General features: G+C 55.9%; 2 protein-coding genes across 4 annotated transcripts; one reads left to right on the forward strand and one right to left on the reverse strand.

Moving 5' to 3' along the window:
- The first annotated feature begins 10,847 nt into the window (after positions 1–10,847).
- AXIN2 (axin 2) lies at positions 10,848–40,394 on the forward strand. 3 transcript variants are annotated; one of them, XM_059996424.2, is made up of 11 exons: positions 10,848–10,956; positions 13,493–14,428; positions 22,917–23,048; positions 30,278–30,380; positions 32,534–32,674; positions 32,761–33,287; positions 33,466–33,663; positions 33,928–34,152; positions 34,558–34,653; positions 35,833–36,000; positions 39,335–40,394. In XM_059996424.2, exons 2-11 carry the CDS (start codon positions 13,614–13,616, stop codon positions 39,459–39,461), a joined length of 2,532 nt encoding a protein of 843 aa, XP_059852407.1. In that variant the 5' UTR covers positions 10,848–10,956; positions 13,493–13,613; the 3' UTR covers positions 39,462–40,394. The 3 variants fall into 3 exon arrangements, with proteins under 3 accessions (XP_059852407.1, XP_059852406.1, XP_059852408.1); XM_059996423.2 differs by lacking the exon at positions 10,848–10,956 and adding an exon at positions 11,362–11,590; XM_059996425.2 differs by lacking the exon at positions 10,848–10,956 and adding an exon at positions 12,669–12,743.
- On the reverse strand, positions 10,889–13,615 carry LOC138413899 (basic proline-rich protein-like). Its single transcript, XM_069540115.1, has 2 exons — positions 13,609–13,615; positions 10,889–12,600 (listed from the first exon to the last, which is right to left on the reverse strand). Exons 1-2 carry the CDS (start codon positions 13,613–13,615, stop codon positions 10,889–10,891), a joined length of 1,719 nt encoding a protein of 572 aa, XP_069396216.1.
- Positions 40,395–69,334: the final 28,940 nt, after the last annotated feature.

The raw sequence follows: 69,334 nt of genomic DNA on the forward strand, positions 1-69,334 counted from the left end.
GCAAGCATGGCCCCCTGCAGGGCGTATGGCCAAGACGCAGCCCCCCAGCTGACCAGCAGAGGACGGAGCTCGCCTGTGTCCACAAGGGCGGCTGGAAGACGTGGTCAGCGAGAAGACCTCCCTGTGCCTCCGTCCCTAAGTCTTTGAGCTCTGTTCACAGAAGTGGGCAAGGCCATGCATGGAAAACCCAAAGCTGTCCCCCTTGACCCCCCTCCCCGCACGTCCCTCCAGAGTCAGAAAAACAGTGAATCCCCGCGCTGGGCCCACTGCACCCGGTAAGGTCACCCAGCCCCTCTCCCTAGAGAGGGAACTGAAATCTGACAACTGCTGGCCGGTGGTCACCGCAGGGCAGCCAGACATCCCTTCAGGGCCTCCCTCCCACCTCCCTTCCCTCCAAGGGGCAGCAGTAAACGCCCCCCATGCAGGGCACTGGGCTGGCTTCAAAGACGGCGGGAGATGCAGGTGGGCTTGCGTACCCACTTTGGTGTCTGTGGACAAGGCTCTGCCCAGAGGCCTCTGGGAAACCAAGGGCCAGGACGCGTAGACCAGGCACCTGTAGCAGAAGGAGAGCACAGAGGGCCGGAGAGGAGCCCCAGAGGCACTCGAGGCCTTGGGTGGGTGAGACCCGCCTGCATCCCACCGGCTGCACCAGCGGCAGGGCGTGCGCCCCGGCAGGAAGACGGGACACGTCGATGGCCACCGAGACACTCACCCGAGGATTCTAGTGAGACAGGCCTTTTTTCCAATGCAGAAAATGAAGGAGGCTGGAATCTCCACCAAAAAGGTTCCATGACACACAGCATCCCGCAGGATTTTAACCTCGATCATTAAAAAACTGTTAAAATGAAGAGATCCAGCAGGCTGAGGTGGGTATCTGCTGCCGGTCATGCGAAGCTCTGTGGAAGGCGTGGCTTGAAGCTGGTCCCCGGGCTCCCCGACCTCACCCCGTGGGGCCCATCTCCCCGCTCTTGGGACGAGCAGCAAGAATCATATAACACGTCAACACACGGCAGAGCCGCGGGCGCTGACGCCGTGAAGGCTGTACAGAGAAGGAGGCGCCATTTTCAAGCGGCAGGAAAGCACGGGGTCGCCGCAGGAGGAAGCCAGCTGGCTGCAGCCCTGAGCCGCATCCTCGGGGAGATGAGATGTGTCCACCTTGGGAAACCTCTGCGCCGGGAAGCGGAGCACGTACATCTTTCAGAAGCTACACTGACCAGCTAGCATGTGTCCGCGCAAACGCCACCTTAGCTGTGCCAGGATTTTATTCCCATTTTAGAGTTAAGGGAAGAGTCTCAGCCCCAAAGACGTGTAGGCCGTCCTCGTCGGGGAGCCGGGCCCAGCCCAGGCTGCCCTCCCCAGCCGCCCACAGGACTCATTCTCGGCCAGGGCTCCGTGTCCCCGACCGGGGTTCTCACCACTTCACTGTGTCACCTCACTTCATCCTCATGACAGGGACTTGTCTCCTCTCATTCCATGCTTGGGGAAACTGAGGCCTGGGGAAGCGACAGCTCTCCGGTGGCGGGGAGCTGAGGACTTTCAGAGCCTCCGTGTTGACCTGTGACCCACACTCTCCTGGTTCGTAGTGACACTTCAGGATTAAGGAAAACCCCCTCCCCGGGGCCCACGAGGCCAGTCTGCCCACCTTGCTCTTGCTTTCTACGGGTTTCCGGAAAAGGGCTGCCTGGGGCCTGTGCGGGTCCCGCTCCAGCCACCCCTGGGCTGCAGTTCACCGACTCCGGGGAAGAGTCTGGGGTGCCGGCTCTTCCAACCCCCACCCCCACCCCGGCTTTGCCTCCCAGGGCGATCAGAGCCCCATCTTGTGCTCCTGGTTTCTCCTGGCCGGCGCCTGCACAAAAAATACCGACCCAGCTGTCGGGTTATGAAGTCTCCCTCTTCCCTGACGCCCCCAGACAGGCCGCTCAGGGCCAGCACCACGGCCTCCCTTCCACTCCAGGGCCTCGTTGCCCAGGGGTGGACGCCTGCCTTCCTCTTCCCGTCCTGGATCCTGAGAGCAGGCCCGGCTTCTGGGGCAGGCCAAGGGCACGCAGGACCTCCATTGTCTTGTAGAGTTTAAGGTTGACACCTTTTCACAGGGAAATCCAGAGTCCGGACGCCCTGGGGCAGGCTGGAGCGGTTGGGGGGGGGGGAGGCGTGGCCCAGGTCGGGCCGCAAAGGTCGGAGCTCAGGGTGGGGGGCTGGGGAAGGCCGGGTCGGTCGCAGAAAAGCCAAGCTTGGGTGAAGCAGCTGCCCGACCTACACGAAGCCGCTGGCTGCCTAGGAAAAGCCCAAGTGGACACAGCCCTCGCAGCCACCCCCCACCCTGCCCGCCCTGGTGGCAGAGCTCGCCCTCGCCAGTTTCACGGTCTTGGCCTCTGGAAGCCTTCCTGAAGCTGGGGGCGCCCCCGGGGGCCGAGCATCCACCAGGAAGACCCTGACACCCCCTCCCGTCCCCCCCCCCCCCCCCCCCCCCCCCCGCTTCTCCACTCAGCAGGCAGCCGTCTCACACCTGCCCGAACACCTGGCCCACTGTTCTCAGGTCTTCTCTGAGCTTGGACTAAAGATGGGGGGAGGGGACGGAGCCCCTCACTCACTCCCGATTGGTGACCATATTTTCTGGCCCCCAGATCAAGCCACCAGGTCTTGACCGTTTTCTTTTTTGTTGTTTTAGATTCTTAATTTATATTTTGGTCTCACAAGTGATCATTTTAAAACTGACTCTTCTGTAAGGTCTTGACCATTTTCTGATTTGTGAAGTAATGGATTCACGTGAAAAGTTCTGATCTTCTTGCAAAAACAAACTCAGTTCTGGCCCAACTCTTCAGACAGGAAGATAGGGAGTGAGATTCCACCAACTTCAGCAGAAGCCTGAGGCCCGGACACCAGGCTTGTAGCTGATAATATCTAGTCCCCTCCCCCTGGACTGAGTATTTCTTCTCTGCAGAATTTGAATTTTTTTTTTCAAGAAGATCGAATATTCCACTTAATTTTTCCCTAACATTTTCGCAGTGCTGGGCTGGTTCCTCGAGATTATGAAGACGGAATGCCAGTTTCAGTCCTGACGGTATCTTGTTCTGTGCTCGAGTTATTGGGGAAAGTGGTTATATCAAGAGAACGTTAGTAAGAGGAGTGAAGTTCAGTTCACACATTTTAATTTATGTTTGGGATACTAACGTTTTTGCTAAGAAGCCATAACTAACGAGCAGATGATTTCTCCTGGTCCGTTCAGGGGACCTACTCTTCACGGTACATCATTAAGGAGATAATCAAAGAACAAAAAAAGACTTCTGCAAGGTAGTTCTGGGCCACGCCATTCAGGAGTGGCCCCTCACCCCCGTCTAAGTTCATCGACAGGAATTCTGAGAATTACTCTGTAAAGAACGTCATCGTTCAGAGAATCAGCCCCAAGTCCCTGCTACTTTGCGCAGCGTTTTTAATCCCAAAGATATTCTCATTAGCATCTCTCTTCGAGGTTCCCATCACTCCAGAGGGAAGATTCATTTCCCTCTTCTAAATTCGAATGTGGTAACTAACCAGTAACGTTCATATTTACCTTCTAGACCAATAAGTTCTGTGTCTCCATTTAGGGGAGAACATTCTTGGGAAAATGTGACAACAAAGTAAATGTTTCTGAGTGTGATCAAATGTCACTATCCCATAACCCACTAAAATCTCAAAACGATTTTGGTGTTCATTTCATAAACTTCTTGGAGAAATTTGATATATTTCTTATAGAAACTTCCAGTGACCTTTGAAGAACTTCTAACATGTTATAATTATGGCCAATTCATGCTGGTCACCGCCCCCCATCCATGTGCTGTTATGTAATGAGGTGCAAAAAAGATTCCTGTCACCTGTGTATATTGCAACTTGGTTCTTAGCATCAGCAGTGTTGACTGACAGGGCAACAGTCTTAGCAGCGGGTCTGTTTTTGCCATTCCCCTTCGCGAAGGATGCAGCTCAGTCTGGGGGTCCAGAATCCGGGCATGGCTTGGCTGGCTGCCTCTGGCTCGAGGTGTCCCATGGAGTTCCGGGCCAGCTACCAATTGGGCCTCCAGGCATCTCCAGGCTTGGCTGGGTAGGAATCCTCTTAAGATCACTAGGTTGGTGGGTAGCAGGCCTCGTCTCTCTCCACATGTGCCTCTTCACTCCGCAGGGCTGCCTTATAATCCTAAAAATGTACCCGAGACAGAAGTCCTCGTCTTTTCATGACCTGATCTCAGAAGGGACATCCTGTCACGTCTGCCATATTCTACTTGTTGGAAGTGAGTCAGTAAGTCCCACTTGAAGGACTCGGCGGGAAGGAATTACACAGGGCATGAAGGCCAAGACGCGGGGTCAGCGGGGGCCACCTTAGAGCCTGCCGACCACCGCTGTCCTTGACGCAGCGACTAAAGGCTTGACTCTGACAGGGGCGCTTCCGAGACCCGGCTCCAGCGCCCAGGCCGGCATCCGCGCTGCTCGGCCTGTGCACGTGTTTCACCCATTGTTCACTATTTCACAGGTCACCTCTGCCCACAGCGCAGTTCAACCGTTTATTAAGTCCCGACCTTGTGCCAGGGGCTGGGGTGCAAGTATAAAACATGGCCCCTTCGTCCTGGGGCTCACGGTGGAGCGGTGGAGCCAGAGCAGAGCAACCTGAATGTTCTGCTGAGAGGCGCAGCCCGAGTGCCGTGGAGGCAGGAAGAGATGCTCCCCGTCTGGGCGGGAGGGGTCGGGCGAGGAGTGAGGAAGCCAGAGAGGGTGGCCGGGTGGCCGGGGGACCCTTGAGCGTAAAGGCGCCGAGGAAGGAAAGCAGTGGCTCTGTGTGGGCGGCTCTTGGTGGGCGCGGGGGCGGCAGGAGACTGAGCGGAGGTCAGCCCGGCCGACCCCCCAGGCGCCATGCTCAGAGCTCTGGGCCTCATCCTGAAGGTCGTGTGCAGCCAGGAGAGGATCTGAAGCCAGGAAGGCCACAGTTGACTTGGGAGTACAGAGCGCTCTCCGTGGTAGCATCACGGAAGGCGGCCCTGGGACCGGGGGCTGTAAACTGCAGGTGGGGAGGACGGTTAGAACATTCTGCTCTTCCTGACAACAAGAGATGAGAAGGGTCAGAGCCCAGTGGTGGTTGCAGGTATGGGGAGAGGGTGGTGCTTTCAGGCGATTTTTAGGAGGCAGAATGATCAGGGCTGGGCGCTGGACGGGGGTGCTTGAGGGACAAGGAGTCTGGACGCAGCCCGGGCTGCTCGCCGAGGCGGCGGGGATGCTGGGCACTGCCTGACGGAGGACGCCTGGCTTCCACGAGGCACAAAGGAAGTTCCTTTTGTTTCAAGAGCCTTAGATTGGAGAACCTGTGGCCGGCAGTCCACAGTGGGCAGGATGAAGGAGGCTCATGAAAGAGGTGGGGCTAGAGGGCTGGGAGGTCCGGGTCTCGGGAGAGCGGGCCTCGGAGCCGTGGATGGGGACAGAAGACTGGCCCAGAAAACGCCGTAGGTGGCAGGACCCAGAGAGGCAGGAGAGGGAGTCGGTCCTTGGTAGAAAGTCCTGCCGAGAAGCGCGAGGGACTTGAGAAGTAGGGGAGCTGCGGGCAGGCCAAGCACATACGCAGATCCAGGTGGGCCACGTGACTCACGTGGGACGCCGTCTACCTGGCTGCCGAGGGTTTTTGTGGGTGGAGGAGACCGTGAGGGGGAGGAAGTGTAGACGCGAGTGTAGACGCCTCTTGAAAGATGTCCGTCAGCCACCTTTCACTCCCAGTGCTTTCATGCCGGGGGGCAGGGGATGAGGACCTCGCTAGAGCATCAGCGCAGACCTGACGGAGGGAAGATTCCACAGGGAGCAAAGTCCAGACCCTCCCAGGTGTTCTGGGGCAGCCTGGGGCCCTGGCAAGCATGCCGGGCCACCGTGGCCCATCCTTTGAGCCGGGGAGGCACCCGTAGCTGGCAGAGATGCTGAGAAGCAGTCAGGAAGCACTGATGTGAAAGAATAAACGAGCCGACGTCAAGCCTGTGGCACAGCTTCACCTTCCAGACGTGGCTGAAAAGGAGCAGGACGAAACCTCAGGAGCAGAAAACAAAAACGTCTGCGGAGAGAGCTTGGGAGCACAGACCTATTTATCTGCAGAGTTTCCCATGTTGCCAGCTGGAGTGCTGACTTCAGGGATTTTTTTTTCCTATCTGTCTTTTACTTCCTTTTCTGAAAATAACCTGTGTGTGTGTGTGCACGTGCTTGACACTTTGGAGAAGATAAGTTCGGAAATCGGAACCTCTTTCTGGATTTGTTTGAATATTGATGGTCTCTTCTTGTTCCGCGCGCAGACCAACCCCTGAAAGTCAAACTCCACAATGATTCCTGGTGGGACACCAACGATGCCAGCAGTTTGTAGCTCCATTTATAATAAGTATTAAAAGCACTTGAAGGTAAATCAGATTAGGAAGTTTGAAATGATCGCTTTGGTTAACTGTGTTTTAAATTGAACAGACCCAAGACGATCATTTTTATTAAAAATATGCTTCCCTTGGGCTTCCCTGGTGGCGCAGTAGCTGAGAGCCCGCCTGCCGATGCAGGGGACGCAGGTTCGTGCCCCGGTCCGGGAAGATCCCACACGCCGCGGAGCGGCTGGGCCCGTGAGCCATGGCCGCTGAGCCTGCGCGTCCGGAGCCTGTGCTCCGCAACGGGAGAGGCCACAACAGTGAGAGGCCCGCGTACCACACACACACAAAAAAGCTTACCCCCAATGCTGCTAGGGATGGGATTTCCTAAGGAAACCTCACTTTTTTGATTGTGGCTTCAAAGTCCCCACCTTGACATCCCCACTCCTCCCCCACCCCTCTCCAAATGGGAGGAAGTAGGGAGAGGGTGGCAGGAAGCTGAACCCGTCTTTTCCTCCTCCCAGACTCTGTAAAAGCCAATTCTCCCTTAGGTGCACCAACCCCACTGAGATGCACGTGGAAACGTCTGTCACCATTAAAGACTTGGTGGAACCCCCCTCCCCCCGGAGCCGGCTGAAGGGAGCCCACTTCCGGGGGTCGAGGCTGTTCATTGGTAGGTGCTGAATGACATGTGCTTCTGCGGAATTTCCAGCTCAAGCCCTGTGATGATGTTTTTAGGAAAGCATCCCAAATTATTATTATTCTTTAAAGTAGCAACCTTCCTTTATTTAACTCACTTGAGAATATTTGATTACGTTCATAATTGTAGTAATTAAGATGGCTGATGATTTTTTCACCTTTTTTGTGATCATTTAACTTGGCGATTATTTTTTAAAATTTTATTGGCGTATAGTTGATTTACAATGTTGTGTTAGCTAAATTCTGTTTATCAGCCCTGCCATGGCAGCCAAAGACTCAAGGTGCTCAGGACCCCCTTAGACAGCCCTGCCTTGGGTCTCCTCACCATAGGATGGGGGAAAAGAGGGTGCAGCAGGAGTGCGGGCCCTCGGAGGTTCTAGCTCAGCTGCGAAACGGGCCAAGAAATCTTGGGGAAATCTCACCTCCTCTTCGCTTAATTTTCCTCATCTCTTAAATGATGGGTTGGGTTCGATGACATTTGAAGGGCTCCCCTGGCTAGAAGATGCTGATATATTGGGGGAGTACTGGATAGGATGCCTTTGAGAGCCGGCAGACAGCACAGCCCCCTGTGCCACCCAGCTCTGCCCCTCTCCCCTGGGAAGTCAGCAGGGGGTGGGGGGTGTCACCTCAGCAGGACCCCCCTGCTCAGCTTCCAGGCCTCCAGCCCAGAGTGTGGCTCCTAACTGGAGGGCATCTTTGCTGCGGAGATGGGAGTTTCTTCCCAGAACAGCTAACAGGCTACTGAGGAAATGGGGTGACTGCACAGAAATCACTGGCGGCTCTGAGCTCCTGCGATGTGTTAAGCATGGCGCTGGGTGTTTACCTCACAGCAGCCTTTTGAGGGGTGTTCCCTGCACTTCACAGGTAAACACACGGGGCAGGGCCTCAGAGCGTTTAGGTGACTTGCAGTCTCTAGAAAGGCTACCTGAGTGTGTCTCCACCCCCCCCACCTCCCCAAACAAAGCTACATTGTCTAAGGTGCCACTTTTCCAAAGAAATAAAAGACAAAGTCATGGAGTCTTAAAGAGTGATGTCCTGGGTCCGAGCTCCTCTGAAGTCGCAGCTGGTGTGACTTCCCCTCCAGAGGGGTTTTTGTCGGGCTGACTGAAGATGGGAGATCTGGCCGGATGCCTGTCAGGGAGCGCTGAGTTTTCTAGGATTTCAGCCGGTACATAACTGCAGAAGAGAATCACTCTCTGCTTTATTAACCTTGTCTGCACCTGGGCCAAGTGGGTTGCTGGTCCTGGGCAGGGTTTGTCTTTAAAGGAGGGGGGAGCGAGCATGTGCAGAAATCCATCACCTTGCTTTGCAGTTTCCAGGCAACCGCGCAGGATTACAACAAGTCACGTGACCTTGCGGCTGCCAGGAAGAAGGGGAGAATGGAAAACTGTGCTATCTTGAGAAAGGGGCCGGGTGTGAGCAATGGCCTTTGGATTCTCCTCCAGAAACGTTATCAACAAGTAGTCGGAGACCTGGAGGCCTGAGAGGACTGCCGGCTTCTGGGTCCCCAGTCCAGCCCCACTGCTGGGTGGCAAATGTACCACCAGGGGACAGGCGAGGGGTAAACTGGGGGGAGGGGAGTCACTGGCCCAAGGTGACCGAGCACCTGTTCTGGAAACCAGGCTCTCCGAAGGGTTATTACTGAGAGGACCAAACTGAACTCAGCCTTGTTCCTGTGGCGCTATCTCCATCCGCCCTTCTTGTCACTACAGCCCTGGGCTAATGAGGGAGCAGAAGGCGAGCCCTTGGGTTAAAGCGGAGCCTGTGATGGTTAGGGCTGGGGGGGAGGGCAGTGGAGGGGAGGAAAACCACCCATGAAGAGCAGCTTTCCACTTCCTTCTCGAAAGCCTCCTCTTTCTGATCATTGTTTATTTTGATTTTGGATGTTTGGAATTTGCAACCTCCCCTCCCTCACATTGCGTGCGCACGTGTGTGCGTGTATGTGTGTGCGTGTGTGCGTGTGCACTCACTCACATGCTGTTGTTGTTTATACTGCAGACGCTTTTATGGCAATTCATCCCCTTCTGTATACACTTTTGGCCCTAGGATCACACCCTCTGTGGCTGAAAGACTCCTGGGAACCACAGGGACAGCTTTGCTCCCGGCTCTCCTGGGTCACCCAAGGGGGTGGGTGTGCAGCACTCTGAAAGGCTGGGCTGTTGGAGGGAGCTGACCTCAAGTGGACCGGCTTCCAGTTTCCTTGCACCCAGCAGCTGTCCCAAGGCAGGGCTGAGTCATCTGGCCACACCCGCTCACTGGCCTGCCTGGTTTGCCCCAAGGTGGCCATGTGTTTCATAGCCTGGACCACTGGCTTTATGCCAGCCTGGCCACCTGGGGAGGTGAGCCAAGGAGCAGAGCATGGACACAGAGAGGCAGGTCTTGGGGAGGGAGATGCCACCCCCCCACGGTGCCCAGGAGCTGACAAGTCCGGCAGCGTGGCTTTCCAGAGCTCTGGTCCCTTGTCACAGCCAGGAGAGCATCTTCCCTGCTGCTTGTCGTGTTCCAGCAGGTCACGGGGTGGTGCATCCTCTTCCCCTTTTCCTAGGGAAACCTAAACAGACAGAGAAACACGCTTCTTGCATGTTTTAAAGTCCTAAAGGCCTAATGAAGGTTCGAGGCACCTCTGCATTGAAAAGGGTTTGTCGCCCATTCAGTTCACTAAGGAAGTAAATAAAGAAAAAGTGAGTAGAGTTGAAAGCCGCAGCTCTGAGGATGCCAAGCTCTTCCTCTTGCCTCCGGGACAAATTTGGGCTGCACCTTTATGGTTTTTAAGAGGAGGAAAAATCAATTATTAGCTCATCATATGAGAGATCATTCTATAGCAACGGACAAGTAAATAATGTTCTGGGTTTGTGGTATGTTTTCTTAGTACTTTAAGTGAGAAGGTTGTACCTCCTAAACGTTATTGGATGGATGTTGGGAAGGATTCAAAGTGGCAGTGGGGTGAAGAGTTTTCAATACATTAAAACTGAGAGTCGATGGGGAAAAAAGACATCCCATGTCTGTTTAATATGTAACGTATGGGAGGATGGGGGGGATGCTTCCAAGAGAGCGTTGCCTATGCAGTTGATACAGAAAGACGGTCGATGTGTGTGCTGGGAGAGTCCTGATGGCCAGCTTGGGGATTTGGGGTTAAATCTTCAGGACACTGAGGCTTGCTTCCCAGCGAGGTGTCAGGGCCCCTCTCCAGCACTCAGGCCTCTGCTGGCAGAGTCACACTCCCATCTTCACACATCCACAAACTACGCACCTTGACCCTAACTCACACTAACTCACACTCGGAGGCAGGAGCGCACAAGCACGTCCCTGCCTTCTGCGTCCAGGTCCGCGTCCCTCCTGTGACACTTGGCCATCCCATCCGGGGACTAGCCACTCCAAGCCCAAAGTCCCAGGGAAACTTGAACAGAGGTAGAAAAGTGTTCGATGATAGAAAACAAAACAAAACAAAAAAACAAACAAAAAAACCTGCCTGCTTGCAGTTCTTGCGATGGCCGGGATGCCACAATAAACTTGCTTTCCCGAGCTGGGGAGGACGGAGCAGGCCGGGGGAGGAAGCCAGAGCACTTGAAAGGCGGAATCAGAACTCGGGCCGGGAGCGCCCGGGTGGCCTCGGGGGCCTGGCGGGGGGGCGGGGGCGGGCTGGGCCGGGCCGGGGCGGGCGCGGCGCGCTGTCCCTTTAAGGCGGGAGGCGCGGGCCGGCCGAGCGCGGCAGTGATTGGCGCGGCGGGATCACTGGCGGCCCGGGCCCGGCCCGGGGGAGTCGGCTGGAGCCGGCTGCGCTTTGATAAGGTCCTGGCAACTCGGTAACCACCCGAGCGCCGGGAAATAAAAATAACCCCTCGCAGTCATGGATCGCCGGGCCGCCGGGCGTCCAAGGCGCCCGTCTCCCCCGGCGAAAGCTGTGCTGTAAAAGGTGGGGGCGGAGGCGCGGCCCCGGCCGAGCCGCTTCCGAGCCGGGTCCCCCCCGGGCCGGGGGCGAGGTCGCGCCCAGCCGCGTCGCGGGCGCAGGGCGCGGGAGAGGGTCCGGCCCGGCCGAGAGGCGGCCGGGAGGGCGGCCGCGAGCCGGACGGCCCCGGAGAGGGGCGGCCGGGGCGCCGGGGACGGCCCGGAGCGCGGCGGGCGCGTACCTCCCTTTCAGGACCGTGCGCCGGCTCGCGCCTTTGAAGTGCACAGTGAAATCCACGGCGCAGTTTTTGTTGGAAGCGCCCGGAGGACGTTGGGTGCCCGGAGTGGTTGCTGGAAGCGGGGCCCGTGTCGAAAGCCGGGCCGGGCGGGGGCCGGAGGGGCCGAGGGCGGCCGCGGCGGGGGCGAGGCCCACTCGGATCTTCCGCAGAAAGAGGGGCGGCGGGGCGCGCCTCTGCCCCCTCCCTCGCCGCCGGGTTCCCCGCACTCCCTCCCCGGCCGCGCGACTCCCCCATGTTCCCCGACGCCGGGACCGGCCCGGGGGGGCCCGGGGCCGCGGCGGCGAGCCGATCCGGGGGCCGGGGCCGAGGCCCTGCCCAGGGCGCCCGCGAGGTCTGGGCGCTGAGCGCGCGCGCGGACCCCTGGTGAGTGCGAGGCCGAGGCGGCGGGCGGCCCGCGCGCTTTGATGTGCCGGGCGGCTCTTTGAAGTGGGCAGGCCGGCTATTTCGGGGCGCGCTCCGGGCGGTCGCGGAGAGGGGCGGCGGGCGCGGCGCCCGGCGCTCCGGGGGGCTCGGCCGGGGTGGCGGGGGCCCGGCGGAGAGACTTGTGCGAGTGGCGGCCGCGGCGGGGGCGGAGCGGGGGCAGATCCCCCTCCCCCGGGGGCGCCGCGCCGGGGCGGTGCTGGATGGGAGTCTGGGTGCGAGTGTGCGCCGGAGTGCCTTTGGGAGGTGGGATGAAAGGGTGGCGGCGCCCCCCGCCCCCTCCCCTCCCCCCGCCCCCTCCCGCCTCTCTCTCCTCCCCTCCTCTCCTCCCCTCCCGTCCTCCCCTCCCAGCCCCGGTCCGCGCAGAGGGGCCCCGAGCGCCGGCCGAGGCTCAGTCTGCGCGCCCGAGCGGCCCGAGCCCGAGGCGCCCGCGTCCCCCGCGTCTCTCCTGCCGCCCGGCCCCGCGCCCCCGGCCGCCCCGGCCCCTCGTGCAGAGAGGCCGAGCCTCCGCGCGTCGCCATTGCTGGACCGGCTGCCGCTTTCCGCGCTTCTCCTGCGGGCGCCTCCGACCCGGGCTCGGGGGCTGCGAGCGCCCACCGGGGCTCTGGACGTGTCGGGGTGGATTGGGGCCGGGCGTCGGGCCGGGGGGGCTCGGCGGAGATGAGAGCCGGGCCTCGGGCCGCCTTGGTCTTCCAGGTAACGGGGCCGCCCCACCTCCTCTCTGCCCGGGGAACGCGGCGCTACCGGCGGCCTGAGGCCCCGCACGGGGGCCACGCGCGCCCACCCGGAGCCCAGGGTTCCCGCCCCCGGTTCGGGGTCGCGCCCCCCGCCCCGCCCCTGCCCTCTCCCGAGTTTGATCCTCCCCTTGCTGGGGAAAGCGGCTGGTTTACTGGTTAGATAAGACTTTTTGCTTTTGGGAAAAAGAGGCTTGAGGTCAGCCGAGTCTGGGATTCCTGGCACAGGCAGTGTTAGCGTGAGATGGTCTCTGATCCGGTTTTGTAGGGTTTGCGGCTCCAGGAGGCGGGGGGCGCGGGGGCGACGGGTCGTGAGGCTTCTCTGCTCCCTGGCAAAGTTGGAAGATCAAAGCCTTGTCTGAGTGAGTGGATTTCTGGTTTGGGGGAGCCCGGAAGACCGAGGTGTAGACTGAGCCGGATTCTTGGCGGGAGGTGGGGGCGCAGCGAACGCTTCCATCTGGGTTGCGGGGCGGGGGCTGCAGCCGGGAGTCCGGGCGCCCGTTCCGCCCTGTGCTGGGCGGGCTTTCCTCCTCGGTCGAGGCTCTTCTGAATTTTTAAGGAGTGGGAGGGGGGGGCGCAGGGGGAAGGGGTGGGTGGGGGGAATGGGAACCAGATGCCGGGGACGGGCGCGTTTGGAGCTCGAGTTATCTGTGCGGAGAGCCGAGTGGGGAAATTTACCGAAATTGGTTTCACCTGCACACAGCCCAGCGGCGCGGGGTTGCGCGTCTTTGGAGTGGATGCTGTCGGGGCGAGGGGAGGGCAGGGGAGGGGAGGGCCGCCCTGCGTGCGCCCGGGCCGGTGGGTTTTTGGAAGCTGGTGTCTTCCACCTCCCGAGCCCTCCGCCCCCGCTCCCCCCTCCCCGCGCCCCTTCCCCGCCCCTTCCTCCTCCCTCCTCCCCCCCAAGCGTGCAGGGAGCTCAGATTTCGCCTTTGAAAAAGCAGCGTCTGATACTTTAGATGAGCACCTCGCAGATAGCTGGGTTGCTTGATTTGAATTTGAGGAGTTGAAAAGCCTGTTTACTTTCTTGCTTTGATGTTGGGTAGATCTGGTTTTGATTATATCAATACCCTTTTCTCTCCCTCTACCTCCCCCCCCTTCCTTTTCTTCCCAGAAAGGAGGCTCAGATGAGTCCCTGCTGACTTGAGAGAGAAAGAGAGACCACGCTGATTGCTGAGAGGAACTGGAAGGAGAAAAAAAAAATTCCTCAACTCAGCGAGAAGAACTCACTCGCCATGAGCAGCGCTGTGTTGGTGCCTCGCCTCCCAGACCCCAGCAGCAGCTTCCGCGAGGATGCCCCGCGGCCCCCAGTGCCGGGCGAAGAAGGGGAGACCCCACCGTGCCAGCCCGGGGTGGGAAAGGGCCCGGTCGCCAAACCCCTGCCTGTCTCCTCCAATGCCAGGCGGAATGAGGACGGGTTGGGGGAGCCGGAGGGGCGGGCGTCTCCGGATTCCCCTCTGACCAGGTGGACCAAGTCCCTGCACTCCTTGCTGGGTGACCAAGACGGTGCTTATCTCTTCCGGACTTTCCTGGAGAGGGAGAAATGCGTGGATACCTTAGACTTCTGGTTTGCCTGCAACGGATTCAGGCAGATGAACCTGAAGGATGCCAAAACTTTACGAGTAGCCAAAGCGATCTACAAGAGGTACATCGAGAACAACAGCATCGTCTCCAAGCAGCTGAAACCTGCCACCAAGACCTACATCAGAGACGGCATCAAGAAGCAGCAGATCGACTCTGTCATGTTTGACCAGGCGCAGACGGAGATCCAGGCGGTGATGGAGGACAATGCCTACCAGATGTTTCTGACTTCTGACATATACCTCGAGTACGTGAGGAGTGGGGGTGAAAACCCGGCCTGCGTGGGCGGCGGGGGGCTGGGAAGCCTGAAGCTCGTGTGCGGCTACCTCCCCACGCTGAACGAGGAGGAAGAGTGGACTTGCGCCGACTTCAAGTGCAAACTGTCCCCCGGCGTGGTCGGCTTGTCCAGCAAGACCCTGAGGGCTACAGTCGGTGTGAGGTCCACAGAAACTGTCGAGAATGGATACAGGTGAGCCTTTGGTGGAGGGTGAGGGGCTGGGGGGAGCTTGGAGGATGAGCTGGCCTTTGCAGATGTTTTGAGTTAAGTAGGGTGGATGGACGGATGCATGTGCTGCTGAGGCTGACAAAGGCCTGTCCTGAGCTCGGACCGCTGGCCGCGAACCCTTCGACCTTGCGTTTTGCTGTTGAAAGGGGCGGGAAAGCGGCGCACACACAACTGAATACCTGTAGTCTTCCGGTGCCGGCTTCACACAGGGGCAGGCAGTGTGCGTTCATGCGGGTCACTTCCTATCCTGGGCCAGTCTTGGGGTGGGGTGGTGGAGAGAGGACGGCAGCTTTTGATGCCGATGACTCACCAGCTACCAGGCACCGGTTTGGGAAGGGGCTGTTGACAGCTAAGACATAGGGAGTAGGATGGACGTGGCCAAGGAGGCACCTGGCTTGTGGCGGAGCCCCAGGAAATAACGTGCGTGCCCACGACCGTGGGGATAAGTGGGATCCGTTGAGCTTTCCGTTCAGATGAGAGCCAGCAATTGGCGTAACAGCTGGGCTTGCGGTTCTCTTTGTGGAATGAGGTATTAACCCTGCAAGAAACCCTCCTAAGGAGGGGAGGCCCTGTGACTTTCCCGAATGCAGGACCCTTAGCTTTGGAGCCGCTGATACATTATTCTGGGTTTTCAGTGCCTGCGGCCCGAGGAGCAGACCCCAGTTGATTATTGCGTTGCTTGGTGCTGATGGAGGAGAGGTCTTGGCCGGAGAAGACTGGAGAAGGGAAGAGCACCTTCTCCTTCGAGGCTTCAAAGACCAATGGTTCTTTATAGAATGGCCAAGTCTCAAGATCCTTGACCTTTGGAGGCAACTTCAGACCTCCTGTTAGAATGAGTTTTTCTGTCTCTTTCTCGCTCTCCCCTTCCAAATGTCCGAAAAGAGAGTGAGCCTCTCAGTCCCAGGTTGCTGCGGACAGCATGAGGGGAGGGGCTGGCCGGGAGCCGCTTATCTCGCTGTCCATTGTGTCCGGCTCCGTGGGTTCAGAAAGGCAGACGCGATCTGGCGGCTGTCTCTCTGGAGGTTACCCTCCCTCTGTAGGGTCCGAGGTAGGAGGAGGGGCAGAGGAGCGGGGTCTGAGCCTGGAAGCCTGTGATCTCGGGGTGGCCCTGCAGGGAGGGAAGGATTGTGTTGGGTCCACCAGGGGGCGCGCCTGCAGCCTCGGGAGCCGGCCGTCTGCGCGCAGACATCTGGTCTACACCTTAAGTGGGAACGGATTGGCTTTTGCGAGGGAGCCAAGGATCACGTGAACGGAGTTGTTTCAGCATCTCTAAGCTCATGGCTTCAGGCTGTTTTGGAGGAAGATACTGGCTCTGGCTTCTGTGGCTGGCAGTCACGGGCCACCTGCCACCCCTGCCCTGTTCTGTTAGGTGGACGTTTGGGTAAACCCGCTGGCCTCCATGCCCTCCAGGTTGGCAGCGGTCGCCAAGGCTACTTAAGGCCTGTGGTCAGGCAGCTTCTCCGAGAGCCTTCAGACAGTGCGGCTTCTGTGTCCTCCAGTGTCAGGGCCCAGAGCACCACCTTTGTAAACAGCGAGACAGGCTCCCCAGGTGGGACCCTGCTGTGACCCCTCCCCTTCGCGGGTGGGCAGGAGGACCCAGCCTTGGCGAGCCCCTCCCCCTTCCACAGCCCCGCGGCTGGGCTGTCACTAGGGTTCAGCTTTAGGGGGCGGGCCCTTGGGAGCGTCGGAGACCCCGGATGCAGGGCCTGGGGTGCTTTGCGTGTCAGCGCTTGCCTTTTGGATGGGAACCGTGGGTGTTCACATACAGATGACACCTTTCGTTGGCCTCTGGGGTTTCCATGAGAGATTCGTGTGTGTGTTTTCTCCCACTGTTGGGAAGAGATGACATATCTTACCTGGACTGCACATGTCTTACCTGGGCATCATCAGAGAGAAATTAAGACGCACCCCGGTATTTTGTTTAACATGCGAGGTGTTCAAGGGTGCCTGAGGTGTGCTATTAGGAGCTGCCCCGAGTTATTCAGAGGCCCGAGTTGCAGCCCGGACCGCCTCTTACCGCCTGGGCTGAAGTCTTTCTGAAGCCCGTGTGTCCTCTGTAAAGGGAGCGGACAACCCTCCCTTCAGTTTATGTCACAGGTCGCTGTAACATTAGGACCAAGATAACAGACAGGAAAGCCCGTTGCGAAGGGAAGTGTCTGAACAGTACTCATCACCGGCTGTGTGAGAAGCGCCAGCAGGTTCGGGTCCCGCTTTCAGAGAGTGAGCCTTGGGTTCTAGCGTGTGTTCACTGTGAAGTTTCAGCATGTCCCCTCCCCGCGCCGCGGCTGTCTCTGCTGGCGGAACTTGAGCCGCGTTCGCAGCTCTTCTGGGATGTGGGATCGGCCCCAAGTCAAGTCCGCCTCCCCGCCACTTGTCAGGCCAGGTGCAGTGAATGAACCAGGAGCCCCGAGTCCTGCCCTGCCGAGGGTCGGTCCCTTTCACCAGCTGTTGAGCAGCAGTCTGGGCAGCTGGATGCCAAGGGCATGGCTGATCTTTAAGCCCTTTGATTTCCTTGAGCGCTCAGAGCAGCCTGGTTCTAATGACTTGTTTGTGTCCTTACTGACGTGGTGTCAGGTTTCATGTAGAGTTGGAGCCTAGGAGCAGGCATGGTCCTCAGAGGGAGGGGCTCGGGTTGGAGAGGGGTCCAGCAGGAGGCCTGGGCTTCTGATGGTCCCTGTAAGTAACCCAGAGCCAGGGCGAGACACACAGACACACACACACAGACACACACACACACACACACGGGGACACACACAGACTACACACACACACACAGACACACACCCACACACACACGGGGACACACACAGACTACACACAGACACAGACACACACACACACGGCCGCACACACACACACACAGACTACACACAGACACACACAGGCTACACACACAGGCTACACACAGGCTACACACGGCCGCACACACAGACACACACACACAGACTACACCCAGACACACACAGGCTACACACGGACGCACACACAGACACACAGACACACACAGACTATACCCAGATACAGACACACACAGACTATACCCAGACACACACACAGACAACACACACACGGGGACACACACACACAGACTACACCCAGACACACACAGGCTACACACGGACAGACACACAGACACAAGACACACAGACACACAGACACACAGACTATACCCAGACACACACCCAGACACACGCAGACTACACACAGACACACAGACACACAGACAACACACACACTGGGGCACACACAGACTACACACAGACACACACACACACACACAGAGACTACACCCAGACACACACCCAGACACACACAGGCTACACCCAGACAACACACACACAGGCTACACACACACACAGACTACATGCAGACTATACACACAGACTATACCCAGACACACACACAGACAGCACACACACGGGGACACACACAGACTACACACAGACACACACAGACAGGCTACACACAGACACACAGAGACTGTACACACAGACTACACACAGACACACACAGACAACACACACACAGGCTACACACAGACACACAGAGAGGCTATACACACAGACTACACACAGACACACACAGACAACACACACACACAGAGACTACAGACACAGACACACAGACACATTACACACAGACTACACAGACACACACAGACTACACACACATACACACAGACACAGACTAGACACACACACAGTCATAGACACACACAGACTACACACACACGTACATACAAACTACACACACACAGAGACTACAGACACAGACTACACACAGACACACACAACACCTGGAGCATGGAGGCGTGTGCGGAGGGGCTGTGGAGTTCGGAGCCGGGGTCAGGATGCTCTCCTTGTCCTGCCCTGGGCGGTCTCACCTGTCTCTCACTGGACCCTCTGCTCTGGCCTCACGTAAAGTCAGGGGGCCCCAGCAGGTGGCTCCCCGCACTTCCTGTCCCCCCAGAGCGTTCGCTGATGGGGCCGGTTTATGCAAAGCCACTGGAATCGAGCTTGGCCTCCATCCTCAAAGCAAATGAGGCGAGAGGAGAGCTGTGCTGGAAGCAGAGGGCCACAGCGAGCGGTGCAGGCTCTGAGGAGGGCGCTTTGCTGGGACACGCTTGTCGCTTGTCGAAGTTGGCCTGCTCTCAGAAGGGCGTTGCCTGATGCCGTCTGCGTGCCTGGCCTCTCTCGCTCCAGGCAGAGGGCTTTTTTTTTTAAATTTTTTTTTGCTGTACACGGGCCTCTCACTGTTGTGGCCTCTCCCGTTGCGGAGCACAGGCTCCAGACGCGCAGGCTCAGCGGCCATGGCTCACGGGCCCAGCCGCTCTGTGGCATGTGGGATCTTCCCGGACCGGGGCACGAACCCGCGTCCCCTGCATCGGCAGGCGGACCCCCAACCACTGCGCCACCAGGGAAGCCCCTGTCAGAGGGCTTTTGAAAAGAAGAGCACACAGCCTTAGAAGCCAATACTTTTTAAGTTGCATTGTTGTGAGAGGGGACCCAGAAAGGGGTCCCAAAGGTCACGTCTATTGTGCTCTCTGTATGGGCTTTGCCCTGGTGTCTGGGGAGCAGGCGGGGGCCTGCAGCATCTCACTGAGATAAGAGATAAGAATGGTGGTGGGGGGCAGAGGAGGAGCCCACATTTCCCTTCCCTTAAGGTCCCAGGAGCCTCTGCTACCTGACAGCTGAAATCCCTTTGCATATTGAAATTGCAAACCAGGTCTGTGGATGGATGCCCAGTGCAAAATCTGTACTAGGCCTTTACTCTCCAGAGCAATTTAAAACCCTTGCAGCAACTGGGAGCACAACAGTCCTGAAGAAACACTCAAAGCATCTGGGGACAATTACTGCAGTGTGGTTGAGTTTCTTCCCTTCTTCTTCTTCTTTTTTTTTTAAAGCGATCACAAGAAAGCAGCTCTAATTCAGTTTCTTGAAATTACGTGATGATTTTGACAAAGTTCTGAGCTCTTAAAAAATTGAGTCTCTGTCTCTCCCCACAGGCCTGCCACCTTCCTCTGCCTTGTCCTGTTATGATGGTAGGAAAATCCCAATACTTATTGCAGGCAGCTGAGCTAAGAGCAGTATATTCCATTTTTAATTACCGGTCACACAGTAGCCCTCTATTTTGGAAGGGAGGGAGACGAGTTTATTTTGGGACCCGTGTGTCTGACCGGGAGCACAGAATTCTGTCCACGCTCGGGATCTGAGCGAGGTGCCCTTTTCTGTGGGGGAGGGAGGGGTTTCTGTTGAGTCATTTTCTCCCTGCAGAGGCTGAGTTACAACCCTCATGCTTGGGGCACCGTTAATGTGTTAATACCACGAAGGTAGCACCCTGAAGGGATGGAAAGAGTGTGTGAAGGCGGTTTAAGGCCATTTTGGCTCTTTTGATCTCCCTGCTACGCCTCTTAGGCGAAAACACCCCTCAGCAGCCCGCTTGGTCCTGGGTCCTTAAAGAAGGAGAGTGGAAAAAGCTTTGAGCTTCTGCCACGAGCCCCACGCTGCCTGCGGCTGGGGAGGCCCAGATGGGGAAGACAGACCTGTCCCTGCCCTCGTGGAGCTTGCAGTCGCGTACACGGGACAGGCCTTCACCATGGAAACGCACTGACGCTGTGTAATTGTCATGATCAATGTCACCCAAGAAGTCTTGTTTTTGTTGGCGGTGGTGTTTTGGAGCGTTCCTATGCCAACCCCGTAAACAGTGCCCTCGTTGGGCCTTTCGGAGAACACGCGGACCCCGTGCAGGTGGCCGTGTTTGAACTGCACGCTGCTTTCTTTAGTGGAGCCCTGTGTCCACGGAGGTTGTGACACCTGGGGCCACCCAGCTGGCCGGGAGCCAGGCCAGCACCAGCCCGCGGCCTCTTGATTTCTGTGTTACTTGATTCCTGAAGTCCATCAGCTTCTCCATCCTGCTTTGAGGCAGCGGCCCATCGAGGCAGCTGGGGGCTTTGGGCCATTTTAAAGCCTTGGGCGACCCCGTGACCTGCACTCACCCGCCCCTTGGGGCTGCCCTGGCCGTGGAGAAGGGATTTTTTCTTTCTGGCTTGTACGCCATTTCCTCTTGTCCCACCTTCAGTGGCAATACCACCAGAGCCACCCTCCTCCTTATCGGCTAGGAGACTGTTCTCACTAAATCATCCCTCAGCTCATCTCTTCTCCAGAAAGACCAACTGCCTCTCCTTGGTTCTCACCACCCTCCTCTCTCTCTTGCCCTGGTGTCTGGAGATCCCACACTGAGGACGTGGGGACCAGTTCTACGTCATGGAAGATCTCACCAGCCTCATTGCATCATCGTAGAGAATCCTGGGGGCAGAGTGGGGGGGGGGAGCAGAGTATCCAGGTGACAAGGTCAAGGTCGCTGGCCCGTGGTATTCAATGACCAGAGTGTCCAGGTGACAGGTCAGGGTTGCTGGGCCGTGGCGGTCAATGGGTTCAAGCGCCACGTTCCTCGTTTGCACTTTCTGGTCACTTCTCCACCACGTCACATTCCTGGAATCTGGCTTGACGTTCCGGCCTAGCTCAGACCAACAGACTCGGGGTCCCTGCTGCCGTCGCCTCCTCCAGGTGACCGGAGGTGGGTTCCACGCGGCCGGGCCTCCAGCGGGTGGTCTCCGACAAGACTTTCGGCCCCTGCTTGGGGCCCGTTACCTCCCTGAGGGGTCGTGAAGACGATCGGGCAGCAGACAGTCCTTGAGCCCCTGCCGTGGGCCGGGGGAGGGTGCAGCAGGGAGTAAACCAGGCCCTGCCCACAGCGAGCCCTACGTCCTGGTGGCCCTCGGGCTTCGTTAGCATCTCGGGGCGGTGGGGTTGGGCTGGACAATTATTGTCACTCTTGTTTGTTTTGTCACCGCAGCTAGAGGATAGGCCCCCTGAGGACAGCAGCTGAGCTGTTCTCCCACCTTTTCCAGCCCCGCTGCCCTCCCTCCCGCCAAACTGCGCAGCGGCTGCCTGCCTGCCCCACGGCCCCTTCAGTGCAGCCTGGCGGCCCCCCCAGACCCCTCGTGCCGCTGGGGAAGCCTCCGGCTCCCCCTCACCCAGCCAGCTTGACGCCCTTCTGCCCCAGGCTGGGGAGGACTGTCCACCGCTTCTCCCATCCCTGGTCCTCACATCTGCTCCCCCCCGTCCCAGGGAGCCACCCGGCCTCCCGGCCCGCCCCCTCCGACACTGCAGGGCCAGGACTTCCTCTTCCAGGTCACTCATCCTGCCTCTTATGCGAGAGCTCTTTGAAACGTCGAGGCTGGTCTCTGAACAGGGGCAGAGAGAGAGGCTGAATGGGAGCCGCACGAATCCATCCCACGCCCGCTGCTTCCAGCTCTGACATCCAGGGCTGCTGTGCTTGTGGGGCACATCTGTCAAACGGGCACACGTGCTCCTCGCCCAGGGGCAGTGAGGGCCGGAGGAGGTGGCGTGTGTCGGGCACCTTCGTGCCTGCCTTCTGGTACCCCTGCCCAGCCCCCGTCACGGGGACCCGCCTGCCAAGCCATGGGTGCCAGGGGACCAGAGACCGGGGCTGTGCACCTCCCGAAAGGGCTGGGGCTCGGTGAGCACGGGCAGGAGGTGCTGTCACCTTTCAGGGGCCCCTTTCACCCGCCAACCCCAAGGCCATCTTTACAGACTGGCGGCTGCGGCCTGATGGAGTAAGTTCCCTTACTTGGACTCGGTGGCCCCGGCAGAGCGGGCCTGGGTCTCTGCAGACGAGGGCCCTTCCTGCAGCCCACCGACCACGGCGGGTTCTGCCTCTCCCTTCCCTCCCGCACTGAGGCCCTCGCGGTGACACAGCAGGTGACACAAGAGGAATGCAGCCCAGCTGGGCCGGCACACTGGCGTTTCTGGGAGGAGGTCGGGGCTGGGGGGGGCAGAACAGGGGCAGAGGCACCGGAGCAGGGCCTGGACCTTCCTTGGAAACCGCTGTGCTGCTCCTCTGCGTCCGGAGGCCCTCAGCGGCCCTGGGGGGGCAGCCTGGCTGTGGGCCGAGGCCCAGCTCGGGGCAGGACGGAAGCCCCAGACCGCGTCCTGAACTTGCCTATCTGTCCGTCTGTCCACTCGCCAGGCCCAGCCGCTAGTTGTTTGCCTCTCATCTCCGCTAACAGAGCCCGAGAGGGGAGTGTGGAAGTTTCGCTGTCCTCTTGTCTCCTTCCCCGTACAGGCCTGGGGGTGGGCGCAGGGAGAGAGGACACTCCATCCCGTCGGTCATTCCCTAGCCTCCCCTCTAAGAGCAGGGTCCTCCCTCCAGGTGTCTCTCGAGAACTCTTTGTAAGAGCCCCTGGGGTCCCCTGTCCCCTGGCAGAGCTGTGGCTCAGCAGGCTCCTTTGTGGCCCCTGCTTTCCGCCCAGAGGAGCACACAGCCCTGGCAGCAGGCTGGCCTGGAGCACGTTGTGGGATTGTCCTGGGGTCCCCCGGTTCCCTGGGTTTTGGGTGAGAGTCGGTGATGCAGTGCTGTGGTCCTTCAGGAGGAGCGATCCGGTGAATCCGTACCACGTGGGTTCCGGCTGCGTCTTCGCGCCAGCCACCAGCGCCAACGACAGCGAGATATCCAGTGACGCGCTGACCGACGATTCCATGTCCATGACGGACAGTAGCGTGTAAGTACATTCTGGTTTCCCCACCACGTACGCGGCTGGCGGCGTGACCCACCAGGCCACGGGGCAGGGTCCTCACCTGGCTTTGCCAATCCCACCTGTGTCCACGTGGACGTTTGTTGGATGGGAGGGGAGTAGGCCCCGGGGTGGGCCTGGTCTGGCTCAGGAGGCTCCCGTGGTCGCCTGGGTGGAGTGAAGCTTAGAGCCTTGGAAGGGGCTTGAATGGTACCTTCACAGAAGAAAGCCAAACTAAGGTAGGAGGTTAAGGTGAATATGCAGAGATTCCCTGAGTTTAAAAGACCCTCTTCTGCTTATCATTTCACCTGCCTTCCCGGTGGGCAGAAGAGGGTCTTGAATCCAGGTGTCCCTCTGCAGAGCCAGCAGGTGGGGAGGTGGGGTGGCCTGGGAAGGTTATGTGTCTGGGGGCTCAGTGAAGGTGGGGTCAGAAAGCCAGGGCTCCCTCCAGGACACTGCGTGCCAGGCTCGCTCGCGGATGTGCTCAAGCGGCCGTCGCTCAGCTCATCAGGCGTCGGCGGGCGTCTTCCCTCTGCAGCCGGGGCTCTGCCCCTAGCTGGGGGTTTTCTCCAAAGCAGTTTCTGACCTCAGCTCTTTTGCAGATGGACGGCTGGCATTTCTGGATGCAGTCCAAGCCATCGGGGTGGTCTGATGTGGTCAGCAGGCCATGGGGCAGGGTCATGCTTTGAGCTGGAGGTCATTTGAGGTCACGCAGTGGTGACCTCTGGATGGAGAACAGGGATCCTCTGTGAGCCTCAGGTGGGTGGGAGTGGAGGAGGGAGGTGGAGCAGGCGTCCCCGTCTCCTGCTTCAGGAGGCTCGGAGGAGGTGGGGCCTGGGCTTGGGCGAGACTCCCCAGGGCACGTCTCCCAGCACCCAGTTGAGAACCACCGTTCTAAAAGTGGTCTTTGGAGGCTTTTCTACAAACATTTTGGAGGAGGATCCTCTGCTAGGGGAACCGTGTTGCAAGGCAGGCCCGTGGAGCCATTGTAAGCTCTGGCGCGCTTGTGTCGAGGTTGTTCCTTCTGGCTTGCTTCCCAAAACAGGACCGGCTCTTCTTCCCGTTTGTTTGAAATGATCTGGTTTCCACTGGCCAGTGATCTGTTGCTTGGCCTGCGGTGTGGAACCAGTTGAAAGGAAAGTGGACGGGTTGGTTTGGGACTCAACTGTTGATTTTCCTCGTGGCTCTTATTGTGTTACCTCAGATTCCCCTGTTAGTAAAAGGAGGGAGATGTTTAAGGTGAAAAGTTCCAGTTTAATAGGAGAATAGCCCTCTGGCAGGAGTGGAAATGGAGGGAGGGAACAACACACCTTTCATCCAAAGTGAAGGAATGAGGGCTTCCACAGAGGTCAGTTTTCCATATTGACTGAACTCTAAGTTATTGTACTTGAAAAATATTATCCTTTGGCGGACGTATTCCTTAAAGCAACGTGCTTTCGCTCTGGGTTTATTCAGTAGTATCAGGCAAGGCATAATTTGTTTCTTGATTCAAATAATTAATCCCAAGGTCTGTTTTCATTCTCCGTTGTAATGTCATCTCACAGAATTCAAGATTGTGGAAGGCTTTCTGCCCCTGGAGATATTGGTGCCTCAGCCCCTTTTTACGACGGTTTTCCTTTCTTCTCTCTGCCCTTCTGCCTGCTGTCGTTTTTTCGCTCGTGCGCTCGTCTCCAGCAGCACCATTCCTCTAGCTTTGAACTAGCGTCTGGATGACGAGGTAGTCGGCGTCATGTGTAAAATAAGAGTGAGCTGGACTTGAACGAGGGCATCGAGCGACCCTCCTTCGCCAGACGTAGTTTCCTTTCGACTAGGAGGCTTCCGTTGAGTTTTCTGCAAGGTTATTTTTGGCCGGCCTCCGACTCCCCGTCACGGACGTGTGATTCTGGGTTCAGGAGGAGATAACTCGGGTGTAGTCCCCATACCCGGGTGAGCCCCGCAGGACCCACTTGGAAAGGTTGGCCGACGCTTGTGACTTTTACAGAGGAGGGAGGAACGCCCAGCACTCCCGTAACTACTCCCGTCACAGACAGAACTCAGATCCGGGCCAGACAGGCCCCTGCCCTTGGCCTGCTCCCTCCGGCCCCACGTGAACGTGAGGCCCCGTAGTTGATAATGAGACCTTTGAGCTACCTTGAGTCTCTTTTGTTTTTATTTATTAGTGACCACACAGCTTTCTTTTTTAAGGGGGAGGGGGAGGGAGGAGTAAGTAATGCTTTCTCCCCTCTTTTTTTAACCCCCTTGTATGCCCAGAAGAAAAACCCCCAGTTCTATCGAGCGATGACTTTAGAGCCCTTGCCCGCCCTTCCCGCCTTTAGCTAGAGCGATCGTGGGCTTAAGGCCCTCACGACCCGGGGAAGCCACGTTCCGGGATCAGAGAAGCCAGCTGTCCTGGGCGGCACGGGTCAGTGTGTGGGCCAGGAGGGTCCGTGTTGGTCATCGAGACAGAGGGCAAATCCCTCGTTCGGCAACTTTCTCTCCGGAGCACAGCAGGTGCCCCCGGGTCCCAGGTGGCAGAACCTCAGGGCGTGGCCAGCCCTTCCCTCGGCGCAGCTGCCTCGGGCTGGGGATGAGAAAACCAGGACCCCAAGGGGCGGGGGAGGGTCCCTGGGGACCTGGGGCTCGTGTGCTGGAGCCCGTCTTCTGACGTCAGCGCTGGGGGCCTCTGGTCCTCCTCCCAGCCTCTAGGGCAGCTTACTGGATGCGGCCGGCGCAGCCACACCCCACGTGGGCATGGTGGTGCCACCGGGCCCACGATTCCCGTCAGCGTGGGAAAGGGGTCTCGGCACGAGAGCCATTCCGACGGTGCGCAGGCGGGCCCTCAGGCTTGACAGGCACCGAAAGCCGGGCCGGGCGAGGTGCTTTCGGGCCGGTTGGCCCGTCGGGCAGGTCCCCCGGGGTCCTGGGCCGGGATTAGAGCCCTCTTCGGCTGGGCCAGTTTGGGGCCCGGCACAGAGCAGAGCCCGAGCGAGCGATGGAGTGCGAGGGGGACGCGGAGCTGAACCGAGCCGGGGGAGCTTAGCGGGACGAGAGGGCAGCAGGCCCCTTTGAAACCTCCTGGCGCTAGTGAATGGGAGCGCCCCGTAAGGCATGAAAGGAGCCCTGGCCGTTTCTCGTGGGCACAGAGGCCGGGGGGCGGGGCTGGCTGCCCTGCTGGGGGCTGGGGAAGGGGCACAGCTGGGCGGGGGGCGGGAGGCGCGGGGGTCACGGGACGCCTTCAGTAGACTCCAGAAGGTGGAGTTCATCGGACACAAGCAGTCGTCTCACTTGCCAGGGAAGCAGTTAAGTCCCAGGGCCTTTGCACGAGGCCCGGGAGAAGCTGGGCCGGGGGGGGCCTTGTCCTTGGCGAGTCCAGGGCCCGCTGCCGACTTCTGGTTCCCCGCCATGCAGAAAGCCCTGTCTCAGATGTCTGGGGAGTTGAGTCTTCGTACAGGGCCTCTGCGCAGGCCCTCTCGCGAGCCCGTTGCTCTGAAACCTACATTGTCAGAAGAAATGGCTTTTTTAGTTTTAGTTTTGTTTTGTTTTGTTGTTTGGAAAGTTAGACTCCCAGCCAAGTCCTCAACCCCAGCCCTTGGGCAGAAGGACTGCGGGGGGCTGTAGGAGGATTGCAGTGGCGGGAGCGGGGGGCACGCTAGAAATATCAGAAGGAGCAGGTTCCTGGCGCCCAGGTGTGGCCTCTGTTAGGAAGTGAAAGCTAGGAGGACAGCATGGAGGTGGCAGACACCTCTCTCTGCGCAGAGCTGCTCCTGAGATCAGCATCCGCGCGATCGGAGGGTGCTTTTGCTCAGGGTGTCACAAAATCAGCCCGAGACCTTCTTGTCGCCTTTCACACAGAGAGTGGCCCAGGTTATTTTATAATTTTTATTTCCTTATATCTTACTTATGGGTTTACTTTGGACCCCGGGGAAAGCACCTGAGTGAACTTCAAATAGTGCCTTATCTTACAAACCGGCCTTTTGATGTTGGCGGTGATCATAGGCCGCCTTCGGGGTGGTGGCCAGACGAAAATGCGAGTGGACGCGTGTGTACGTGAGCCCGCTATTTCAAGGCCACCGGAAAGCGACATTCAGGTTAGGCCGGGCACGGCCGAGTCAAAAGGCTAAACTCATTGGCTTGGCTTAAATGGCAACTGAGTGGAGTCCACAGTTCGGAACCAGCGCTCCCCAGAAACAGCTGGGCCCGGCAGCGGGCGCGCTAACTAAAATGTTTATCGTTAAAGGAGGCTGTCCGGGGACCGAGACGCAGACACGGGTCAGCTCATGGTCCTGAGAAGCCAGGAAACTGATCACAGGCTTTCAGAGTCTGGGTACAGAGAAGAGAGGCCCCTTTCTGGAATGACGGGCTGTGTTGGAAGAAGATTCTTGGCTGGGGGGTCGGGGTGGGGGTGGGGTTAAAGGCACACTTCCTTGAAGGTGCCTGTTGAGCCTCTGAGCCTTTGCGAGTCGGTCTCCCTTTTCTGTGCTGGTCTCACGTTTCCTTGCCTACAGCTGGACCCTTGACCTGCCCTGGCTGTGGTGGGCACGTTCTTGGTTGGAGGAGTGGTTTAAAAATGCATTTGTTCCTCTTGCCTTCAAGTGACCAGGGACCTGCTCCCTCTGCCTCCCCCAGTTCACTTTTCTTTCTCCTGCTTTATACAGAGAAGGAGAGAGAGGTGTGAAAGGCTTACCACTCGTTTCATCTTGGGAGGCAAGGGGGAGGAGCAAAGGCTTCTGGGGGACACTCAAGGTCAGAGTCTTGGAGGGGACAGGCGGGGGCCTCCTGGGACTCGTGCAGCCCCGTGTGTGTCACGGTGGGATCCACGGAGTGCTTGACTCCCACCCCCAGGATTGCCTGGAAGAGGCCTGGAGCAGAGCCATCCTCTTATTACGGCCCTAGAAGAGTTGCTGGTTGGGATGTGGACCTTGTCTTGCAGCCCTGGGGCAGCAGAAGTTGTTGCTCAGACCATCGTGAGACCCAGTCTGTTGGTGCCCTGCCGTTACCCACACCCCACAAGGGATTTTAGGCGGGAGATGGGGGGCCAGCATGCCCCACAGCCAGCGAGCACTGAGTGGTCAGCGGGACTTTCAGGATGTTCCCCAGACCCCCCATTCACCCCTTCAGAATGCCAGGTGACCCCGTGGGGCGTAGGAAATGGTGTCCCCGCGTTCAGACCATTGGGGAGCTTGGCTTCTCCAGCTGGGCCTGGACTGTGCGTGTTTGAGTTAAGGACGCCTGTGCTGGAGTCCGCCAGCGGCTTGGGTCAGAAGCCTGGATCTGACCTGCCGGCTGAGCCCAGGAGCGCTCTGGAGCATCTCTGCTCGTCCATGAACGGTGGGGGTTTAGGGCTTTTGTGAGGGTGCAGCTGGGTTACACATCACTCGGTCCATGGGGGGCCGGCAGCCTCGGGTTGGAGTTGGCGGGCATGGCCCTCAGCGGCTGGTCAAGCCAGGCCTGCTTGCGACCGGCCCACGTCTCGTGGGTGATCCTGGGCTGAGGAGTTGTAATGAAGCCCCACGTGGTTCGGGAAGTTTTTGGACTTAGAACCTTTTCTCCTACTTGACCTTCACGGGCCCAGTTCCATCCCAGGCCTTAGTGAGCAGGAGGCTGCCTAGGAGACCTGACCTCACTGGTCAGCGGGCTGACCGTTTCCACAGCGCTTGCTGTCTGACCCCCCTCAGCCTTTCCCTGGGACAGGACTCACACGCGTGCGTCAGTCCTTGCTTTATGTCGACCTGTCTTCCCCGCCTGTACCCTCGGTACGATCGGACTTTATAAAGTGCTTCTTTTCCAAGGTTTGGCTCGTAGGTCAGTTCATCTGCATCTGTACTGCATCCCTGGGGCGGCGGCCCTTTTCTCCTGCCCAGGTCAGCAGCCTTCCGGAATCCTCGGCCATGCAGAGGAGCCGGAGGTCGACCAGTTGGTCCAGGCCGCTCCTGGCATTTTTAGGCACAACTGATGGTCACCTGCTGCTGGTGAGCCAGCCACCCGTCGATGAACAAAACACCAGGGAGAGGGAAATAGCCAAGCAGCTGATTTCAACACTTACAGCCTTGAAGGGTGATTCAGTGCGGAAATGTGTGAACCTGAGGCTTTTGTCAATAAGTGGCTTCTGGAAGGAACAGCAATGGGAAAATGATCCCCCCGTGACCGTCCGGCTGCATTCAAGAACAAAAGTTAAAACAAAAATCACAGCAACTCCGGGTCCTGTTTTTAGTGCAGACTAGCTGGAGTGGAGGTGGTGGTGGTTGAGTTGTTTTTAAACTTCTTCCATTTGCTTTTTAAAAATATAGTGAAGAAGGACGTTAAGGGGCCCTCTGGCCTCTGGTCTTTGCTCAGAATCACCTCCACGGAGAGGGTTTCAGTGGCCACCGCCTCCTGTTCAAAATGCAGCCCCGCGCCCCAGCGTCTTCACTCCCCATTTCCCGCAGTGCTTCGTCACAGTGCTTGTACCACCTTCGAACTTACCATAGATGTTGCTCTTTAATTTTTGCCTATTACCTGTTCCGCTCCGTTAGAACACGAGCTTCCTCAGGGCAGTCGTCTGCACTTTTATCCCCGTCCTTTGCTGCTCTCTTGCCCGGAGCCCAGAACAAGGTCTGGCACGTAGTAGGTACTCAGATACTTGGATGAATTGCACAGAGCACTGCGGAGTAGGGGCTTTCCCTTTATGCCCACGTTGGTCACGGATCTGAGAATCCATTGGTTGGGGGCAGTAGGGTTTGGAGCTGAGGGAAGGAAGGAGCCCAGGGATGCCTGCCAGTGGCTGATAAAAAGGAGACGTTCGGGAATGCCTGGGAGGTTGACTGCTGGAGGGTAACGCACACCCTCCACCAGCGCCTGGCTTAGTCTTCTGTGGGTCTGGTCCCTGGTTGCCATGGTAACAGACCGTCGGCGGGACCAAAGGGGTCTTAGTCTCCGGCTTGGGGCACCTGTAAAATAGGGGGACCTTCACTCTGAGGTGGGCGCAGCTCTGAGACACAAGCTCTTCCCAGGTTGCTACTCCTGCATCCGAGCGGGAGCCGCTTCCAGAGAGGCTTGAGGGGCAGGACATGTGGCGGTTGGGCCTTGGACTGACTTTCCCTGCAAGGACGGCCACAGCGCCCGGGGACTGGGGGCGCTCCCAGCTCCAGGAGGTGCACGGCCCCGTCTGTCGGCGGGGTCTCAGGCGGGCACGCGTGAGTCGGCCCGTGCGCTAAGGCCTCCTCGTGAGCCGGTGGGTTCTGCCCTTTCCTTTCCCTTAGAGATGGAATCCCTCCTTACCTCGGGGGGAATAAGAAACAGCTCCAGAGAGAAATGCATCGCAGCGTGAAGGCCAACGGCCAGGTGTGCCTACCTCATTTCCCGGTGAGTACGGTCAGCCGGCAGCTCTTTTCTGGGGGGAAGAGTGGGGGGTTGGGGGCCGGTGCGCCTGGGACCTGGGGGGAGGGAGGGCAGGGGAGGGCCACGCAAGGGGCGATCTGCGGTTCACTGCGGTGTAACCCAGAGCAGGGGCGCCCACGGTGCCCTAGTCGGCCTTTTCCGTTTCCTCGATTCAAAAAAGAAAACTCCATGAGAAGAAGCGAAGCAGCGAAGGGTGGGAGAGTGGGAGGAACTGGTGCTTCGCGTTGGGCTATCCTGTTAAGTCCATCCCACCACGGAGGCGAGAACAGTGCCTGGCACGTCGTGGGTCCTCACTGAACACTTGCTGGTCGACTGCATGAAGGAAAGAGAGAGGATGAGGCTGGAGGGATCTGCCTTCTGAGTGAGGGTCGCGTCCTGGGACGTTCTCCTTGCGTTGCCCGCGTGGCCGTGTCGTTTCAGTCACTGTTCATCTCTGTGCTCGACCATTTCTCCTCCGAAGCCCTGGAGGTCGGCTGTCCCTCTTCTTGTCTGTTTCCAACCCCAGCACGTGGCATAGTGCCTGCTTGTTGAATCTGCTCCCAATAAGTGCCTGAGCATCCCGTGAGCAGCTCCTTCCTGCGATTGAGATGAGAGGCCAGCGTGGCGTGGAGGGCTTTTCCGGGTCCTCCCCTACGATTTCCAAGTCCCGGGGGCAGCCAGCCCGTGGCCCCCGCACATAGAGAGCTGCCCCATCTGCGTCTCAGGAGCTGTGCTTCTTGTGGTACCCGGAGGTCCAGCTGCTCCTTAGGGAGGGGGAGAGAGTGCCCAGCTTAGAGCAGCATCTCTGCTTAGAGTCCTTCCTGCCAGCTTCAGAGAATCCGATTTGTCCATCGGTGATGTCACACGTCGGAAGCGGACACATCGCGTTGCTAATCCCACGTTGCGTTAGTGTGCGGACTGTTGCCACTTCTCTCTGAAGCCCCTCAGACAGTCCAGGGAAGACTTAAATTTGTAAAATTAGCCTACTAAGTTTGCTTTTCTGGGGACCTCCAGCATCCCCCCTCAATAACATCCCCCCCACCCGTACAGCAGTATCGATGATGTATTCATATATGTGTGTGTGTACATATATATATATTTTTGACTTGGTGGGGGCACTGGGGAGAGGTATGTGTGTTTAAGGAAAGCTGTGCGGCCCCCCCAGGATTGTGAACTCGGTGATTCTGTCCTGGGGTGTGCGATTGTTTTCTCATCTGCGGCTCGGGTGGGGAGATGCCAGCCTCTGCATGTTGGCTCTCTGCTGCCCCATCCCGCCCCCTCCCAAAGAAAAGGGCCAAAGCAGGAGGCAAACGAGGGGTAGGGGGCAGAACCATGAGGGGCGGGCACCAGACGACGGCAGGGGGACAGAAAGCCGGCCGCGGGGGTCCTCTCTGTTGGCGGCGGTGGCCGCGTGCTTGTGCCTGTTTGTATCCCATCCCGGTTTGGAGATGCGCCCTTTTCCCTCGGTAGATGTGCTTCCGGCAGCCGAGCGCAGCAGTGTTCTGCCGTTAGCCGGCAGCAACTTGCTTCATTTTCTGTACAAAGAGACGGGAGGAGGGGCGGGGAACAGAGGGGGTCCGGGGCAGCGGTAGACGGCGCCGCCTCAAAGGTGCGCAGTGTGCGGCCAGGAGAGACGTTACCGCTGCGTCTGATCTGGGCCCCGTGACTCCTCTTTTTCCCCCCTCTCCCTTTTTTCCCTTTTTCCTCCCCCCGCCCACCGCCCTTGCAATCTTATTTCTTACATTTCCAGCTCCCTTTCTGTTTAGGCTCTACTTTTTATTCCTTGAGGTGGGCTCTCTCCCCTCCCCATCGCAGAGAGCTGCCTTTTTTTTTTTTTTTTTTTTTTTGATGTTTGACAACAGTCTTTGAAGATTTTCTAGTTCAGAGTAGCGTCCGATGGGCTGGTTGTACTCCAGAGGGAGGGCAAGCGGGGCCCCTCGCAGTGCGACCAACTGCTCCTGCCTGCGGCACGCGCTGCCGGGACCATGGCTCTCCATGAGGCCGAGGCCGCGGCGCATAAAGCGGCCGAGCAGCCCGGGCCCCGCGCCGCCCGCTCTCCGCGCAGCCATGGACGTGCCGTCCCAGACCCGGGCAGCCCCCTGACTGCGTTCTCCCCGTGTCCTCCCCGCGCCCCGCAGAGAACCCACCGCCTGCCCAAGGAGATGACCCCCGTGGAGCCCGCTGCCTTCGCGGCCGAGCTCATCTCCCGGCTGGAGAAGCTGAAGCTGGAGCTGGAGACGCGGCACAGCCTGGAGGAGCGCCTGCAGCAGATCCGAGAGGTGGGCGCCGCCCCGCCCCCTGCCCGAGGTTTGGGGGGGCCCTCCTGCTGACCCCGGCGCCCCCCGACCGCTACCTTGCCTTCCAGGACGAGGAGAAGGAGGGCTCCGAGCTGGCACTGAGCGCCCGGGAGGCGGGGCCCGCCCAGCACCCCCTCTCCCTCCTGCCATCGGGCAGCTACGAGGAGGACCCGCAGACCATCCTGGACGACCACCTGTCCAGGGTCCTCAAGACCCCTGGCTGCCAGTCCCCGGGCGTGGGCCGCTACAGCCCCCGCGCGCGCTCCCCGGACCAGCATCGCCGCCACCACCTCCTGCAGCACCGCGCGCCCCCGCCCCCCGGGGGCCCGCTGCTCCCCCCCGCCGCCGCCCCAGCCGGCTGCCCCCTCCTCGGGGCCCGGGGCTTCGTGAGCAGGCAGACGACGAAGCACGTCCACCACCACTACATCCACCACCACGCCGGCCCCCGGACCCGGGAGGAGGTGGAGGCCGAGGCCGCCCAGCGCGCACGCTGCCCCTGCCCCGTCCCCACCCCCGGGGGCGCCGACTACCCCTGCTGCGCCAAGTGCAAGAGCCACCCCGGGGCGCCAGAGCCCGCGGCGGCCGCGCAGGCTGGGTAGGTGTCCCTTGGTCGGAGGGTCGGGGGGCAGAGGCGCTGGGCCGCAGGGAGGGCGGTGGGGCAGGCGGGGGCGTGGGGCTGGGCAGCAGGTGCCCCTCGCCCGCTGGCTTGGAGGGGCCGCGGAGGCAGAGGCGGCCGGGATCCCCGGGATGGATGCGCTTCTCATTCCCCGCAGCGGCCGCGGCCGAGGCGCCGTCCCACCCCGACGGAGCGGGAGAGGCTCGGAGCCAGGCCCGGCTGGGCCAGCCCGGGAAGGAGGGACCCCCGGCGGAGCGGGGCCGCTGCAGCCGCCCGGGGAGGAGGGAGACCGGGCACAGGACGTATGGCAGTGGGTGCTGGAGAGCGAGCGGCCGGGCAAGCCCAAGCCGCACAGGTGAACACGCCGGCTCGCCGCCCGGGTGGGGTGGGGGTGGGGGGCCCTCTGCGCCGAGCGCGGCCACGCCGGCGGCTCCCGCCCTTCTAGTCGTGAGCGTCCGACTGGGCGGCCCGCAGGAGTGCCGCGCTGGGGCCATGCGCCTAGCCGTGTTACCGTCGCGTTTTCTTTTCTCCCCTTGTCTGTGATTTCTCTTGAAGTCGTGCTTTCCGGCCCCCTAATCCCGTGTCTCCCCTCGGCTCTCTCTCGCCCTTGTCCGTTCAGTGCTCAAAGCACCAAGCGGGCCTATCCCTTGGAGTGCGCCCGAGCGTCCCCAGCCGGCCGTCACCACCTGTGGGTGGGCAGCAGCGGGCACCCCCGCGCCGCCCCCCGCGCCCACCCGTTCACCCAGGACCCTGCGGTGCCTCCCCTGACCCCACCCAACACCCTGGCGCAGCTGGAGGAGGCCTGCCGCCGGCTGGCGGAGGTGTCCAAGCCCCCGAAGCAGCGGTGAGTGGCTGGGGCGGCCGGTGGCGGGTCCCCTCGCCGGCCTCTAGGAACGGCTCCCCTGAGCTAGCCGAAGGGCTCCCCGGAACCTGGCGAGGCGTGGGAGGAGGCAGCCCTCACAGCTCCTGTTCCCTTAGGAAGGTCCCGACGGTGAGGTGAGCTTACGAGGAGCCGTGACCGAGGGGGCTTCTAGAGCCTTCAGCCCTCTGCCTGGGCTGCGGCGTCCAGTGCTGGGCTCCTGGGGGGCTTAGCACAGCTCTGCCAGGTCTCCAGGGGCTGCCGTCAACACAAGGCCTTGGTTGGGTCTCCGCGGGGACGGAAGTCGGAGGCCGGGGAGAGCGCTTCTCTGACTGCTTCCCACTGGCCCCGGGGATGGCAGGCTTCCGTCTAAGTCCTTGGTGTCCTCAGGTGCTGCGTGGCCAGTCAGCAGAGGGACAGGCACCACTCGGCCACTGGTCAGCCAGGAGCCACGCCCTTCTCCAGCCCAAGCCTGGCTTCGGAAGAGTGAGTGTCTTTACCTGGTGTTGCTGAGATCCGCCCAGAGGCTTTAGTTTTCAGGGAATTCTCTATCAGGGGCTGTGGTTTTTGAAAACTTTTTTTTAGTCTATAAAATCACCTTCGTTTTCACATTAGCGACAAGGAACGGTAAACCCAGATGTTGCCGTAAATTAGGATCTCGAAAAAGCCCACCTGCGCCAAGAAACGCATCATGACTTGTACACAAGTGTTCCCTCCTGAGGTGGTGGATGTCAGGGTTCCTGGACTCAAGCTCAGACGGGAAGCCTTTAGCTGACGGGTAGAGGGACCCCAAACCCAGATGGAAAACGTGTCCCCATTAGCCCAGAAAGTTAGCGAGTTGGAAAACCATCTTTGTGTCACACTGAGCGGGAGGGTGCCTCTCCACCGTTGCAGGGACGGAGAGGGGACCATCTTTGCTGTTTTGTGGGGGGAGCAGCACATCTTCCCCACTGGTCCCATGATTCCTGTCCTAAACCTACACTCTTGTAAACTGGGTGGGGAAGCCAGGCTTCGTTTCACTCCAGGGTGGTGCGTTGAAAAAGCGTTAGGTTGCAGAGATGTAAAGTGGCCTGAATCATTAAAGTGTTTTTGGTTAGCTTGTTCGTTGTGAGCATTAAAGTGTTTTTGGTTAGCTTGTTCGTTGTGAGCGATGAACAGTGTTCGAACTGAGAAGACCTCCACCCTGTCAACAGCTGGTGGACCTTAAGGTGACCAGCTGTCCGGGCCTGCATCTTTTTTTTTTTTTTTTAAGCCACTCCACAAAAACGCAGAAGTTGAGATGACTGAGGGCTGACCCCACCCCCCGCCAGTGGGCTCTGGCTTGGGCTCATGCCACTCCCGGCTGTGTCCCTGTGGCTCTGGGCGGGTTTCTTCTTTCTCATCTTCCTTGGCAAGCACCCCATTGGTGCCCCCCTGATGGACACTGCTCTGTCCTCCCATTGGGTGGAAGGAGACGGTCCCTTCCTGGTTGCCCCACACAGAGGACCCGAGGGAGGACCGTGTGTCCACCGGAGGTGGCTGCCTCTGTGAATCGGGACCCGCACCCTCGTGGTGTACAGCTGCAGCCCGACTTTATCTCTGAAGACAGTGCCCCCGGCTGTGTACGTGCACACGTGCTTGCTGCCTTCAGATGCGGGACTTGTTGCTTTTCCATCTTATTTTCAGTCACAAAGAGCCAAAGAAGCTGGCGGGGGTGCACGCGCTCCAGGCCAGCGAGCTGGTGGTCACCTACTTCTTCTGCGGGGAGGAAATCCCGTACCGGAGGATGCTGAAGGCACAGAGCCTGACCCTGGGCCACTTTAAAGAGCAGCTCAGCAAAAAGGGAAATTACAGGTAAGCGTCCCATGGCTTCTTTCTGCTCCGGACTTGGTTTGCTCAGAACCAAGAGCCAGGGTCGCCTCCTGGCCGGGCCAGACCTGGAGGGACCGCTGGAGGGGCTGCGCGACGCTTCGCTCTGTCTCACTGACGCCGTCCCCTCCCCCCTCCCCGAGATGACAGGGCAGCAGTGGCGGCGGGGAGGGCTCTGGGCACCTGGTGGGCTCCTTTTACCAGGTGGACGAGCCTGAGGGTTAGGGTTAGGAGCAGAAGGAGAGCTGGGCTGGGGCCGTCTCGTGGAGGCTCTGCCTGAAAGGGGCGAGGGGTGCGGGGGAAAGCTAGGGAGGGAACAGGCAGACGGAGAGACTGCCTGATGAGAAGGCTGAAAGGCTGCCCTCCTGGCACGTCTGGGGGAGGCCGTCCTCACCGAAGGCTCAGGGACAGGCAGAGACCACTGCCTGCACTGTGGCAGCGTCCTCTTCCCTCAGCCTCCGTGTCCCAAGTCATGTGGGACAGGGTTGCCTGTAACAGAGGAAGGGCAGGACCTGTGGGTGGGCACGGGGGGGCGGGGTCAGGGCTGGCCGCTCCTCCTGCTGGGGCCTCGGGACGGGAACCCGTCCTCCCTCCCGGCGTCCTCTCCCCTCTACACGGTCCAGATGCCCACCCTGGCCTGCCGGACCCTGGAGGGGATCCAAGAGCCGGGGGCTGGCCCTGGGCGTCTCTTGGTCACTTTCCCCTCGACGTGGGGCAGGTGATGACCAGAGTCCTACCTGCCCCTTCTCGGCAGCCTTCGTCCCAAGGGAACCCGTGGGTTCCATCCCGCTGTGTCCCGAGTGCCGTGTGCAGGGCTGGGACAGGAGAGGCAGGAGGTCAGAGAGGAGACAGCCCGGGCCCGGAAGGTGCTCCCCTGCTGCTGCCCCGAGCAGGGATGGCACGGAGAGCTCTGACACACTTCACCACCTGCTGGGTGCGTGCCGGCTCTGGACCCCCAGGGCCCGTGACCCCAGCCCTCCCAGAGCGGCCACTTCCACCGGGGCCGGTGCGGGGGGAGGGGCGGTGCTGGTTGGGGCAGCGGCCCAGAGTGACCCTGTTTGCAGGGAATGGACGTGGCTCAGGGCCGGGACCCTGCAGGTGACCGACAGCGGGGCCCGGAGCCGGGCTGAGATCTTTCCCTTTTACGCCCGGGCAGAGACAGTTCTGGAAATGAACCAGGGGACTGGGGAACGGGCCTGGCTCCTTCTTCCTCTTCTTCTTTTTTTATCTTGAACAGACACAAGGTGAAACTAATTACACAAGTGTGCCCCCCAGGGATTCATTTTGATCTCAGCTTTGGCTCGGCTGGACTTTGGAAGCGCAGGTGACCTTCAGGGGAGCAGGGCCGAGGGGCGCTGAGCAGAGGCTGCAGGGACGGCTCCACACGCAGCCACTCGAGCCCCGTCTGGCTCGGAGTGTTTTCTGAGGCGCACTCAGCAAGCCTGGCTTTGAAGCCCCGGCCTCCCCTTTAACGCACACAGACTCGCACACATGGGCGACTGGCACATTCTCTGCTGATTGGGTCGGGCTGCGGCCCTTCCCAGCCGCCTTAGGCGGCTCCACCGGCTCCCGGGCCGGCGCTGGACCCTTTGCCCGCTGGTCGGGAGGGCACCGGGCGCCGCGCCTCGTCCTCCCGGCGGGGTGGCACCGCGACACTCTCCTCACACCCCTCTCCGCCGCCTGCCATCCGGAGCCCAGCGAGGATGGGGGCGGGGAGCGGGGACCTGGGCTGCGCTGAGCAGTCTCGACGTGGCAGAGCTTCAGAGCAGCCCCTGCAGACGTGCCAGATGGCAGGAGGAAGCAGAGTTTGCCACGAAGCAGGTCGCAGTGGAAGAGAAGCTGAGGGCAGCGCAGTGCCTTTGAAGTCTGGGGGCGCAGGGGAGGGCCGGGGAGGAGGTCGCAGTCAGGGACAAGGTCACTCGCTGCGTGTCTCTGCTCAGAGGGGCCGGGAGAGCCCCCATGCTGGGCCCGAGGCCTGCCCGGGGTGGCGAAGGCATTGAAGCCTCTCATTTAGAAAGAACTGCCCCCGCTGCCCAGGGTCTCCTGTGCACGGCGCCCCTCCCCAGCTCTCATTGGGCCCCCCGGGACTCTGCCCTCCTCGTGCCAGGGCGTCTTCTCCGCTGACCCCCTCGAGCTGGGCGGTCACCCTGATGCCTTAGCCCGGCCGGGAACGCCAGAAACCCAGACCCTTGACTAAATGCAGCTGTTTCACTGGGTTTAGCCTTATCTCCTATGAAAGTACTTGCCTGGCCTTCATTAAAGAGGAAAGAAATTTAGCTCTAACCAAGGGGAATTGAAAAAAACTCTTTAAGGAGAAAAGACAAAAACAGAAAACCACTGTAACCCTGAGACACAATTACTTTTTTTTTTTTGAGAAGCTATTACCCTCCCCCCGGGGGACCGTGACCCTCCCTCCACGAGTGGCCTTTATTGGCTGAAGATGACAGCTTGCAGGGGCGAGTTTAAAGTGTCTGAGGGGTCTCCCTGGCCTGGGACGGGGAGGGATAGGCCTTGGCTTCGTGTCCTGGGAAGGGTCTCGGGTGGGCCTGGCCGAGCGGGACAGCAGTTTTCACACATGACTCTCCTGGGACAGGCCGGTCGTTTGCGTCCTTACAGCTAAACAGGCTTCAAGCAAGAAGCCGGGGTGGGATGGAAGGAGCTTTTTTAATCAGCGGGCAGAATAGGGGCCTTTAGCGTTTGCCCTGGAGGAGGGGAGGGAAGGGGCCGGGCAGAGGGGAGAGCAGCGGGGGTCTCGGTGGCTGCAACCCCGGGAAGCAGTGGGCTGCCCGCCTCCTGCGGTGACCACAGGGGAAGCAGCCTGTCCTGGCCCCGCCAGCCCGAGCTGTGCCCGACACCAGCCGGGAGGGCTGGCCCTTGGGCGCTGGAGGGCAGGGGGCCTGAGATGTGCCGGCCTTCCGCAGGCTCCTGCCGGGTCGGGGGCCTGCGTCGGGGGCTCTTTGAGGGACCCACCCCTCCAGGCACGCCTTGCGCTCCCCGCCCCTCCCCCCCAAAAATAGTGGGGAGAAAGCAGCAGCCGTCCTCTGCAAAGGGTCCCTCTCAGCGTGTGTGTCGGGTGACGGTGCTGGGCCTCAGCGTTGTGGGCGGCTGGGGGTGCCTAGCCGCCGCCGCCTCCGGGGCCCCTGCCTGGCTTTGCCCTCCCACCAGCCGCACGAAGCAGACACCCGGGCGGAGAGTTCCCTGCCGCCCGCGGTAGCGGCATTCTCAGACCCCTTCGCCCCCAGCGCTGACAGACTCTCCTCTCAAACCCAGTAGAAAATATGCAGCTTTACCAAGCCGCGTGTTGGGTTTTCCTTTTAAGGTATTACTTCAAAAAAGCGAGCAACGAGTTCGCGTGTGGAGCCGTGTTTGAGGAGGTCTGGGACGACGAGGTGGTGCTGCCCACGTACGAGGGCCGGATCCTGGGGAAGGTGGAGAGGATCGACTGAGCCTCGGCGTCTGGCTCGGGCCACCGGCCTCGGACAGGACGGCTCCTGGCTCTCGTAGACGCTGATGGTATTGGAGAGACCGCCGTGCATAACCTATGACTTCCTAGGGCTCCGGATCCGTCCGCTAGGAGAAACTGTGTGTAGCTCACCTGGACAGGAATCCTTCCTGCTATTTATTGGACAGTCGACTCCCCCGCCCCCAGTTTGTGGATATGCTGCTTTAAACACGGAAGGGGGAGAGAGGACGTTCTCGTGGTTCTGTTTCACGGAAAGAGGATTTAAGGTGTGCCGTGCGTTTCTCCAAGTGAACATAGACTTTTTAAAAATGGTGTCCTGCCGTTGCCACGCGCAGAAAATGGTGCATCTTTTTTCCCCAGCGCTGCTCTATTTTGTCATAAAGGTCTTGAGGTTTGATTTGGGGGCCCTCCTGTCGGACAGGATGGTTCATTGTGGAGGAGGGGGAGCCTCCCCGGGGCCCCAGGTTCACCCTGTGACTTCCTGGAGCTCCCCATCAGGGCCCAGCACCCGACGGCTGAGGCCTTCCGGAGCCACGTGGTTCGACTCGTGCTTTTCTTGAGATGACAACTCCTTGGGAGTCTTTTAAAAGTAGTTTTTGGACCCCAGCCATTCTGGAAACTACCCCCTCCCCTTGCGCCCCGCCCGGCAAAGAAGCGAACAGTTGTGGGAACACCTAGCAGCACCTTTCCTCCAGACACCTTCATCGTGACGTTCGGGTTTTTACATTAACTTAATCTGTGCATTCTGTTTGCCATCGTTCCTTGTACCATACGTCTGTATATATTGTACGGAAAAGAGTATTAATCCACTATCTCTAGTGCTTGACCTTGAATCAGTACAGTACCTGTACCTGCATGGTGTCCACGCCGTGTGTCGCCCTATATTGAGGGCTCCAGCTTTCCCTTGTTTTTTGAAAGGGGTTTATGTACAAATATATTTTATGCCTTTTTATTACAAGTCTTGTACTCAATGACTTTTGCCATGGCATCTTGTCCTACTTATACTGTAAATTATGCATTATAAAGAGTTCATTTAAGGAAAATTACTTGGTACAATAATTATTGTAATTAAGAGATGTAGCCTTTATTAAAATTTTATATTTTTCAAAATATCGGCCTCGTCTTTGAATCCCCCGGGGTGGACGTGGGTTAGAGGCACCCTTTTGTACGTGAACATTCTTTGCTTGATTTTTCCCACTTTGCTCGAGCCCATTTCTATCTGACCTGGAGCTCTTCTTACCCTCCTGGTGTTTCGAGAAACGATTTCTTCAAAATCACCTGGTCGCTGACCGGCTGAGGATTTTCTCGTCGTGGAACAGGTGTGGACAGCATCTCCTCTGATGTCCTCCCCCCGTCTGCCACCTGGATTCAGCCTCTTCCTCCCAGGCAGATGCCTGCCATCTGGCCAGGTAGGTACAGGTGAGGAGCTGGGATGGGGTCCTCCCAGGAGTACTTGTGTTTTAATAGGTGTCTCGGGGGTGAAAAGCCACTGAAAATGGTGTGCAGGTCGTGAATGCCCAGTGGGGTCAGTGAACCTTGATCTCGGTGCTACTCAGCTGTCCTCCCAATGGCTGGGTAGACCAGACGGGTCAGTGCGAAGCGTGCGCTGTTCACCGACAGTTTGTTTCGTGTGGCATTGTTCATCCAACAAACACATGTCCTGTCCCCGTGCTCAGAGCACTCAGGGCTGGGCTGCATTTCAGATCCCGGAGGGCAAGTCCATGTAAAGGAGTCCTATGATGAACCCTTTTTGAAATAAATGTCCAAAGAGGAAAAGGTGGGGGAGCGAGGGATAAATTAAGAGTTTGGGGTTAGCAGATACACACGGCTATATATAAGATAGATAAAAAACAAGGACCTACTGTACAGCACAGGGAACTCTGCTCACTATCTTGTAATAACCTATAATGGAAAAAAATCTGAAAAAGTATATATGACAATCACTTTGCTGTACATCTGAAACGCAACATTGTAAATCAAGTATACTTCAAAATAACAAAATTTTTAATCTTTAAAAATGTCTACAAATAATAAATGCTGGAGATGGTGTGGAGAAAAGGGAACCCTCCTACACTGTTCGTGGGAGTGTAAATTGGTGCAGCCACTATGGAGAACAGTATGGAGGTTCCTCAGAAAACTAAGAATAGAGTTGCCGTCTGATCCAGCAATCCCACTCCTGGGCATATACCTGGACAAAACTATAATTCAGAAAGATACCTGCACCCCAGTGTTCATAGCAGCGTGACTCACGATAGCCAAGACATGGAAACAACCTAAATGTCCGCCGTACAGATGTGCAGATGAACGGATGAAGATGTGGTACAGATCTATACAATGGAATACTACTCAGCCATACAAAAGAATGAAATCATGCCACGTGCAGCAACATGGATGGACCTAGAGATTGTCATACTAAGTGAAGTAACTCAGAAGGGCAAATACCATATATCACTTATACGTGGAATCTAAAATACGACACAATGAACTCATCTACGAAACAGCAACAGACTCACAGAGGACAGACTTGCGGTTGCCAAGGGGGAGGGGGTGGGGGAGGGACGGGGTGGGAGGTTTGGGGTGAGCAGATGCAAACGTATATACAGGACGGAGAAACAAGAAGCTCCTACTGTAGAGCACAGGGAAGTATATTCGGCATCCTCTGATATAACACAATGGGAAAGAATATATTATAAGATCGTATATATGTGTATAACTGAATCACTTTGCTGTACGGCAGAAATCAACACAACATTGAAAATCAACTACAATAAAATGTAAGAAAAAGTGTCTGTGATGGCAGCTGGACTTGACTTCTCAGGAGCGGGGTCTGCGGCGGATCTGGTTGACTTTTTGCTCCTCTGTAAGCTGGTTCAGGGCCGAAGAGGCAGAGGAAGGCAGGGGATGGGGGCCGCGCGGGGATGGGGGCGGGGCCGGCTTGCAGTGCGCAGCCTCCGCGTGGCGGTGTGATGGGGCAGCTGCCAGGGGAGCTGGCGAGGGTCCGAGAGAGTCCGGGCTGCAGGATTCGGTGACCTTGGTCCTCAGGATGCAGGTGGCTGCACCCTTTCACTCCGGCTGGAATGGGGGCTCATACCGGGGTATCCCAGACCCACTCCCAGAATCGTAAGGCTCTTTCCAATCCGGAAGGATGAAGAGGCTCAAGCCATTGTGCCTGGGGGTGTGTGGGGGGTTAGGGCTTTTCGTCTTCAGGCCTTTGGGTTCATCTCATGAGAGTAATGAGGTCTAACACGGGCTTGGGGTTCGGACAAACCTGAACCCAAGTCCCGGTGCCACCACCTCCTGGGGGACCGTGGGCACCTTCCCAGCAGCATCTGTGGGACAGAAACCAGATGAGGTGACCACTCGTGCTTGTACCTCTTCACAGGGGCCCCGTACCCCTGCTTCTTGTTTTCACCGTCTGGGGCTCCTCACCTGGCGAGGATGGGCTTCTGGGATCCCCGAACGCTTGACATTGTTTGCAGAATCACCTGTGCCTTCCTCTGACGAGAGGGCCTATGGCTTTACTAGAATATTCGAAAGAAAAAGCTAAAACGCAGGCCTGCCTCCTCCGGGCCCTCCGGTCTCAGCAGGGAGCTGTGAGACGCAGCTGCCCCGCCCAGATCCGCCCCCAGCCCCCGCCCACGCCCCGGGGGGGCCTGGCTGCGACCCCCCCCCCAGATCCGCCCCCAGCCCCCGCCCACGCCCCGGGGGGGCCTGGCTGCGACCCCCCCCCCAGATCCGCCCCCAGCCCCCGTCCACGCCCCGGGGGGGCCTGGCTGCGACCCCCCCCAGATCCGCCCCCAGCCCCCGCCCACGCCCCGGGGGGCCTGGCTGCGATGGAGCCTCACCGCTCCGGTCCTCTTCCACCTTCCCTCTCGAAACCCCAGGTGTAAATCGGGCTCACCAACCTCATCTTCATTTCCTAGGCGCTCCGGCCTCATTTTCCTGGTTAATTGCTGACCAGCTCGTTAGAGGGGCAGCACGGACCACGGGGCTGAGTCCACACTGGGCTGCGCTTGTTGGAGTTTTCACAGCTCCATCCTTGCTCCCTGGGTGAGTTAGCTCCTCGCGTGGAAATTCCAGCCCTGCCCCTCTTCCTCCTGCAACATCTGGACGCGGGCGTCCGGCTTCTCCTGCCCTGGCACAGAACCTAGAAGTGGGGGGCAAGGCACTGGCAGGCTGCTGGAGTCGGAAACTGAGACTTTTCAGCCGGAGCCTTGCTTTGACCCCAGCACATCTTTAAACTTTTCTTTATCAAGTCTGACCTTACACGGTACCTGGGAAATCTGTGCGGACCCTCACCTAGGGGGACGGTTCACGTGGAGAGGTGGGGTTTGGGGAAAAGGATCCCGTCTTCTTCTCCCCCAGCCTCAGGGACCGTAATCGTATTGTCAAAAGGAAGGAAATTGGAAATCACCCCAAAGAAAGTAGTCCAGTGTATCTGAATAATCAAGTAAGACTGGGTTTTTTGCGGTTGTTGGTTTGTTTGTTTTCTTTCTTTTGTGGAAAAAAAAAAAAGTTCCTCTTTTTTTACGTTTTTTTTTGCGGTACGCGGGGCTCTCACTGTTGTGGCCTCTCCCGTTGCAGAGCACAGGCTCCGGACGCGCAGGCTCAGCGGCCATGGCTCACGGGCCCAGCCGCTCCACGGCACGTGGGATCTTCCCGGACCGGGGCACGAACCCGCGTCCCCTGCATCGGCAGGAGGACTCTCGACCACTGCGCCAACAGGGAAGCCCGGAAGGTCCTTTTTAGGGCTTTGGCCACATCCTGTCTGTGAATCCCTGACTGTGACTCCCCAGTGACTGGCTCACGGGCGACACTCAAGCCGGGTTTGTGGCTTCAATTTCCCTCTCAAGCCTGAATAGTCGAGGCTTGCCCTAATCTGAGCCCAGCCGGTCTCTCTGCCGTGATTTCCACTTGCGAGCTGGGTAGTCGTGAGCAGTGAATTTCCCTCTACTTGGCTTTGCCTCTTTGTAAAACGAGTCATGAACGTCCTTCAGCGTGCTGATGACAGTTGCTGAGGTGTGCACGGTTTTCAGAAGAGAGTCTGGTCCACGATAAGGGTCTCGTACACGTCGGCCGCTATTGTCCCCTGCCGACTGGGTTCAGGCCTGACTCTGCTCAGCCCTCTTCCTTCTTCCTCTTGCCTGTAATGAAGCCCTGTCCCCCTGCCGTTGCTCCCCCCTTCCCCAGCCTTCCGTCTCAGAACCCCAGAACTCGCTCAGCCTGTGCTCACGTCGGCTATTTTTTTCTTTTTCCTCTCCTGAGCTATAAGCCACTTGGAGAGCAAGGCCTGTGGCTCAGCCCTCAATGTGCAAGAACTTTACGGATAGAAGGTCACCCGGAGTGATAGAGAAAGTGCGAGGGCAAGTTCCTCCAGACATCCCATGACCACACCACCCTCCTGAACCCCATATCCAACTTCGCTCCGTTTTCCCAAACTCGGCTTTGGCGCCAATTATGTCACCGGGAGCCCCGGACGTGTCAGACGTGGTGCACGGAGAGCATCAGAGGACAGTCCGATGGTCGGGAAGTTGAGGGTTGGCTTTGTCTCCTACCCTCTCCAAGTGATCTTACCAACAAGAGGAAGCCGGGGGTGGGCTCCCTAGGGCGTTGTGTTTGGGTTTGCCAGATTTAGCAAATAAAAGTAGAGGACGCCAGTTAAATCTCAGATAAACAATGAATATGTTTTTGGTGTAAGTATATCTCACACCACAGTCGGGATATGCTTATACTAAAAACGTATCTGAAATTCAAAGGTGGCGGGGTGTCGGGCGTTTAACCTGGCAAGTCCAGCTGTGATGGGTGCTGTGAATTTCTCACCTGGTCCTCCTCCCGTTTGCTGCTGACACGCTCTCTTGTACGGCAGAGGCTGGAAAGCTGAGCACCGCATTCTCCCGACCCCTCTGTGTCTGGATGTGAAGTGGGCTCCACCACTTCCTTTCTCTCAGTAGGAGGCAGAGGTGTCTTCCCTCTGGCTCGTCGGCTGACTTCCAAGTGGTGGAGGCACAGGGCTTGTTGCAGCCTCGTGGGCGCCCGTTCTCGGCTCCCTGGTCCCCGAGGGGCTTGGAGCTGGGAGAGATGCCCGACTCCCCTTGGCGGCATCCGGCCACCAGCTCGCGGGTGTGTGGTGCGTGTAGGACGTGTAGGATCGTAGCAGTGGACCCAGGAGCGCTGCCTGGGCAGGTGAGCTCTGCAGAGCTTTGGAAGTCGTGACCACAGGCTCAGCCTGGCCCGTTGCTGAGTTCACCAAATTTCTGAGCGTCTCCTACCCTGTATCAGGGTTTACTTTATGTTAGAACGCTACATTAGTCTGGGGTGCGGTAACAAAATACCACAAACTGGGTAGTCGAGAACAGCAGAATGTATCCTCTCACAGTTCTGGAGGCTGGAAGTCCCCAGTCAAGGTGGCAGCGGCACCAGACTCCCCTGGAAACCTGGAGGGAAGTGGGCTTCGTTGCCTCTCCCAGCTTCCGGTGGCCCCAGGTGCTCCTGACTGGTGGTTGCACGAGCCCAGTCTTCACATGGCGATCTCCCTGTGTCTTTTCACACAGCCCTTCCTCTGTACCTGTCTGTGACTAAGCCCAAATGTCCCCTTTTTATCAGGACACCAGTCATTTTAGGTTAGGGCCCACCTTCGCCACCGCATCTTAATCTGGCTGCATTTGCAAAGACCCTATTTCCCAATGAGGTACCATTCTGAGGTACCGAGTATTAGGACTTCCCCGGAGGGGGGACACACTTGAACCCATAACAAATACCTAGAGTGGTGGCTGTCTCCCGACCGATAGAATGGGGACACCAACCATTTTGTCCTAACAGAAAAAGAAAAGCACACATCTTTCAAAGAGAAAAACTTGAAGCATCGTCTCAAGGAGAAACTTCCTCTGACCGCGTGAAAGACCTCCACACTCCCCCGGCCCGCCCGTCAACTTGGTAACTGCATCTTCCCAGCCTGCCTGCTGTCACAGACCCCAGCAGACTCTGCCGGCTTTTCGTCCACACGCCCTATCCCGACTACTACACACACCTGTGATTTTCATCTCCACTCAGCCTGGGTCACGCTGGAAATTCCAGGTTGTCCGAATCTTTGACCATCTGAAAATGAAGCCAGGATCTGGGCGTTTTCCCTCTGTTCTCCTGGAAGACACGACAGGACGAAAAGCAGGATGCCACCATCTTTCCAAAAAACCCTCTTGGCTACCAGGATATAAAACCCTTGGGAGAAACTGCGGAATTTCTGTCTCCACAGATTGCCAGGTTGAGAAGACGACGTCCGTGGTCATCTTTAGGCCCGAAGGCTGCGCCCGAGACTAGATGGGCTTTCCACGTCTCCTCCTCCCTGGGATTCTGAGTTTGGCACGGGCCCGGGTGACTGTATGTTTCCCAAGGGAAGCGGTCGGCTCCCTGGTTGCTGGGGACCAGCTGGGAGGGATGGGGGTAGGTAGAGCTGGTGGCGGGCGAGTCTTACTGACTTTTGGGGAAGGTTTCTGATCTGGCAGGGACCTGCATCGGGAAAACGAGCCTCAGCTCCCGTCCTCAACCAGGCACTGGGTGCTCGGGCATCTGTTTCCACGGAGGTGAAGTCTTCTGCGATCATCAGTTGTGTAGATGGTTTGTGAATCATTGCGGAGCCCTTGGCTGGGCTGGAGACAGCAAGGCGCAATTAGTCCTCTGATGGACACGGTTCATCAACATAAAAGGTTTGGGCGGAAGGGCCGCCAGATGACACCCACTGCTTGGCAGACATGAGACGGCTGCAGGCCTTAGCTGTCCATTCCTCCCGCCCGAAAACGCCCAGCGGGTGAGAGAACGGGGAGGGGCGTGAGCTGGGGGAGGGGCGCAGCTGCTGTGCATCTGAGCCCTGTCCCCTCAGCGCCAGGCCACCTGGAGAAGCAGAGACGCCTCCCAGCCTTGCTTTAGGGGGTAAGGCTGCTCGGGCCACCTGCTTCCCTGTCAGCCGGAGGCCAATTATCCAGACTGAGGGATAGCCGGTCCCAGGGCAAGGGACAGAGAGATGGGGAGAAAATGAATTAAATGGGAGAGTGGATTATGATAGTAAAAGTCTGGCTTATAGAACATTTGATATGAGTTACTCAGAGATTTTTCCTTTAAATTTTTTCTTTTTTTTTTGCTAACCACAGAAATAAATAGTCATGGTAGAAATTTTGAAAAATACATAGAATGACAAGAAAAGACCCTCCGAATCCATCTATAATCCCACTACCCATAGACACCAATTGATAGTATTTTGGTGCATTTCCTTCCAATATATGGCATGATCTCTTGCTCAGTCTTCTGAGCATCTCCCAGTTTGTGAGGATAAATCCCTACATGTGTGAAGACTTGTATTGCTGCAAGCAAACTTTGTGGCCATTCTGCAGACCGCCCTCGTCACTGTGAAGACCAGCCACCTGGACCTCCTCTTCCAACGAGAGCCCATCGCACAGGCTCTCCTGCTCGGAGGCAGGCGGCAGGCTAAGCCCAGCAGAGGCTCCTGACTCCCCAGGAGTTGTGGAATTCACTTTTGGACGGGGAAGGGATGGCTTGGGGTTCCTGCCTGCCTCGCCCTGCCCCTCACCTGTTGGGAGGTCCTCCTTCTGGATCACACCTGCCTGCCTCGCCCCGCCCCTTACCTGTTGGGAGGTCCTCCTTCTGGATCACACCTGCTTGATTCGTCCGCTGCTTGCCAGGTTCCACTGCTCTGCGTCTCCCACTTTGTACCACATCTGATGACGTCTCGTTTCTGATACCGGCTGATTTCCACCCTTTGGGCCCCACTTCCTTGCGAGAATCTCCATAAATGACACCGGTGAGATGTTTTTCTTGCATTTGTCCCCACTGTTATTTTAGCTGGCTCTGCGTCCATGTTTTTGTCTCCTGATAATAGTCCCTTGGTTTTCCTTTGGGGAACACCCCTCAGCTATACAAACGGCACAGGATCTGGGCAATTAATACATTCCATCCCTCTGGCTGTCATGACGGGTTCGAGGACGGACACGTGACTAACGTGGATGCAGTGAGAGTCAGACACGGGCTCGTGCCAGGAATTCAGAGAACGCTCTCCTTCTGCTGGGCTTCTGCAATGGGCGCAGAATCCTTGAGCTCCTGGAGACCACAGTGTGCAGAGTGACCCAACCCCACCCCCAGGGTTGAAACCAACAGAGAAGAACTCAGAGCCACAGAGGAAGGGATGGGGGGCAGAGAGAAAGACTGACCAACTTCCATGACATCACTTGTATCCTCAGATTCAACGGCCCCCAAACTTGGCCTTGGGAGCCAGTAAATCCTGTCATCCCTTTTCTGTCTTAACTCAATTTGACTTGAGTTTTGTTTTACTCAACCAGAAGACTTCTGACTAATAGTACAGCTCCTGTGCCTGGAGTGGGCGGATGTGTTCTCAAGACCAAGAACACACACCACATGGTCCGAAGTGGGGAGAGAGAGGTTGGAGGGGGGACGCTTGCCACTTTGAGAAACAGGATGGAGTGATGAAGAGATATCTCAAGTTCAAGTTCTAGAGGATGCCACTTTTACATGCTTGCAACCAGAGGCTTCGGGTATATAATGGCCTTTTTTTAAAGTGACTCTTGGACCTAAGCCCACTCTGGCTCTTTTCTGCTGGACCTCCTCATCGCCAGCATCACCGGCACCTAGTGAGAACCACTGTGTGCCTGTACTGGGATGGGGGAACACAGACAGTGAAGACATGGTCCCTGCCCTAGAGGAGGGCCTGGTTCTGATGTGATTCGGGGTGAGGTGTCGCCTGAACGAAGCTTGTCTGGAGGCGCAGAGGAGGGCACCTTGGCTTGGCCTCCCCAGAGGAAGGTCACTTCGGGGCTGGGACTTACTGGGGCTTAGGAATTGATCAGGAAAAGAGTGGGAGGGTGGTCATGGGAGAGGGGACCACTTTGGCCAAGGCCAGAAGGTGGGACAGAAGTGAGAATGGAGGGTCTAGAGGTGGAGCAGGTGATGAAGGGGACCTTGGGGTCTTCCAGGTTGGGGCTCTACCCCCATCACAGGTGGGGGGTTGATGGTTCTGGGAGAAGCTAACCCTGGTGGAGGCTGGAAGACAGGTGATGGAGACAGAAGATGGAGACACAGAACCGGTGGCAGCAGCCTTCTTCTGCCCCCGTGCCCTGCTTCCCCTCCCCCTTCTCCCCCCTCCCCCCTCACCCCCCTCCCTCCCCTCCCCCATCCCCTCTCCCCTTCCTCTTTCTGTCTCCCCCTCCCAGTACTCACAGGGGGGTTGGAGCAGCCCCAGTCCCTGCCCTCCTGCACCTACCATCTCTCACAGGCCCATTTTGGCCTCTAGATGCCCCTCCCACAACCCCAGCCATCCCCCACCCCCAAAGGGAGCCTCCCGGCGGGGATCCCCGCGCCCCCAGCCCTGGAAGGGCGGTCCTGAGACCAGAGCCCGGAGCCCAGGGAAGCCGCTCGTGCAGAAGGGAAGTGAGAACCGAGCAGAAGGGAAGTGAGAACCGAGCTGAGTGCTTGTGATTATTTTTCTCCCCAGGGACCACGAGAAAAGACTGCTGGGCTCCGCGTCTTTACAGAGCCTCGCTTCCTTGGCAAGCCGGCGCTCCTGTCCAACCCGGAGTGTTTAATTACCAAGGAAAAGAATGATTTTTTTTTCCCCTGAGAATCCATTTAATTATTTGATTGCACAGTAACCAAAGAGTGTGAGAGGCCTGTAGCCAGAAGGGACTTCAAAGCAATACCTTGGTGCTGCTGAGTGGAGCAGTAATGGGTTCTGAAAGCAGGCGATTGCTAAAGAGAGAGAAAGTATTCAAAGCGCCCGAGATCCTGCCAGCAATCTCGAAAAATGCATAAACACTGGAATGCTTGCCGGAGAGGGGAGGCCAGTTCAAAGGGACCGCGAGAGTTTCATGTAAAGTTTAGAGTTTAAGACGTGACTGTTGGTGATGGAGCCCCAGCGTTTGAACTCTTGTTTATTAAAAACAGTTTCCCAGCCATTCCGCGGCTTCCCAAAGACAACAGAGAAGGGCAGGCTTTTTCAGTGCAGAAGATTTCAAGGCTTCATTGATTTCTACCTAGGGTCTCCCCACTCCTCAAACTGCCTCCCCTGCCCCCCTGCAATCCTTTATGCTTGCTTTCTTCTTCTTTTTCTTTTTATCAAGTTTTTTAGATCCCGCTATCAGAGGCAGAGAGCGGCAGACAGGTTGGGGGGTCTTCTCCCACAGTTTCACCCAGGAGAGCAGGTTGCCCTGCCATCCTGTTCTGCTGGGAGGGTGGGGACGGAGCTGAAGACTCCCCACCCCCCATCCCAGGTCCCACGGGAGCCCGAGTAGCCCAGGGTCCTGTAGGAGGCCAGGGGGGCAGCCTAGACTCTGTGCCCAGCTCCGGTGGCCCAGCGGGGCTGCTGGTGGTGGGCGTCTCCGCCTCCCTCCGCTCCTCCTTGTGTCCCAGCATGACGGAGGGGACCTGGCCCTGGCATCTGCCCTCAGAAGGGCAGGAAGGTCTTCAGCTTTCCAGGTCTGATTTCCAAGCCCAGGGACATGGGCCAGTATCTTGCCGGGACCCCAAACTGCTCCTTGATGAAAAACAAATAGAGGTCCTGTTTTCAAGGCGATTTAAGTACATGCTAAGGGGGCCCTCAAGCCACAGGACTGCATGGACGCCGCCCCCAAGGCCGCCGTTGGCTGCCACTGACCGCGCGGACTTGGGATCTCGTCTGGTCATCGCGCTGCTCCCCGCACCAGGAAGAAACGAACTTCTCCGCGTGGGCCAGGCTGGCACCCAGAAAGCCAGAGGCAGAGCCACAGCTCCCCAGAAGCTGCTCCCTGGGGATGCTCTCTCCTTCCTGGCCTTGCTCGCGTGGAAAAGCAGACAGTGAGTCAGGCCCCAGAAGCCCCGCAGGGTGCCTCAGCTCTGCCTGGGGCTCACCGTGTGGCCCCTCGAGCAATCCCGTCTCCTCGGCCTCACTGCAGGATCATGAACCGTCGGGAAACACAGTGAGCAGAGGCTGTGGTGGGACCCTCCCTAAATGAGGGCTTCTCTGCCCTCGCGTTGAGGTCACGGCCGAGATCCCACCCGACTCTGTGCCGCGTCCAGCTTCAGTGCAGTACAAAGAACAGGTCTGTAAAATAAACACGGGGTTCTGCTTAACCAGAAGCCCCCATGCTACCAAGTACAGTTTTCACTTAAACCTCTGCATGGAATGTGGTCCAAGCTCCTCCCTACCTCCCACTCCCACCCTCTGTCTTACAGGAAGATGCATCTTCAGCGCGGTTGCAACTGTCTTTATGACCTAAGAGGCAAAAGATTCCACACCGCAATGTCCATGTTCACACCCCGTGGGCATCCTCTTTTGGGTATGAATTTCATTTCTTTCTGAGTCAGAGGCAGTGGCGTGCCGGCAGACGTGTACCAACCAGCTCTCCGGAGAGTCAACCCTGATTTGTAGCATCGGCCAGTTTCCGTGGTGTAAATGCTCCCACCACGGTTGCTTCGAGACTGAAACCTGAGGTCAGCTTTCACAAGCCTCTGTGAGCTGGTCCCAGGACACCACGGAAAAGGGTTCCAAGATGAACGTTTCTGAGATGATGATCGTAGAACTGCTTTCTCCTCACCTGCCTCCATTCCCAAAGCCTGCCCCTCACCAGAAGGTTAAAGCGTCTTTTGGCTTTATGAAAACATCCATGGATGGAGAGATCAAAGCATAAAGAATGTGGGGTTGCAGCAAAGGTTATTAACACATATATTTTCCTGATGTCAGGCACCATGCAAACGGCATTTGTGGAAATGGATGTGTCCCTATCCGCATCTATGTGTGTGTGTAATAATCGAATATTATAATACGATGGATTGACCGCAGACGTCTTTGTTCTTGCTTCTCCTCCTGGTTTCACCCTCCTCAAATTCTAGTTAGGAAACATAGGTTCCGTTTTGTAGGATGGGAGGCGTATCTTCAGAACTAAGAGGTCGCTCAGGGTACTTTCCACTTAGAACCAGGCATTTTTAGTGACTGGTGCATGAGAACAACAGAAAAGGATTTCAAGGTAGTGTTAAGGGTCATTTTTTTTTTTTTTTTTTTTTTTTTTGCGGTACACGGGCCTATGGCTCACGGGCCCAGCCGCTCCGCGGCATGTGGGATCTTCCCGGACCGGGGCGCGAACCCATGTCCCCTGCATCGGCCGGCGGACCCTCAACCACTGCGCCACCAGGGAAGCCCAAGGGTCATTTTTTAAAATCAGTTTTATTGAGGTATAATTTGCATAAAATGAAATGCTTCCGTTCACTGCAATCAAGATAGAAAACATTCTCTTTACTCTTTGCAGTCAGTCTTCACTCTCCCACTGCCCAGCCAGGAGCAATCAGCAATCCACTTTCTGTCACTATAGGTTGGTTTTGCCCGGGTTTCTTTGGGCATTTGGGGTCAGATAATTCTTTGCATTTTAAGATGTTTAGCACACCCTAGCCTCTACTCGCCAGATGCCAGTAGCATACACCAACTTGAGACAGACCAAAAATGTTTCCAGATCTTTCTAAATGTCCCCTGGGAGCACAATATCATCCACAGTTGACAATTCCAGAATTTCAGATAAATGAGTCACCCAGGAAGTACTCTTTTGTGTCCGCTTGTTTTGCTCATGGTAGTTTTGAGGATTTATCCCTGTTACGTGTCTAGTTCGTTCTTTTTATTGCTGAGTCTTAGTCATTGTATGGACGTACCACAACTTGTGTGTCCATTCACTTGTTGATGGACATTTGAGTTGTAGTCGGTGTGAGGACATTATGCATAAGTCTCCTTTCAATATCCGTTGATAAGTTGTGTGAACACATGTTTTCACTTAAGTAAGGAGTGAAATCATTGAGTTGTATATGTTTTTTAAAATTGTCCTTTTTAAAAATTTTTATTTTATATTGGATTATAGTTGATTTAAAATGTTGCGTTAGTTTATATAAGTATGTTTTTAACCATATAAGAGAAGGCCAAACTGTTTTCCACAGTGGTCTTGTCATTTTATATTTCTACTAACAATGGATGAAAATGTGTGAGAGTTCCCTGTCCTCTCTACCATTTGGAGTGATGAGGCTTTTTAATTCTCAGTCTTCTAGCGCCTGTATAGTATGTCCCGTCGTATTTCTCTGACAGCTAATGACATCGATCAGCTTTTAGTCTGCTTATTGGTTATCAATGCATCTTCTTTGGGGAAATATCTGACAGCACCTTTTATCTATTTTTAAAATTAGGTCATTTGTTTTCTTATTATTGAGTTAAAAGAGCTCTTCATATATTCTGGATACAAGTCCTTTGTCAGATGTTTGTATTTCAAATATTTTCTACCAGTCTGTGGCTTTCGTTTTCAATTCTTTAATGAAAAATAAGAAATATCTTTGAAGACCAGGTATTTACTTTGATGAAGTCAAACATCCATTTATTCTTTTTTTTTTTTTTTTTTTGCGGTACGCGGACCTCTCACTGTTGTGGCCCCTCCCGTTGTGGAGCACAGGCTCCGGACGCGCAGGCTCAGCGGCCATGGCTCACGGGCCCAGCCGCTCTGCGGCACGTGGGATCTTCCCGGACCGGGGCACGAACCCGCGTCCCCTACATCAGCAGGCGGACTCTCAACCACTGCGCCACCAGGGAAGCCCCATTTATCCTTTTTTGATAGTGCTTTTTGTGTTTTTTCTAAAAAAAAATCTTTGCCTACGCCAAAGTCAAAAAGACTTTTTCCTCCAAACATTTTTATGGTTTACCTTTTATGAAGTTTAGCTCTCTGATTGACGTTGGCTTAATTTTTGTCTATGGTGTAAGTTTAGATTTACGTTTCACTTCTTTTTTCCTCATGTGGATCCCCAGCTTTTCCAAAGCTCTCCTTTCCCTGTTGACGTTTTTCCAGCATACTCACTGAAAAATCAACTGACCATCGATTTGTGGGTGTATTTTTGGATTCTCTAGTCTGTTCTAGTGATAAATGTGTCTTTCTTTAATGCCAGTCCCACACTGTCTTGGTTACTGTAGCTTTATACTGTCTTGGAATCAGATGGTTTGTCTTCCCAATTGATTCTTCTTTCAAATATTCTTGACTAGTTTAGGTCCTTTACATTTCTATACACATTTCATAATCAGCTTGTCAATTTCTGACCGGAGACTCTGGGATTTTGATTGGGACTGAGTTGAATCCATAGATCAGTTTGGGTAAAACTAACATCTTAACAACTCTGAGTCTTCCAACCCATGAACACAGCATAATTTACCATTTGTTAAGGTCTTTAATTTTTCTCAGTAATGTTTTGTTGTTTTCAAAACACTCATATTTCATATTTTGGATATATTCTGTTAAATATACTCCTAGGTATTTCTTGGTTTTTTTTTTAAATGCTATTATAAATGACATTTTAAAATGTTACTTTCCAATTGTTCTTTGATAGTCTATAGATAATAACTGAGTTTTTTTTTTTTTAAGATTTTTTGGTGTGGACCATTTTTAAAGTCTTTATTGAATTTGTTAGAATACTGCTTCTGTTTTATGTTTTAGTGTTTTGGCTGCAAGGCATGTGGGATCTTAGCTCCCCAACCGAGGATCAAACCCTCACGCCTTGCATTGGAAGGTGAAGTCTTAACCACTGGACCACAGGGAAGTCTCAATAATTGAGTATTAATTTGGACCTCATATCCTGTGCTCTTGCAGAACTCGCTCATTTCTCTTAGCTTCCTGAATATCTTCTAGGTGCACAATTGTCTCATGCAGTGAGTAGGGTCTGCGCTGAGTTCTGGTATGGGAGCCTTGGTGCCCACCAGCAGGCTCTCCTGACCTTGACTCTGGTTCCAGCCTTCCATTTCCCAGGCAGGAGGGGCCACAGTCCTGCAGCCAGTAGCCCCCTTCCTCTGGGTGGGCTGGAGATCAGACCCCTCCCAGCAGTCTGGTGGTGACACAGAGTGATAATGAGGGCCAGACGAGCCCCACTCCTCTCCCTGCCCTATTTAATTCAAAAGAAAAACAATACTCAAGGGCAAATTCAATATAATAGCTACAAAATAAATATAAAGAAATCAATCATTTCTGGTCTTTCTCTAGTTCAAAGCTTTTGGGAAACATTTAAAAATTAGTTTTTGGTGCCCGGCTTTGTCAGTGACCAAGTACATGCTTAGATTGCCCCTGGGAACCCCAGCACGGCAGGTGGCATCCCTTCAGTGCCCCTCTAGCCCCTCCCCCTCTCGCCACTGCCATCATCACAGTCAATGTCATTGTAGGCAGGATGGCTATATCTGTATTCCCCAAGTCCCTCCCGTGGGGAATCTTCCTTGCCCGACTCCATGTGACTCTGGTGAGCTGCCGATCCAGGGCTCTTCCTCCCCTGAAAAAGACGTGGGTAAGGGGTCCAGGGGGAACACTCACTCACTCAGTTTATCTGGCCCCGTGCTTGGCTCAGGGATACACAGAGCTTCCCAAACTCCTTTAGCTTGTTTTTTTTGTTTTTTTAAAAAGGCATATTTGCCTTCAAATGCATACAAAGTGTGTAGCCTGCCTTTTTAATTTACTTTTCAATTTTTTAAAAAAGATGTATTATTTATTTCTTGTTGTGTCGGGTCTTAGTTGCAGCACGCGAGATCTTTGTTGTGGTGCGTGGGCTTCTCTGTAGCTGTGGCGCATGGGCTTAGTTGCTCTGCGGCGTGTGGGATCTTAGTTCCCTGACCAGGGAAACGTGTCCCCTGCATTGGAAGGCGGATTCTTTACCACTGGACCCCCAGGGAAGTCAGTGTAGCCTTTTTAAAACTTTAATACTATATTGTGAGCATTTTTATGTATCCCTAAATATTCTTTGAAAATAGGGTTTTGTTAACTGTATTGTATTTTATCCAATATATTTATGCTAAACTATATTAAATCAATTTCCTATTTTCAGACATTTAGGTTGTTCTTAATTTTAAGATCTTCATGGACCTACTGTATAGCACAGGGAACTCTACTCAATACTCTGTAATGGCCTATATGGGAAAAGAATCTAAAAAAGGTGGACATATAAGTATAACTGATTCACTTTGCTGTACACCTGAAACCAGCACAACATTGTAAATCAACTATACTCCAATACAAATTTTTAAAAAATAAATAAAATCATCATGAAGAACTCTGTGGTTAACATCTTCATATGCGAATCTTCATATTTATTTTCTTAAGCAACATTCCTAAAAGTGAGAGTGACTAAGTGAAGGGATGTGAAGAGTTTAATTCATATTAGCAAACTGCCCCCAGAAATGTATTTATATTTTTGGTAGTTTTGAATCAGAATTCCTGTTTCCCATACTCTTAGCAACACTGAGTATTTATTTAAGTGAGAAAAATAGAATTTCACTGTTATTTTAGTTTGTATTTTTTTATTACTAGACAGGATATACTTTGTATTCTTGTATGTCTTCATTTGTAAATTACATGTTCATTGAACTTTTCTTTAACTGGAATTTTCCATTTTTTCCTTATTCACTTTTAAGAGCTCTTTATATATGAAGGACATTTACTTTTTCATATATGTTCTAATATTTTGTTTGTTAACCTATATAATTTATAATTGTACACATTTTTCTTTTTACCTATAGAAATTGTTCTGTTTCACATAGAGAAATTTTACATTTAAAAAAAGTATTCAAATCTTTCACTCCTTCCATTATATGTTCTTTTTTTTTAATATGTATATTTATTTATTTATTTATGTTCTTTTTGGCTGTGTCGGGTCTTCATTGCTGTGCACAGGCTTTCTCTAGCAGCGGCAATTGGGGGCTACTCTTCGTTGTGGTGTGTGGGCTTCTCATTGTGATGGCTTCTCTTGTTGCAGAGCACGGGCTCTAGGCACACAGGCTTCAGTAGTTGTGGCTTACGGGCTCAGTGGTTGTGGCTCGTGGGCTCTAGGTACGCGGGCTCAGTAGTTGTGGCTCATGGGCTCTAGAGTGCAGGCTTAGTAGTTGTGGCGCACGGGCTTAGCTGCTCTGCGGCGTGTGGGATCTTCCTGGACCAGGGCTCGAACCCGTGCCCCTGCATTGGCAGACGGATTCTTAACCACTGTGCCACCAGGGAAGTCCTATATGTTCTTAATATGTGTATGCTTAGAAATGCTTCCCTACCTGACCTCATAACTATTCACAAATATTTTTCCTGTTTCTCTTACCAAATTTTAAAAAATTATAAATTTCTCCATTTCTTCTCTTTCCTTTGTCTGCCTCTTTAAGATAATCCGTTTTCTTAGTTGGTGTTTTCCTCCAGGGCTACACGTCCTTAAAATGGAACAATCAGGCTAGCAGCTCCCTTGCAAATTAGACCCAGATCTTCAAAGGACAGAGGAAAAGAAAGATTGCCTCCTTATTAGCGCAGCCGCGGGAGAAGCCGGGGCTGTAGCTGCTTCCGTCGCAAGCGCGTCCCACCTCCTGTTGTGCTGCTTCTATGGGAAGGTGAGGCAGGGACCATCTCACTAACTCTCTCCACTCCAGGGATGGCGGCCCCAGAAGGCTGGGGATGGCCACTTCCATGGGCCTCAGACCAGTGATTTGTCGTCTCTGAACACCTTCCTACCTGTAGCCCCTCCAGCCACTGCTGACCCACAGAGCAGCAGCCCCCCAGGTAAACTCAGCACCGTAAACCCTCAAGAGGGGGGCAGAAATGGCGGAAAAGAGCAAACGTGCTTTAAGCACTAGGTGATATCTCTATCTATCTATCTATCATCTATCTATCTGTATCTATCTACCTATACCTACTTATCCATCTATCTTTCTATCTACCTATACCTATTTACCCATCCATCTATTATCTCTCTATCTACCTATATCTATCATCTATATTTCTATCTACCTATATCTATCTATCCATCCATTATCTATCTTTCTACCAATCATTTATTTATCATCTATCTATCTACCTATACCTATCTATCCATCCATTATCTATCAAGCAAGCATTTATTTATCATCTATCTACCATCTATCTTTCTAGCTACCTATATTATCTATCCATCCATCTGTTATCTATCAATCACTTATCATCTACCTACCATCTATCTATTATCTATCTAGCTAACTAGCTAACTAGCTATCTTTCTATCTACCTACATCCATCTATCCATCCATCTATTATCTATCTATCATTTATTTATCATCTGTCTACCATCTATTGATTATCTATGATCTATCTACCTACCATCTCTCTCTCTATCCATCCATCTATTAATTATCTATCTGCCTATTTATCATCTGTCTATCCATTTATTATCTATTTACCTATCTATCTACCATCTATTTATCTATCAACTATCTATCTATCTATCTGTCTGTCCATCCATCTATCAAGATCGTCATTTTCACCCTACCACCACAGCTACATTGTGTGGTCAGCAATACCCAAGGCCGTGAGACGTTGGGCAAAAGGAGTGGACTAGGTCTGGGAAGTCATCCGATGGGACCAGTCCAGCGGAAGGACTGGGCGGGAGCAGAAGGTGAAGACCCCGAAAGAGCAAGGGAGGCGGGAGGAGATGTGGGTGCCGGCAGGATGACCCTGGAGAGACACAAATGTTCACAAAGCTAAACGCAGAGGACCCAGGTAAGAGTGAATTGTGGAAACCGCAGGGGTGAGAAGGTGTGACTGGCAGGTCCCACGCTAGGGCTCAGAGAGGTCCACCTGCCACACAGCATCTCCTGGAGAGAGTGAAAATGTGGGCGCAATGTCCCCTCCACCCCTCGCCTCATTCACGTGACCCAAGTCCTTTTCAGCGCTCACTGCCTAGCCTCCCACCCCCAACACGAGGTGGGTCAGGACCACTTCAGACGAGCTTGCAGTCGTGTCCCCGAGGAACAAAGCTCGAGGAGCAGGGGCCTTGGGAGATAGTCCGTTGACAGAGATTCCCACCAACCAGTCGAATTCAAGTGGATTTAAGGGATGGGGTTCGGGGTGTGGCCCGCTGCCTGAGGCTGTTGTATCCTGCAGCCCCGTGTTTTGCTGAGGCTTCCCTTGAAGGTTGGGACAGGTGGGCAGCAGGTAGTGGCAGAGATGCTGCCGCCTCTGCAGTCCTCCAGCCCTGTTCTGGGCTTGCTCTGTCCTAGAAGGGGCCACCGGATTCTCACTCTAGATCTTACTAGCCCAGGGGCCAGAGTGCTGAGCAGCTTCTCACTAGGCCTCTAAGCGTTCTTCGTTCTATAGCTGAGGACCGAAAATGCACGGCAGCGTCTCTCGGCCAGTGGCTTGGAGGTTGCTGGGAAGAGTCCCTCAGCAAGAGAAAAAGAGGTTTGGACGCAGGTCACAAGGAGAAGCCGTTCTTCCCTGCTTTCTGTTCTTCGCCTGGAAAGAGGCTCTGGCCACTTCCATTAAAAATAATAATTAATAATAATAATAAGCCAAAGGAACAGAGCTGCAAACCTGCTTTTGGAGCAGCCATGGTTCTCAGCCCTGCTGATACCTGCGCACCACCCCCGGGGATTCAGACTTAATTGAGCTGGGAGGTGGGACTCCCCCAGGGGATTCTAATGTGCCCCCGAGGTTGAAGGGCTTTACCTTTAATGGTGAGGATGGAGGGTGGGTGCTTTTCTCCACCCTGGTGGAGTGAGGTGGGGTAGCATCCTCACTTGGAGATCAAAAGCCTACTCTGAGGCTCATGATAAGTGGGTCCTGTGACCTGCTCTCACGCAGAGCAATTTCATCTTCTGTAATCAGCACCTTCTCGTGCAGGGCTGGAGGGTGGAGGAGGTAAATCTAACTAGAGCATCTCCCCGCCTCTGAGCTCTTGATGGTTTTTTCTCTCCACCTAATCACACACCCTGATTAGAACTTTCCAGGTGTGGTCGCTCCTGCCAAGCTCTCCCTGACAGCCACGAGCCCCTTCCTCCCCTCAGGGTTTTCTCTGCCCTTCAGGGCAGGGAGGACCTTTAGTTTCCTGGAACCCTCCCTTTTATTTCCTGGAACCCACGAAATCCTCTTCGCTGAGTTGATTCTGTGATGTATTTCTCCTTGAGCTGATTCTCCTGGAGAACTTCCCTGCTTTAGTTTCCTTCTCTATAAACTGGGAATAATAATATTCACTTTGAAGTGTTGACGTGATGATGAAATACAATGAACGGAACACTTTCTCCATGCTAGGCCATTTTCTAAGTGCTTTATTTCTGTTAACGCCCTGGGTCCTCACAAAACCCTGTGAGATGGGTCCTATTATTATCGTCACATGCGGGTGGGGAAGGTCTCCCTTCCATCCCCCTTCTGTCCCCTGAAGGACCACTGACACTAAAGGCTGGGTCTGTCGGCGGGGTGGGCATGGGGGAGGGGCTTTAGAGTCAAGGCCAGGCATCACTGCTCTAGAAATGGGCCCCCTCTCTCCTCCCTCCCACTGCCCCCCGCCCCCAAATCTCCCTATCTCTACCTCATTCCTGCCTTTCTGGATTAAGTCAAGGGGTTGTGCTTTTCTCTTCTAAGAAGCTTTGTCAAAGCATCTCTAAGGGTTTTCTTAAACATTTTACCTGCAGGATGACTCATGCCCCCACCTGGAGACAGAGGTGGGCGCTGTCCGTGACACAGCGACGAACCCATAAATCCTGCTCTCCTTCCTTAGGAGCTGGGCCTGCCGTTGGAGGAGGTCCGAATCCTACCCCTCCGGCCCTCCCTCTGCAACCTGCCACTCTCTCTCATTCACAAATGTTAATGGAGAAACTTTGATCTGTGGGATGCTGGCCAGGCAGGAGGAACAGGTCCCAGAGGGCTCACGCCTGGGCCCCATAGGATGACCACACCTCGTGTGATCAGGGGAGAACAGAGGCGCTTGCACACGGCCCATGGCACAGATGAGAACTTCAGGAAAGGCTTCATCAAGGTGGTCGCAACTGTAGGACACATCAGCAGACAGAAGGACGGGCATCCAGGCTCAGCAACGAGCGTGGGCAAAGGTCCGGACGTGTGGAAGGACTGGAGACATTCAGGAACCGCCAGGGTTTGCAGGAGCACGGGGCCCCTGGAGTGGAGCGGTGAGCCTGGGGACCGGGCCAGGCCTCCTCGAAAGGCCTGGGCGCCTCCTACGTGTGGAACCTAAAACATGGCACAAGTGAACCTGTCTATGAAGCAGAAACAGACTCACAGAGAACAGACTGTGGTTGCCAAGGGGGAGGGGGTGGGGGAGGGATGGAGTGGGAGTTTGGGGTCAGCAGATGTAAGCTATTATATACAGGATGGAGAAACAGCAAGTCCTACTGTAGAGCACAGGGGACTAGATTCAATCTCCTGGGATGAACCATAACGGAAAAGAATGTATACATAAGTTTTAAAAACAAGCTACAGATTGGCTTGTTAAAAGGAAGTACACATAACTGAAACTTTTTTTAGAATCAAACTTAGGTGCAATTTTAAAATAAATATAGCTGTTGAATTTTTTAAAAATAAAAATTATATTTAACAAAAAAAAAAAAAAAGAAAAGAAAAGAAAAGAAAGAAAGGACTTGGTCCCTCCATCCAGTGGGCTGGGTTTTCAAAAATGAGACTCAAGGGGCTGCCCTGGTGGCACAGTGGTTGAGAGTCCGCCTGCCAGTGCAGGGGACACGGGTTCGAGCCCTGGTCCAGGAAGATCCCACATGCCGCGGAGCAACTAAGCCCGTGCACCACAACTACTGAAGCCCACGTCCCTAGAGCCCGTGCTCTGCAACAAGAGAAGCCACCGCAGTGAGAAGCCTGCACACCACATCGAAGAGTAGCCCCCGCTCGCCTCAACTAGAGAAAGCCCGTGTGCTGCAAGGAAGACCCAATGCAGCCAAAAAAAAAGAAACTCAAAAGCCATCCATGAGCAGTAAAATGAATGTCGAAGGCTGCCACCAGCATTAAAAAAAGAGCGTAGAGAACACGTGTGCGTTGCACATCACAGTGCTAAGTATAGGAGGTTTTGTTTGAGTTTTACCCGTGTGGGTGCTCGCAGGTGTAGGCCAGGCTTCCCTGGTCAATGCATTTCCCCCTAGGGGTGGGCACAGTCGGTGGGATGCTGTTGGGGGTCCCAGCCCGTGGGGGAGGGTCTGGGGAATGTTCTCGCAGCTTCTCGGGCCACCTCGCGGCTGTTCTGCCTGGTGCAGGAGAGCGGGAAGGGCCCCCCTGCCCACACCTGTGGGCTGCTGGCATTTCCTGAGGCAGTTGGCCTTTGAAGGCTTAGCTGGGGCCTGCCGGGCAGCGGCTCCTGCTGAGTGCAAAGCAGTTTTGGGGAGGGGTGTGTGGACTGGCTGCTTAATTAAGACGGGGAGAGGTTGACAGGAGGGAACTTCCAGTGGTTTCGAGCTCTGTCTCTGTCTCTCCCCACTTTCTAACCTAAGCGGGGAAGAAACCTCTTTCCTACTCTTTCTTCTTCCACCTCTGTGTCTTTCTCCGGCCTGGCAGGAGCCACTGGGTGTCTGTCCGTCCTCCCCGAGGCCCCTCCCCCTCCCCCTGGAAAGGCCTGGATGGTAGAGGCAGTTCATGCACAGGGTGTTGTTTGTGGGGGATTCACTCTTCACCCTGTTATATGACCACAGTCTTGACCCTCGCAAGGGTTTTGAAAATATATCTGGTTTCCCTACAAAACAACATGAAGATATCTCATGGCAAGTTTGCAAAGTGGAAGTCACATAGGTGTCAGAGCAAGTAGGCCCAAGTTCGAGTCCTGGCCCAGGGGTCTGTGACCTGCGGCCTCGGGAACGTTAACTTCTCTGAGCTTCTCATGCCTCACCTGTGAAACAGGTTGTTGTGAGGACACTGGAGTTGAAGCAGGTTAAGGGCAGAGCGCAGCGCTCGCAGGGACAATTCAGTGGTGCTCAGACGGGGTTGCGAGTGTAGACGTCATGGTTTGTGTCTCTCAGTACTCACAGAGGTACGTCAGCCAACTAACGCCTTTATTTGGCACGTGGGGAAACTGAGTCTGGAGACAGGAGACGATTTGCCAGCGTCACGTAGACCAAATAGGTTACACCTGCATTATGGCCTCTTCGGTGAGTTTATACCCAGTATCTCTAGAGGGTGGCTTTTAACGTCAGCGGGGAGTATCTGCCCCGCCCTTAATCTTCAGGGACACACTCGTAAACACACCAGCTGCGTGGGACCAGTAGAGCATCGGGTACTGATGGTCTGTTTTGGAGCAGAGCCTCCGCCCGTTCACAGAGCCCTTTCATTTCCACACCTCTTATCTCATTCCAGTAAGCCATCAGCAGGCAGGGCAGCCAGCATTAGCACCATACCTATTTCCAGAAAGGGAAACGGGGGTTCAGAGGATGAAGCGTCCAGTGCCAGTTCACATAGCTCACGTGACTACAACAGTCACAGATGCAAGTATATTCAGAGGGCCGTTATTCAGCTGACCACACTAGCCAGTCCTGGACACCCTGCCTCAGGGCCTCTCTGTAGATGCTGGTACGTGTCCTTTCGTGTCTAAGACAGTTCTGGCCAGGGATTCTCAGGGGGTGCTGGTGAGTATTTAACAACTGGCCTCCTGCATTAAAAACAAAACAAACCTGATTTGTAGTGTTTGCCAATTTCTGTGGTGTAAATACTCCCACCGTGGCTGATTTTAAGCCACAGCATGACTCAAGGAACATGAAATGGAGAAGTGCAACCAGACTGCCCCAGCACACCACTGGACCTTTCTTTTTCAAGGATACATCCTGTTGGTGTTGTTCTGTTTGGCTTTAATTTTGCAACCTGACATTTGCTTTGGAGCCAGGGCAAACAGGTGAGATGCAGGCTGAGGTTCAGCGGCCCCCCCTTCCCGGCCACCTCCTCTGCTGTCGAAGATCTGACCGATTTCCAACAACTTAACTGAAGCGCAAGAGACCCCTCCCAGTGATATTTGGGGTCTCTGTTTGTTTAACTTTCTACTTTGAAATAATTACAGATCCAGAAGAACTTGCAAAAAAAAAGAAAAGAAACAAAGAAAGAAGAAAGAAAGAAAAAGAAAGAAGAAAGAAAGAAAGAAAGAAAGAAAAAGAAAGAAAGAAAGGAAGAAAGAAAGGAAGGAAGAAAGAAAGAAAAAGAAAGAGAAAGAAAGAAAGGAATCCACAGGAGGTCCTGTGTACCCTTCACCCCGTTTTCCCCGATGGCCGCATCTTGGGTAACTATAGTGCAATATCAAAATGAGAAAAGTGACGCTGGTCCAATTCTTAAAGCTTATTCAGATTTTGCCAGTTTCACATGCATTCATTTCGTGCATGTGTAGTTCTGTGCACTTTATCACATGCGTAGGCTGGTATAGCCACCAGCTCCACCAAGACACAGGACGGCTCCTTTTGGAGCACAAGGCTTTCTGGTGTTCCCCCGACCCCTTTATGGCCAGGCTAACCCTCTTCCCCATACCTAACTCCTGTCAACCAGTGATCTGTTCCCCATCTCTGTAACTTTGTTCTATCAAGAGTGTCATGTAAACGGAATCATAGTATGTAACCTATTAAAACTGGGGGTTTTCTATTCAGCATAATTCCCTAGAGATGCATCCAAGATGTTTGCACATCAGTCATTCATTCCTTTTTATCACCGAGTTGTATTCCAGGCAATGGAGGTACCACAGCTCACCCACTGAAGGACATTTGGGTGGTTTCCAGTTTTGCATTGTTACAAACACATCTGCTAGGGACTTCCGGGTGCAGGTTTTTGGGTGAACGTGAGTCTCACGTCTCTGGGTTGAACACCCAAGGGTACCGCTGCTGGGTTGGACGTTTGTATGTGAACATGGATCGATGCCTTTGAAACCAGAGGCCGTGAAACCCAGGAGCAAGGGGGTCAGACACAGCAGGGGAGGGAGACATTTCTGAGCACTGGGCTCTGCTGGAAGTTCTCCAATGACACCGTGTGCTGTAGACTTCATGAAGATGGTGGGAGATGCCTAGAACGTTCTAGAACCAGGTTTCGGGAATTGCTGCCCTAGACCTTAAAACCTGGGCCTGCTACTCGGGGTACCTAACAAAAGAGAGAGGGGGGCGGCCCTCACCCCAGCCCCTCTAACCCTCCCCACTTGGCCGTTTATCCGCACGCCTCTTGCTCTTATCCGAGAAGGCCCCTGGCTATCCCGCGGTCACCTGGCTGGTCCCCACGCCCCATCCTATCGTCATCGGCCTGACCCAGGGCCCCTCTCCTTGTCCGAATTCCAGCTCTCCCTCCTGGAAGCCTGCCCCGTCTCTCCCAGCCCCCCTCCTGCCGTCATCGGCCTGACCCAGGCCCTCTCCTCGTCCGAATCCCCGCTCTCCCCCCTGGAAGCCCCGCCCCGTCTCTCCCAGCCATTCCCGATTGCTCTTCGCCTTGATCTTGTACTGGAAATAGTAAGTGGTTTTCAAACATTCTCTGAGTCACAGATCCCTTTGTTCAAAGGAAATTGTACCCAGAAATATACACAAATAAAACCGATAAAGGCAGAGCCCTCAGATTAAAGCTAGCGCAGGGGTGGAGGGAGCCTGGAGGCCTCCCTACCGGGACCCCCTCCTTCCCACACACTCCTGTCCCCCCTCCCACCCCCCACCTGCCCCTGGAAAACCCCTGAGGCCTCAGAAGTCCCGGCCCGGATGGTGACACGCAGCATTTACCAGGACTCGAACGGTTCATTCTTGTTCTGAACTTCCAGGTTCTCTAGAATTCTCTCTTCTGTTTCTCTTGCTCAGAGGACAGTAGATCCTTTCCCACTGAGCTCTGGTCTCCTTCACGGTAAACCCCATCCTTCCGTCCTCCTGACAACCCAGCATGCTTGGGTTTCTGGGTGCCGGGGCATATGGCCAGCAGAACCCTTCCGGTGCGGACCTCAGAAGCTGGTGGGTGAGGCTGCAGCCAGGCGTCAGGGGCTCATGCCAAGGCTGGCTCTGCTGATGAACGGGTGGGCGGCCCTGGGCTGGGCCCGTAACCTGCAGGGCCTCAGCTGGCCTCCGTCTGTGACGAAGCACTCGGCGTTGGTGGTACGTACGAGCTGTCTACACGGGTCTCACTTTACGTTAACACGCACGCAGTGGGTGCTTGCTGGCCACGGTGCTGGTTTTGGATCAGGATCTGGGGGACGTGAATGAGACGAGGTCCCTGCCCCAGAGGAAGAGAAAGGCCGTCCAGATGCGGTGAAGCAGGGAGGGGCTGGGAGGACTCTTCTCAGTGGGCTGGAGAAGGCCACTGACTGACTCAAAGACCAAATCAGGAGGTGGGTACCCTGACGCGGGGGGCAGCAACCCCCAAAGCCCCTGGGCCCTGCCTCGTCTTCCCAACCACTCACTGAGCCCCCGGTAGCAGTGCCTGTCGTTCCCACCCTCCTCTTCTCCGTGCCGCTCCGTGCAGCTGCGCTCCCGACGCCTGCGTCGTGCTCAGCGCTTGACACTCGTTTCTGAGCTTCACGCCGGCCAGTGAGGACGGTCCCGTCATGAACCCATTTTCAGATGAGAAAACGGAGGCTCAGCGTCTTTAAACAACTCAACTGAGGTCACAGAGACCTGAGAGGCTGTTGGGATTTGACCTCCTGAGTTTTTGCCCCTAGAACTCACACTGACCCCCTGCTGGTGATTCGTGCTTATTTAATTGGTTTTGTTGCTCCATTTTTTATTTATTTATTTTGCAGTACGCGGGCCTCTCGCTGCTGTGGCCTCTCCCGTTGCGGAGCACAGGCTCCGGACGCGCAGGCTCAGCGGCCATGGCTCACGGGCCCAGCCGCTCTGCGGCACGTGGGATCTTCCCGGACCGGGGCACGAACCCGCGTCCCCCGCATCGGCAGGCGGACTCTCAACCACTGCGCCACCAGGGAAGCCCTTATTGCTCCTTTTTAAAACACCACTCACTCCGGGTGAAGCCTGGGCCTCTCGGGCCCCCTCTGTTCTCGGTAGAGTGTGAAACCCCCGATGGGGCATTTGCAGCAGCTGCTACACGACGGACACATGTTCCCGCTCAGGGGAGAGACTGGTGTTTGCGTCATTCCCACGATAACTCAGTGTGGGCGGCTGGTCACGTGGCGGGGAGCCCCCACAGTCATCTCCTCCCCAGTAGCCGGATGATTTCTAATTCTTTCTTTATAGTTGTGGGCAACCCAGCCCGCCTGACGGGCAGCTGGAGGAAAGGAGGCTCAGAGGAGGTGACTCAGGATGGAATAGATGCGAAGGGGTGTTTGGACCCCCAAGCCAGAGCCTTGGTCCACGTGGTCCTGTCGCCTTGAGGGCTCCACAGACCCCCAGCCTCAGGGGACAGTGAGAGGGCTCCGGTCCTTCCCAGGGGGACGAGTCAGGAAACACACAATACACAAAACAAACAAGTAGCTACATGTGTGTTCGAAAGTGCCAAGCGCTCCGGAGCGCAGAGCACGTGGGCGGAACGGAGGAGTGGGGTTTGGGGGGGCCGCAGTCGGGGGGGCTTTGTGTGGTTGACCATGTTAAAAAGAGGGTCGGTTATAAAGTCGGTGTCATCCCAACACGACGGTGGTGAGTTGACCATCTGGATATCTGGGGAAGAACATTCTAGAAAGAGGGAAGGGCCAGCACAGAGGCCTCAGGAACCGCTTCTTGCTGGTGCACTAGAAGCTGCCTGAGAGCGGACCCTGGCTTCCTCACCGGCTGCCCCTCCAGCCTGGTGCGGGTGCCGGGTCCAGGGTGGGCGCTGGAGAGTTTGCTGGAGGGAGGACGCTTACTCCCCTGGCCAGAACCGCCGTGCAGGAAGCATGGAGGGGCGTGTGGGAGCCTTAGGCTCTGGTCCCCTGGAGCTCAGATCCCGAGCTTGGTCCCCTCCGTCCCGCTTCCCGCCCCCCACGCAGGGTCCCTCCCAGCCACACTCTCAGGATTCTCCCATGTAGCCGCCCTCTGACTTGGAGCCCTTATCGCATCCCCAGCTTTGTGTGCGAGCCAAGCTAAACACAGTTGGGGACTGTTGCGCGTTTTTCTTATTTCCTCACGAGTCAGTGTCTCCAGCTTTTCCATCATTTCTCCCCTGTGAATGGTTGGCAAGGAGCAGGGGCCCGGCTCTCGGCCGAGAGACACAATTACCTCTGGCGGGATGGAGTGCGCCCGGCCTCTCCTCTCCGGGCTCCTGCAGCCAGGGGGTGCCCGCTGACCTAACCAGAAGGTAAAGGCAGTCTCAGGCTGAGTTTCCAGAGGGGGTGCCCAGCCTGGGGTCGGGTCAGGGGGGCAAGACCAACCCAGTCACTCAAAGCTTTGTGGAGCCCCAGTCAAGGGCTGGAGTTCAAAGCCACAGAAGACAGACGTGTAAACAGATCATCATGATGAAAACCTTACAGGTGCCTTTAAGGAAGTTCTTGGCCCGGAGGCACCCAAGGAGAGGACAGTCCATCTGCCTCAGTGACGAGAGACGGGAAAGGTTTGTGGGGCATTTTCCTGTGGGGTTAAAGGCAGAGAACCTAGAGACGGACAGGTCTGGGCCCTGCTCGTGGCGGTGGTACGATCTGAGGCAGTTTACTTACTCTGGCTAAAACTCAGTTTTGTTCCGAGTTTTTTTTAAATTTAAGCATAGCTGATTTACAATTTTGTGTTCGTTTCAAGTGTACCGCAAAGTGAGTCAGTTATATAAACATATTTTTTCAGATTCTTTTCCATTAGAAGTTCTTACAAGTTATTGAATATAGTTCCCTGTGCTCTACAGTAAATCTTCGTTGTTTATCTATTCTATTTTAGTATATAGTAGCATGGATCTGTTAATCCCACACTCCTAATTTATGCCCCAGACCCTTTCCCCTTTGGTAACCATAAGTCTGTAAAACTCAGTTTTTTAACCTAATAATGCCGCCCGTAGAGCGTTGCTGGAGGGATTAGAGATGATACAATAACGGGGCACTATGGTAGTCATGCACCCACTCAAATTGTGGTCCGAGAACCACCGACATCTGCCTCAGCGGGAGCTGGGAGAAATGCAGACTCTTGGGCCTGCCCAGCTGCGTGGAGACGGAACCAGCGTCTTCCCCAGA

This window comes from Delphinus delphis, chromosome 19 (genome assembly GCF_949987515.2).
Source record: "Delphinus delphis chromosome 19, mDelDel1.2, whole genome shotgun sequence".
NCBI lineage: Eukaryota > Metazoa > Chordata > Mammalia > Artiodactyla > Delphinidae > Delphinus > Delphinus delphis.

Bases quoted from the DNA above. Each gene is read 5' to 3' on its own strand.
- AXIN2 (XM_059996424.2), top strand. From the start codon at position 13,614: ATGAGCAGCGCTGTGTTGGTGCCTCGCCTCCCAGACCCCAGCAGCAGC. The intron at 33,664-33,927 runs GTGAACACGCCG...TTGTCCGTTCAG, and splicing joins GGCAAGCCCAAGCCGCACAG to TGCTCAAAGCACCAAGCGGG. The intron at 34,654-35,832 runs GTGAGTGTCTTT...TCTTATTTTCAG, and splicing joins CCAAGCCTGGCTTCGGAAGA to TCACAAAGAGCCAAAGAAGC.